This window comes from Anarhichas minor, unplaced genomic scaffold (assembly GCF_050575085.1).
Source record: "Anarhichas minor isolate MPS153535 unplaced genomic scaffold, ASM5057508v1 ptg000045l, whole genome shotgun sequence".
Lineage (NCBI taxonomy): Eukaryota > Metazoa > Chordata > Actinopteri > Perciformes > Anarhichadidae > Anarhichas > Anarhichas minor.
The window spans coordinates 7,969,055-8,041,143 of record NW_027466491.1 but is presented as its reverse complement, the minus strand read 5'-3'; the positions used below and the strand labels follow the sequence as shown (position 1 = coordinate 8,041,143).

Genomic DNA, 72,089 nt, shown 5'->3' with positions numbered 1-72,089 from the left:
TAGAAAACTGTGTGCAGTCATGTTCATTTGGAGGAACCGAAACACTGAGCGAGTTCATTTAGCGAGATTTCATACTTGATGATCCAAGAAGTACATTTGAGGAGTGATGCGTGTGGACTTTGTGTCGTTCTTTTTTTGTCTTTGTCTCTCGTTTTGCAGTTTAAAATTGAAATGACAGATTGATCTATGATCGACTGTCATGTCTTCTTGCTCGGCCTCATTTCAAGGCCAGTTGGCTTGCATACTACGTTAGCTTGAGAAGCATTGGGTTTTGTTTTTTTACAGTGTTCAATCAATGTATTTGACCTAACCCTACTGCAGCAGTGGCACAGTGATAGTGACTAGACTGTAAGTAATAGTCAATCAATAATCAACTCCAAAGGACCTCGTTATATAACACAAGACTGAGCTACTTAAAAAAAGCTATAATCATTCATCAGCATAATTAATCACTGCATTTGTCTATACAACCATTGATTATGATGGTACAAGGAGGAGAAGATGATGACGAGAAGACGAAGAGTAAATGGCGGTAAATGGACCCGGACGGAGAACAAGCAGGAAAATCCATCTCCACCAGCGTGAGTCGGCCTCTGCGGTGACGGTGTCACTGCTGTGGGCACGTCCCTCCTCTCGGGCGCCCACCACCAAATGGCCACGCAAGGTCAAATCATGGGAGAGATGCTATTTTTAGCCTCCATTTTGTACTGCTATCCAGAGCAGAAACAAACACCCGTCTCATTATCTTTCTGTCCTGCTGCTTTCTGTTACACTTGCGCGCTTTTCCCTCGTTTCCCCTCCATCTTTTTAATCAACTGTTAATAAGCGAGAGGCTTCAGCCGAATGCAAAGGAAGCCTGGTAGATGCCCTTTCATCCTTGCCTTTGGCTTTCTTTTGTCAAAAAAGTTCACTCAACATTACTCGGCCCAGACAAAAGGTAAGCGTTGCTTGGACACCGTGGCTCTTGGCCTTTACTATTATTAATAGCTCTGTAACGAGCCTGATGAAACATGACGACACCTCCGGCGAAAGCTGTCTGGCAACTCCATCAGTTTGGGAGTCAACATCTGCCACCGCCCTCTCAAGCAGCCTTTTTTAAGCTTGGTGTAAATAAGCTCATCATCAGGATGACGTGTGTTTTACAGCAACAAGATGTATTTAGAATATCTCTAAAGCTTTATTGTGTCCCAAACTGTCTCATCATCACACTTTTTTTTTTTTTTTTAAGTCCTGGGCGACACTAACACTTAGTCAAGACTCCCTGAAACTCAAGACGAATGAAAGAAATACCCTCTACGTTTCAAAAAGCTATTCCCCGCCAACAGTCCACGCTGCATCCATCAGCGCAGGCACAGCCTCGGCCTGTCTGATTCAGTTAGTGCTTATGAAATGGAGCATCTGCAGAAGCTCCCAGAGAGTATGTAAACATAAGCTCTGCCTTGGGAAATGAGCTGAGGGGTCATTTAGATTTGGGTTGGGGGGGGGGGGGGGGCGTGGAGTGCCGCCTCGCTCTCGCTCCCTCCGTCACCTGGTAACAGTTCTGACACACGGGAGGCTTCCTCGGCTAATGTATTCCAAGCGCCGGGCTAAACGGCAACACCTGAGCAACCCCCGGCCCTCCTCCCTCCTCCCTCCTCCCTCTCCCTTTTCTGTCTCTCCTGTTGCATTGACTGGATCCTGCCTCCTGAGATATTAGGTAATCCGGGAGCAGGCGAGAGGTGATAGGCCGCCCGTCTCCCTGCGATACCTTGTTTGTCAGCAAAGCCGCGGTACAATCACCGCGGATATGCTTGACGTGTTTGCCGAGAGCCGGGAGCCCTCGGCTCCATGTGCACCGTGCGGTAGCCATCTATCAGTCAACCTGTGGTGGGTGATAAGCCTCCTTTACAGCGGGGGGGGGGGGGGTTCCCAGCAATCACAAAAACATTAGAGATATTGGGCACCTTCTGCAACTCAAGTGGCTTTTCAATTGTATCTGCTCACTGTGTAGATGCACACGCTTAAGGTAGGAATTCATTATCACTGCTGAGTTTGTATTATAGATTATCAGCACAAGGTACAGAGAGGAACAAAAGCATGCAGGAGAAAAGTCACAGACAGAGAGGGATGTCTTGTTCCCCTATCAAATGGCATTACAGCTCATTTCCGAATCAATAGCTTGCCTCTCTCCTCCCTGCCTGAGATAAACCCATCACAAATGAAGGATGGAGGAGAGTGGAGAGAGAGAAAAGAAAGACAGGGCACCGGAGCAGCAGACGGCTGGTTTTTATCTGATAGAGAGAGGTGAACAAACGGAGGGATTAGCTTCCATGGGATGAAAGCAGCTGCTCGTCTTCCGTCTCCATTCCCCTCCCCTCCCCTCCTCTCCTCGTCTCTCCATCCGCCCACACATCCACACCGTGGTCTCCCCTCGCAACCAGAGACATGCTCTATATGTTGTCGCTGATCTCATATCGCCAGCTGCGCTCCACCCTCTACCTACGGCAGTTTCCCAGCAAACGAGCGAACGCCAAAAGAAGCCTTCACAGTGCACATGGCGATGTAAAGGCGCGGCGGGAAAAGAAAATCGGGCGCCAACATATTTATGTCACGGAGCGTGGTTGGGGAGTTGGAGCAAAGTACCCAGTTTCACCCTCAAAGCACTCCACCCTTCCTGATTATGTCACCTAGACACCGATACATCAACACGCATCCAGCACGCCGCACAAACACACCCACAAACCAACAAGGGGCACCCCTGTTTCTTTGTAACTTCTGGGGTAGCCCAAAGGAGGAAATGTGCGCTCCTACCTGGCAACAAGAGAACACCTTCAGCTCCGAATCTGCTCGCCCTGACAACGAGGCACGCTCATCTGGAGTAGGAGAAGGGAGTCTTGAGGAGAGAGAGAGTACGTGTGTGTGTGTGTGTGTGTGTGTTGTGAGTGTTAGTGTGAGGCTGGGAGAGAAACGAGAGGGAGAAAGAGAGAGAGGGAGGGAGAGGTGGAGCTTTGTTTGGAGGAGAGAGGGAGGAGAAGAGAAAGAGGGCTGGATGATGACTCTGACTGCCGTCTATATGGCCAGTCTTGTGGGAGCAGCGTGGATGGCGCTAGATCACCTTCTGTTCAAACACGAGCGGCGGTCGCACCTCGTGAAAAAGGCTGGGAGGAAGAAAGTCAGGGGGGGGGGGGGGGGGGGGGCGAGAGTGGGAGGAGGAGGAGGAAGAGGAAGCGTGAGGGAGACTCTGGGCTGTTTGAGCCCAGAATCGTCACACGGCACTTCCTAGGAATCCCTCCAGTAAGAGGGGCTCTGCATCACTAAGTCCTTGGCTGTGATTGGCTGGGTAGCGGGGAGACGCCAAAGATGTTGGGCAAGAGCGTGTAACCCAAGACGACCCTTTCTACACATATTAACATGCCGCGTTGGTGATTCGCAGACCCTCTGGGCGCGCGTCACCTTCAACGACACTCCCGCAAAAATCCCCCTCCCCTCGGATCTCGGGGATCCCTGTGAGCGTGTCTGTGTGTGTGTGTGTGTGTGTTTGTCACTTCATGGTAAACCATGACCTGCCCTTGCACACAACATCCTGCAAGAACTTCTCCATGAAGGGAGGATGATTTCCCCAGAGGAAGGCTGAGCCTGTCAACAGAGAAGCCACACAAACACCTGCAAGGACAACGTTGCATCATTAGCGTGATTGAATACGTTGTCAAACTGACCTCAAAACCAATGGAGAGAGGTTGTAAAGTGAGTGTAGACAAAATCACATCCGACCTGTAATTTAACACTACCGATGTCATAGTGTCCAGCTGTACAAATGTACAACGATAAGAAATATGACAAATAAGATAATGTATAAATTCTGACTTAATAGCAATAATAAAAAGCCATAACATTTTAAAACACCACATAAAAGCTAGACTGAATAGAGTTTTTTTTTACATATTCATATTTTCAGCTGCTCTCTGGAAGGCTGTTTGAACGACTTGGAGCGTAACGGCTACAAGCAGCGTCACCAAATTGGTAAACTGGCTCATGGAACAGGGTGGAAAGAAAGCATATGATTGGTTGGCGCCTCATCACTTTGATTTGCAGCTTCGTGTCAACGGCTTCCACTGAAAATGACTCGTAGCCTGTTGCTGTGTCGCTTTCTCCATTAAATTGAAATACTATCGTCATTAAACCCTCAATCTTAATCAATTTAAAGTCCTCGAAATTTAAAATGGGGAAATGAACCGGCTGAGCTGGCCAGCAAAGTGATCACGTGACACAGGGGATTAGAGCCCTTTGTCATAGTGAGTGGTAGTTTCTTCTTTTCTGTTTATGTATATCTAATGTATTGTGAATGACATTCATATAATGAGGTTTGCATGTTTCCTCCGGGTGCTCCAGCATCGTCCCACAGTCTAAAGACATGCAGGTTAGGTTCAATTAGCTGTAGGTGTAAACGTCTTTCTACACTGCGATAGGCTGCTTCAAAGAGACCCTGTTTGGTGAAAAAGCTTCTGGGGCAGTAAGCCGTCTTGTGGAACATTTAAAAAAATAGATGATTCGCCCGTTTGAGAAAAGGTGGCCTGTAACTGCATCGCTGTCTGACTCAACTGTACCACCTGCTTGAAGAGCTTCTCCACAGCCCCTTAGAATGTGCCACTGTGTTTGAGTGGGAAGAACTACACCACCATCTCTACAGTACCTCCACTTGTGAAGGGGCTAGTGAAGACCACCCACAGTGCTTCCTTTGAGTCCGCTTCCAAGTCACTGCTTTGGAGCAGCTCCAACAGCCATGGAAGATACTTTCTCAGACACAAAACCAAACAATAACAGTGATCCTCTCCTCTGCCCTAAACCCGAGGGCTCACCAAATTGAAGCGTCTGACACCTCAGCAAATCTTTGTTTACTTGACTCACTCCTGCAGTGAAGAGGAGCGTAGAGAGGGGGAAGAGGAGGATGTAAACCGTCAAGTGGGGAACAAAGTCCTCACATACTTTGGAGAGAAGCCTTCTTGCCAAGGATGAAAATCCACTACGATGGTGGAAGGTTAACAAGAATAGATATCCCAACTCTGCCAGGTAAGCAAAGTCGTACTTATGCATCCCTGGCTGCTCAACACCATCGTAACACATCTTCTCTGCAACAGGAAACACAGACTACAAGAAGAGAGCCAGCCTTATCCCGGAGCATGTGGACACGAGTGTACTTTAACAATCAATTAATCAAAGTACTAACAGATAGATTAATCGATAATGAAAATAGCTGTAAGTTGCAGCCCTGATAAAAAGATACACCGAGTGTGACTTTCTGCACATCAATCTCAATGCTCATGATGTATTTCTTTCTTGTCATATCATTGTTGAATCACTCTGGTCAAGCCTCCTCTAAAAGCCAAGAAAAGACCGTCTGACTGTGTCCGCTGGTGAGTCACATGCTGTAGCACCCTGGGGTGATCCCTCTTTAGACAGCCTTTAAAGGTTACCCTCCTCTCCAGCATAGCTTTGTTTTCTACGACCAGAATCAAATAATCAATAGTCGGTTTATAGGAACAAAACATTTTCAATCGCAACACGGGGAACATATTTTGGACCCGACGGAAATTTGAGCATCTACAATTCTGTGCTCTCAGTAGACGGCGGTAATGACGGAGCCACGTTTACTTCTGTGTAAAGCCTGATGTTGGCTCAGTGTATCAGTGCACACAAAACCAAAGATCCTGCCTCAGTAAAAGCACTTGTCCTTGCGTGTCCCCAGCCAAGGCTCTACCCATGGGTTGTTCAGAGGTTACTGGCCTTACTGGCGTTTTGTCTTGATATGAAAGAGCTCATTGGTTCTGGAGGGGCTCCACTGGCACACTGACACTGTCAACAACAGGAGCACCAGCTGCATCCTCCCTGGTTTTGTTCAGATATAGTTTGGCCCCAGTCGTGGCCCTGGCCCAGCCAGCAGCCCCCACCAGGCAGGCAGCCTGGCTCAGAGTCTGGCTCAGAGTCTGGCTCAGAGTCCTCCCGTCCTGAAGGACAGAGGCGTCTCGGAGGCCTGGAAACGATCGCTGACCCCTCGCTGTACAAGCAGCGTCCTCTGTCACAGAGCCTCTCATCTCATAATGGGCTCAGAACAAAATCAAAGTGACAATATTAATCATGTGATGGGGAAAATAATTAGAGGGGCAATAAAGGACTGAGTCCCTAGCACCATCTTCCAACACACACTAGATAACTGACTACTGCTTGGCTCAGTGAGTCATGAAATGGTGCTCTGTTAATTGTAATAATCCTGCGTAGAGTAAATGTACTTAGTTACATTCCACCACTGCTAGAACCAGATTGATGCATTTAACTTTAACATGTAAAAACTTGTCTTGTGGGTCCGAGGTCTGACTAACTATGTATCTTAAGGTAACATATTGTAGAATTTGATGTACACACCGCTTAAAAGAATTCTAAAGTAGCCAGGCTTGTAAACAACCTACGAATAAAAACATCAGAGGATTCCCTGCTTAATCCTTTTGCCTTTGACGTGGCCGGTTGCTTTTAAGCAGTATATTCTTCAGAGGCATTAGTCATCCACACCTGGCTGCGTGGACCAAAACCCCGGCTCTGGTCAAACCAGCCCTCTTCCAGTGTGCGATTCATAGAGAGAAAAAGCCGTCTGCACGCATTGGAGCCCACGGGAAGCCCGGTGTGTCTCTCTCTCTCTCTTGTTTACAGATCGACTGCATCTCCGGGAGAAGCCGGGCGACAGCCTGTGACAGACTGATGGATGATGTGACACTTGTGTGTCATTCCCTGCACTCCCTCTCCCCCCCCATTCTCCCCCCTCACACTCCCACCGCCTGCGGTGAGGAGGGAGGAGTGCACGTGGTAATGCATGTAGATCGAGCTCAAAGTTGCACCGCTCTTCCAGATCCCGCGTGTGTGTGTACGCGGAGGAATAAAGCCTGATGGGGAAACGGTGAGCGGCTGTCAGCTCGCCTGATTGTTAGCGGCTAGATGACAAGGCTGGAGACGATGATGATGATGCTCAGGAGCAGACGAGACGGGTGACAAATAGAGGTGACAGGACACAAGGTTGCCAAACGAATCTGCATAGAAATGAGCAAGTGATAAAAAAATCACACATCTCAAGATGTCTTTGCAAAGATAGGACGAAGTTGCCCATCGGGGCTGAATAGAAACTACCGCCGCGGTCAGCTGAGGGAAAGGATCACAGACTGTAGTCACACTCATTGACGGTCATCGGCTCGTCAATGCTGCTGAATATTAAGTCACGTCGACAATCAGCAGGATGGCTTAGGACAGGCTAAATGCTGCTCATCTACAAAATGAAAGAGAATACTTGTAAAACAAACCTAAACAAACATTTCCCCATAATGTTAACGATATTTAATTAGAATTTGGCTTTTGCAATTAAGTGAGGTAGATAAAACTGGACACAATCAATGGACTTTCTGATGAGGCATTCTGGGTAATAGGCCTGTTGAGATTCAAATTAAGGGCTTGAACTCTCTCAGACACGTCTGCCGATTTCCCAGATCTGTAAAGTGAGTAAACGGCTCTCAGTAATGTTTTCTATGCCGTTTGACGGACTAATCTTATATTGATATCACCTATACCCTGCCATCACTTCCACCACGGAAAAGACAGCAATTAGAGGACCATTGGGCTCGGATTCAATATCGAATGAAAAAGATTTCTTATGGAGCGTTTTCAATCACACCTGTGATCACGGCAGCAAGGGGGATCAATAACGTTCCTCCACCACACTCCATGGTGTGGAACCTGTTACTTTGTGACGGTACTATTCACTTTTTTGTGCATTTGCAGGAACAAATCCGTTTGTTGAAAGATGAACACTTTGACTTTGCAACGCCATTTGATCAATAGAGGTGCTCCTTACCGCCGTTGCCAGCATTCACTCCCTCACCTGTGAGTGATTACTGTCAGAGGCCATTAGTTGCCCATTTCCCAGTAAATTAGGCTCCGATTTTGTGAAGATGTGGCTTGGCGGGAGCCCCGGTGGAATTCGTCATCTTCTCTCTGCCTCCACAGAAAAAGTGGCCTCTGCTGTGCAGTACTGCAGGTCAAAGAGGCCGCAGTGCTCCGCGGCTTCGTTGACTTGCTAATCCACCTCTTCACAAGTCTCTCCTCTCCCACCGTATCCGTCTGCATGGTATTGTTTTTAGCCACACTGGGGATTTCTCATTGACAGACCGAAACTGAAAAAGCCTCAAGAGGAAATGCAGAACTGTCACTTAATTTTTCTACATTACATTTATTTTAGCAAAAAAACATTTGAGGTTATATATCGTGTTTATTAACTGACTAAGACAACAGTTTTGGCACGAAACTAATCCCAGAATCCTGAGGGGGTAAAAATCATGTGATGTTTTCCCACCACTGCGCTTGCTAATGGTTTCTATTGTTGTGGCAAAATTGAGTTCTGGAGATTATCTTAAAGCTGAGACATGGCGAGGTAATTCTCTAAATACACTAAGCGCATCACTGACTGCAATAATATCGAGTCTGTCACGTGCACACAGAGGTGCAGGTATCCTTAGTGGTGGCAATATTTTCTGGCGTGCAGTCGTGCTAGAAAATCTTCCCCCTTGCACAAATATGTCAGAAGGAAATCAGCTTAAACAGCTGTGAGGATACGTCCTTCACTTCGTCCTTGAATCCTCTCCGGGGTCATTTAAGCAGACGGTGAGCCACTTCCTGTTATCGGTGCATCCAGACCTCCAACGGGCCTTATTTCACGACTTGCCCCGGAGATGTTTGGGCCAGCCGTGCACCGACGCCTCCACACCAACACAAGATAACGCCTATGACAATACATCGACCCGTCTGTCAGCACAGTTGTTTTCAGGTGCTTGATAAACGGGGCTAGCATGTTTGCCTGAGAGCACATCGTCCACTTACAGGAGCCAAGATGGCTGCCCGTCTGCCCCCCAGTGACAGGGCGGCCAACCCCACACAAAGTGCTCGAGAGGTAATGTATAGCCTGGCTGTTGGACACACTCTTATATTGCGCCGTGGCTCAATCCCCATGCGAAACGACTCGTGATACATGAGCTCTTTTCTCTGCTCAGCCAAGGGCAACAAATCATGCCAGACATGAAATAAATCAATGCGTGTAGTGTCGATATCATGCGACATGTTTGAGAAGAAAAATGGAGGTCCTTAAGTCTTAGAAAGATGAAATCTCATACATCATACGATGTTATTGTCAACGCATAAAGAGAGAACAGTCAGTCTATCTTTGTGTTGTCCTCTAAAACACTTTCAGTTCACCCGCTGAGGATATCTGCTGTCTGTGACGGACACAGCTGGTCGGTCTTTACAAAGCTAAGATTGTTCTGATTCACGGACTTTAAGCACGGGATAGAGATGACAATTATGTGTGAGGTGGAAATGTGTATGAAATGGTGTAGATGTAGGCACACGCTGTGTCTGATGATACGATGCATCACAAGCGGTAGCTTCAGTTAGCATTAACGTTCAAGTAATTCTTCCCACTACCCACTTTGCCGCTCTCCTTTTGTCTTGAATGACAGTAGAAGTAAATACATTTGGGTTTTGGATTACTGCTTTGATGAAACAAGTAATTTAAAGATGTCGCCTTTGTGAGTTGCGTGAGTGTTTTTCAGTTCTCCGTCGTTTCATAAACCAAATTAATAATAACTTGAGAAGATAGTCAGCAGATTATTAGATAATAAAACTCATCATTAGATGAGTTTTATCACTTTATGAGTTTTATTGTGGTATCACCTATGTTACAGCTAGCCCGTTTGCTACCGATCCGTCCTCAAGTCAATTAGCAGCATGCACACCTGACAGATACCGAGCAATATCTGTACCGAGCGATTTATTCTGTCACAGGCTTCGCTGATATCATATTGTTTCAAGGCCAAATTATTAAACCCCGTCTCTGTTGCACTGCAGACGTTGCTTCACTGATGATTTACTATCATGTCGTTCGCCTCCAGTGGGCCTATTCTTAGTCCCGGTATCATCCTCATCGTGTGTTGGCGAGAGGGTTATTTTTAGTCCGGCATGTCACATGGCGTCAGTGCAAGTGGAGTCTCACAGCTGTAGGCTGCTGGTACAACATGTTGCAGATCCACGGCTCCCGGTCTGGAACAAACGAACCAGCATGTTGTGGCTCTCAGGATGCATTCAGTAACATCTCCCTAATAATTCGGACATATTTATCTACATACATTTTTACAACACTCACGCAAATAGCCTCTGAGGTTTCCCGCTGCGTGAACGCTGATGGAAACAAAGATTCACTGCCATATTTCCAACCGATATCGACTTCATTTTGACAGTGTTCAGCGAAAAAATAAGTGTTTTCTAAATGCAGTCACACAATGGCTCATTCAGTCATATTGTTGTCCCAGCAGTGTTTCTCGACGTGTAATTGTACCGTGTCAACGGCGACAATCAGCATTCACTACTAAAAAGATTAGATTTCATTATTTGCGTTAAAAGGGTTCAATCTGTTAACAACTGACCACTGACTCTGTCCTGCTCTGTAATTTATAATGCGAGGCCAAGACGCCACACGCTTGATTGAGAGTCATTCAGAAACAAGGACAAAATAAAAAAGCTTTATGTAATTACTAATTCTCAAGGATAGAGGAAACTATCACTTGAAGGTGTTTGAATAATTAATGTTCGCATTACGCCGTTTAAGTACAAAATGTATTCAAAAGCAACAGAGAAGCATGTGAAGGGTGCAGTGAAAACGTCTTTTTAATGGTTATTATTCCCACTAGTATTACAGGAAGTTAAGCATCTTTAGAATAACAAAGAAACACTATTTGGTGCACATGTTGAGGCACCGCAAGTCCAAAGGAGGAGGTGTAATTATGAAGTATCACTCTGCAATTAGTGTTTTGAAATCCTTAGTGTTTTGAAATCCACCTGGGTTCTAAATAAACCGCAGCAAAACAACTAAAGTTCTCCCACAGAACAAAGAGCGGATCCATCCACACCTGTAGGGAGCAGAGCTGTTCTCAAGGCCAGAACAATTGATCACAGGACGGTTGAGTAGAGATGGCGAGAGCGAGTGACAGCCTATAATTTTCCACGGTGGTATTATCTGTAATTTAGCTCATTACATAACACACAGAGACTTCTATTGTTACTGAAATGTGCTCATTTAGGCTCTTTTCCCCCCAACTTTGTGAAGAAGGGAAGGTCTGTCATGCCTCCTTGCTCGATACGACTGCTGGTGCTGCCCTATAATTTCATCTCAGATCATCCACGGTTATCATGTCATGATCAAACAACCCACTCGTCCCAACTCCCCCACCTGAGAAGAAAATTGTTTGGCTATGACGGTTTCACAAATTGGAGGAAAAATAAAAAGGAGGTGGCCCCGCCAACAAAAGTTTGACTGAAAGGAAAAGCCATTTATTCAGTGGAAGAAGGCTGTAATCTCAAACTTTCTTTTCCTCAAAGTGACAGAGCGTCACAGCAGCAGCAGCAGAGGAAATGGGAGGTCAGGGGTCATGTCGGCCAAAAGCCTCCACAATGGTTTTACGGCTTCAGCACTATTCAGGACTGCAGACTGTAGTTTTTACACTCATGCACATTCTTTAAGGCAAAACACATTTTCTCTGATGCTGATGATATGAATGTTATTAAACTAGCTAATCTGCCAATCATTGACTGTATATAGGAAGTGGACGTCACTCATTGGTTTTGAAGCTCCGAGTTTGGCATTTTGGCAGTCGCCATCTTGGATTTGTGCGGCCAGTGAACGGAAGTGCCCATATTTTGACTGCGGAGGAGTGACGCCATGGAAGAGACGCCACAGACGGCTCTGGTTGTTCTCAGATATTTGGACAGAAATGAAGTTGAAAGACGTGGGCTGTGCAACCTGAAGTGGACAACTTGACGAGTTGTGATTGGCTGGTTGTAAGGAGAGTTGGCAAGTTAGTTTCAGGAGTATGGGACTTCTGTTGTCTTTGAATACAACAGTGTTGACTTTCCCAATGGAAACATGAAGGAGAGAGCGATACTGTGGTGTTCTTCCTTCAGAAATATAATTAAAGCTGCGAGCAGCGATGAACGGGCCCTCGCATCCTCCCGCACGTTGAGGGTGCTGACGGGACTCCGACTCATGAAACTGTATTTTAACTATAGACAATCTTCCTCTCCTTATGCTCTAGATCAGGGAGGCCATTACCGGAGCATTTTTACCTTGAACATTATGTCTGGTAGGCTTTTAGGAGAACAACAGCCTCGGCTCTGGTCGTCATTTACTGCTGAAAGTACACGCATGACTCATTTGAAGCCCATTTTTCAACAGATAGGCTCTCAGCCCTTTTATTATCATTTTTTAAACAAAGAAAATTACAATTTGGTACAGCCAAGAGGAGAACGGAAAATTGCTGTAAAAATCTCTCAGGTTATGAAATGTCATTAAGAGTGTGGCGATGCTGGCAGGCTTTTGAAACAAGGATACGTTGTTTAGACTAACATTTAAATACAGAAGGTGGAGACTACAATGCTCATCCTGACACACAATGTTAGAGAGCGAAGAAACTATGAAATCACCTGGTGAACGATCAGGCAAACAGCTAAAGGCCAAGAAGTCAGCAAACATTCTTGACCGTTATGTGCTCTTGACCATCTGTTTTACAAAGCTACATGCAACTGTCTGTGTGACGCTTGTGACCTTTTGTAATAAAGAATGGGGCTGTAAATGTCAGCCCACAAAGCCAGGCCACATACTATATTATATGTGCTGTTCAACACTAACGTCACTGTACATGTATCTCTCAACTTATAACCTTCTAAAGATGCGTCCATGTTTTTAAATATACAGCAAAAACCCTCCTGTTTATCTTTAAGCAGCCCAGGCTGACTATTCCTCCACTGTAGCTCACCAATCATTGCCACAGCACGGCCCCGTCAGAGTAGGGGGGCTGATTGCGGCTCATCAGCCTGCCGGCTGGTCGTGCGTACTGAATGGAGCCCACGGTCGAGTGGCTTCCCCCCGCTGCCACATTTGCCTCACTTGACTGCAAAATCAAAACGGCTGTTGTTTTAGCCTTAAGATCAGTTAAGTTGTAGGAAAAGATGAAAGAAGGGTCGATGAGTCGGCGCGTGTCTCTTCCCGTTTACAGCCTCCATTCACACGTGGCCAGAGAGGCTCATCATTTGAAAAAGCAGACGAGGACCCCGTTGTGACGCACCACGTGTTCGGCCGCTCTCGCTATCCCGCGCCTGCAGCTAGGTGCCATTGTGCAAGGCCATTGTAGCCGAGTCTCCTCCACTCCAAGCTGAGCTTATCCCGCAGATTTCCACTTCTGTGCAGTCCTTGGATCCTATAGACGCGTCTCCCAGCATGCACTGCAATTTCTCTCGGTGCGTAACACGATTTAAAAGCAATGGAAGTGCCCGTTCGAATCTGCAGCCTCCTTTAAGAGTGTTTGAGAACAAAGCGCTGCGTCTCTTTGTCCGGCCCGACACCTTGGCTGTGGGAGCTGGATGTTGCTTCCTGCTGAAGCACTTTCCTCGGGATAAAGTGAGTGATGCAGGCAGCACCAACCGGAGTACATTTAGAGAACTGCCAAAGCCTGAAAGCGTCCATTACCGACATAAAACAGCCCAGAAATAAAATGCCACCCATTGTACTAAGCACATTTGAAAGGTCATAATAATCCTGATGTCTGTAGGTTTTTTAATTTTGGTAATATGTCATTTCGCATTAGCTGTTCTACATTTCCAACAACTGGCAAACACATGCTCTTTTATATTCAGCGCTCCCAAGGCAGTTCACTGAGAGCCAGAATAGTGCATCAATTGCTCCAGTTGCAAATTAAAATCACCAAATTAGCAGCAAATATCCCATTATGCCTCTCAATTACAGGCGTTTTAATTAGGGACAGTAAATGTGTTTTGAGTACGCGCGGATGCACATCAATTCCAAATGTTTTGTTTTCAATTGTCTTGTCTCACTGGCTAAAGAAGTAGCAGCTATAGAGCAGACTACCTCCCACATAAGTGCACCAAAAACCCCTGATACCAATGTTTTAAATGCATTTATCGAAAAGCAGTGATTGTGAAAATGACAGTGTTTGAGGGGCCGACGAAGAAGTGTTTTTAACTCGGAGAGAATGACCATTGAGGAAAGGAAAGTGGAGGCACAGGAGAGGAGGTCATCCGAGCCGCAGCAATTCAAACTATAAACTCACAGCTCAGCCAGCCGACTCACGAGGGAGCAGATCATTTAATGTGAACGCAGAATGCATCGAGTGGATATTAAGTGTCCAGGCTCTGAACTCATCTCTGCCAACAAGCACGCACCAAGCGCCGCACAGATGTGATAATAAACACAAACTCCCAAGGGGAGATAGGAGCAGACAGGTGGATCCTGAGCTCGATAAAAAGGACTCATCAAAATGTTTTATGACCAGTAAAATCTGTGCAAACAGTGTCACAATAAGAGCTGCAATATGCAGAGGACAAGAGTGAGACGGCAGCCTTTGACGTCAGCCATGCAGCAGGTAAATTCTCAAAAATGGATGCAAGAAACAGATGTTAAAATGTTATGTGGATTGATGAGGAGATGACCGTCAGTACACTGCATGCATGCTTAAGGTTTGAGAGTAGAACATGTCTCTTAATTATACCTGCATTAAATCTGAGGGGTATGTGGATTATGCAAATTAAACTATATATTCTATACAGTATGTGGGGGAGAAACAGCCATGTCCAGTTTTACAGGAAATGCATGATCAAAGTTACAGTAAGTCAATAGAAAAACCACCAAAATAACACAAACGTCAGCAAAACATGCAGTAAACCAGCAGTACTGAAGACACATTTTAACCTAATCCATTTGATGATGGAGGCCAGTTTATCCTACAACACTCTCAATAATATTAAGTACCAGTAAACTGGTTAATCACTATAATGAGCAGCATGAAAGCATCACAATAAGTGCCAAAACAACAAGCAAAGGAGCGCAGTCACAACAAGAGAGTCACTCACACTTGTAATGAATACAGTATTCATGGAGATGCATTTAAAGGAGATTACTTGAGGGCCGGTGCAGAGAGGAGCAACAACACAAGCTGCAGCGAACGTCCCATTCTTACCTCGGATTTCCTCCTGAAAAATAAGAGCAATAATGAACCCAACTCCTCTTCTCAAGTTTGTTTGTCAATAGTGGTGGAAGAAGTCATGCATTCAAAATGAAGTCAAAAACTATTAACATGAAAATTATACTGTAAGTATAAAACCTCACAACTGCCTCTACAAGTAATTATTTATTTACATTTAATGTAATGTTAACTAACTAAAAGATTTGGCCTGAAACAGAACACCAAAGACATCTGACATCCAAAGTAAAGCATATTTGAGGCTCTGATTGGGCTACTTGTCAGTCTAATCTGGCAACAAGAGCCCCAACTAGCTGTATGGCTTCACTCTATTTCAGACCTCACATTATTCAAGTTCCTATTTCTTAACAATAATCAGTGATCAAAGCAGACAGGTGCAATTGCAGGTGGTGGAGTGGCCATACAGAGCGTTCAAGGGTAAAATAACGTCCACAACAAAAGCCCTGTGAGGCTCTCGCTGTCTTTCATCTGGGTGAGGCGAGAGAAAAGAGAGAGAGAGAGAGAGAGAGAGAGAGAGAGAGAGAGAGAGAGAGAGAGAGAGAGAGAGAGAGAGAGAGAGAGAGAGAGAGAGAGAGAGAGAGAGAGAGCGAGAGCGTTATTTCAAGTCCATCTCTTTATCTAATCACTAATGGCTCTGGAGAGGAGTTTTCAAAAACCATCAACGCTGCTGCTTCACAATGTTTCCCACAAACATCCCCCTCACAGCCGGCCATTATGCAAACTAGACTGGAAAATATGCTGTTCCAGTTCCCTTCTTGCTCCCTCCCTGTCTCTCTCAGTCCATATGCCACAGTCGAGATGATCTTCTTAATGGTGATGGATGCCAAAGTTACAGTGGTCTCTCGTGCACTGGCGGCGATTTCAACATGTGATGTGACAGCCGGATTATCAGATCGCCCCCCGGAATACATCTAGATCCTTTAGAGGTGACCCCTGGAGTCTGAGGAAAATCTTAATGTGCAGGCTGTCATTCAATACCACAGACAATGGACGCGGACTGTCTTGCCGTTCTTTGTGGTAAAGGTCAATATTTCACATGTCTTCCTGAAGGCATCGTCATACCAGCCAGGTACAGCTTTTTCCTGGATCTATACAGAACCATCGTGCGCCCAGTGGATGATTCCTGCCCAGCATGGGATCATGGGTAGCGTCAAGTGGAGAGTGACCTTTTCAGCCACGTGTCACCTGCCCATGATGCTCTGGGTGGCTCTCTCAGCGTGTCTGAATGTGTGTGTGTGTGTGTGTGTAACGCTCCAGTGAAGCAACTACAACTCAAAAAAAAGTATGAAAGAGGATCACAACAAAGTACTGGACTCAAACACACATACACAGAAAGTCCCAGAGCCACACTCTTTTCATTTTTTATGCAGCAGCAGCAGCTGGCAGGTGCTTACTTTAAAAATAAAAAAGGCATTTAGACAGTGGCTATTAAAGTGGTTCGAGGCAACAGTTGGCTGCACCAACCAGAGCTGTGAAAACCAAAGCAAATGACAGGACGTCAGTAAACAGCTCATGTGGATAACACGTGGTCAATACACAATACATACAACAAATGCTCCCTAAAAAAGTGACTTCCCATCGGAAGGTGAACGCACAAAACAATCGAAGCAACGACACGTTAATTGGGTATATTGTCTACCTCGGGCAAGGTCAAAGTCTCTGCTTGTTGATTTTCATAGAACGAAAAATTTACATAAGCCAATGACTTTAGAAGATGCTAAGCATGTAATAAAACACATGCGGTTAATGGGCTAAGACGTCCAAAAAAAAAACACGCGGCTCCTTTAAACGTGAACATTAATTCAGTTCTCTGAACAACAAGTCTTGGGGGAAGGTTTCAAACCCTTCCAGGAGAGCTGGAGTCAAATGGAAGCGAGATAATTGCCTTGTTAGGATTTCCTATGGAGTAAGCTCCCCAGTGAGCTGCCATGGGAATGATCATGCATATATGGATGAACCCCGCTCTGCTCCGTCTCGGCTAGTGACCCACCTGCGAGCCCGCCTGCCACATGCATGTATTCCATAGCTGTGAGTGGTGGCCGTCGACGGGTGAGTGGCAGGACGAAGAGGACGGAGACGGCTACGTTTTAGAGCAAGTGAAGGTGACAGATGGATGATCAGTGTCTTATCCGTCTTTTCACACTTTGTGTACACATTCCAGGGCGGCAGAGAGAGGGGAAACTCCAGCCTCTTTGGCTTACACACACCCAAAGAGATTACTTTTGACTCTCTGGGCAGCCTGCTTGTGTTTGTTTGTGTGGCCTTCCTTGGGGGCTGGGGGGGTCAGAATGAGACTCTGCTCGGGGCTCAACATGCACCTCTGCCTCTCCCCTGCTGACTCGGCAGTGCTGATGATGATGAGTAGGAAGGTGGCAGGGGACGCTCACGTTTGTGCGTGCGTACACGCCGAGCAGGAGTTGTTGTCTCCTCTTTAATCACGCTACGCAACAACACGGAGCACAACGTCAACAACTTCTCCGAGGGGAGGCCCCCATCGCTGTCATGGTAACAGCGTAGAGTGACCTTCAGAGGCTGCCGGTGCTCCCCGGAGCCGCCTCGTATTCTGCTTGCCGTGGACTTTGTGAGTCATCAACAACATTCAGATTCACATGCTCCTTCTCTGGAGGTTTGGGCTTAAAATGGATGAGCAGATAGGAAACAAACAATGTAAATAGCAACAGCTGAAGTGAGACGAAGAGCATTTTTCAGCTTGTGCATCCTGTCAATGACGAAGGAACCAGAAACAAGATTGGTCATAAATGAGATTATGATGATAATCAAAGGGTGTTGTGTAACAGTAGTTCATGATTTTATAGAGGAAGAGCTTCCACGCTGACGAAGAAGAAGCTCCACTGAAGAAGCCACAGCTGGAATATGAAACAACACGTTGCATCAGGAGGATTTGGAGCTGGAGACCCATAGAAACTTCTACTTACATATCATGAGGGTGTTCCACCAGGAGATCTGAAAAAAAAGCACATGGGAGCCATGATGGGCTATCACAGTGAGGGGCTCCAGGCTGGGAACACTGCCACCCACTGGAGGAGAGCAGGAAGTGAGGCATGGCTTAAGGGGGGGGGGGGGGGTAAAGTTTCTAGAGCACAAACGCATGTTTATCATCGAGAAGTTTGAATAAATGACGCCCAGCGCATTCAAAAACAGATAAAGCATTGATAATGTTTCCAGCAGCCATTAAGAGTCCGTGGGTGGCCAATGGAGAGCGGCACTTTGTCACCACATTTATAGTAAGTCAGAGTCATCATTCTGCCAGTCAATACGATGGCATTTTGTGCACAGTGTGATGGTTTTATATATAAATCCTGTGTGTGTGTGTGTGTGTGTGTGTGTGTGCGTGCGTGTGTGCAATGTAAGAGGGGGGGGGGGGGTCCACACAATGCATGTCTCTTTAGATGGATGTGATTGGAAAACCAGACGCACAATTTCTTTTGAAAAGATTGATTGGGATACACACACACACACACACACCTACACTTACACACACACACACACGTCGTATCCCGTTACCATGGCAACCCCCGGGGGGCCGGGGAAAGAGAGATCTTCGGAACAGACGACTTAATTCCCAAAGGAGAAGCAAGCCACTCAAGTCTGTCATCCTCTTCCCTCTGCTGTAAAGCAGTGTGTGTGTGTGTGTGTGTGTGTGTGTGTGTCTGTGTGTCTGTGTGTCTGTGTGTGTGTGTGTGTGTGCACACAACAAATTGAACAGGTCTGTTGTGCTGCTGCGGTTGGTTCTGCATGTAGATTTTGTCGTTGTTTGCCTCCACAGGACGGCGTGTCAAGGTGGCATCTGATTTCCCTTTAGAGGTGAGAGATTGGAGGTGATGGTGGAAAAAAACAATTCATTGTGTAAATTGTCCACAGTTTGTCTCTGGGCACTGAAATAATCCACCCACTTCCAAAAGTACCAATGACAATATTTTTAGTAAAGATGAAGTGTCATTCTGCCCATTCTAGGACACAAGAACTCTCCACTGAAGCCAAGAATAATTGCATTCATGACTAAAGAAAACTCTTTTAGCTCTTTGAGGGTGAGTGATACCAGGGTCATCTAAAACAATACCAATGCAGATATATGCAGATTTAACTAAGTCCTTAATCACGTGCATGTTAAAACACAACACAGCTCCTGCAGATACATGACACACGTTTATTATGTAGATTATCAAAATCTACGAGGTGATTGCACTTGTTTATGCGCTCAGAACGTTTTCTAATGCGAGTCTGATTACTCTCAATACTCAAAGCAAGAAGCGGTGTCACAAGTATTGATACTTCAGGCATCAATGCGCATACTTCTGGACAAATACATACTTCAATATGAACAAATAAGAGATGGAAATATGTGTTAAAGACAATGTAGACAGGAAATGTACATGCAGAAGCTTTGCAGACTGTCATCATTGACAAGTGAGACGTTCAGGTGAAGTTAGAGGAGAGAATGTTTTGTTTGTTCTAAATGCAGTGAAAAGTCAGGACCCCCTGCCTCACCTGCCAGCTGGAGGTGCTCTGTGTTTGTTCTCCAGCCTGCCTCATGAATATTGAAGTCCAAATCAAAGTGCGTTTCTGCACGGCTAATTACATTCAGATTAGATTTCCCGCGTGTGAGAAAATAAATGGATTCTTGGTTATGAGGGGAATGACCGACGGAGACAGCAGCCAACAGGCCAAAGGACGGAGCAGAATATGGGTTTCTAGTGCAATCTCACATAGATAATAAGAGCAGATAATGGCTTATGATGAGGGGCACACAGAAGCCATCTAGGTGACAGCTGCGTTGATAAAAAATGGGCCAGATGGGAAGTGTTGGGATATGCTTTACAGCAGCTGATAATGTAATAGCTGCTGGATAAAGTAATAATCACTTGTCAAGATGTAATAAAATGTCTTTTAAATGGGTTGAAAATTGAGTAAAGGGTTTTAATCTATTAACTCCTGGCTAATAATATAGTGTTGTCACTATAGCATTATCAGTTTGATTGACGCGTATGTTGCACATTTTGACAAGCGGTTTGATTATGCAGCTGATTCTCAGGGCCCCTGCATCTTCTGTGGTGACTCCTTGATCGTCTTCCTCTGCTTCGATATTTCCTCTCACGAGCCAAATTATGCCATTCGGTAAATGTCATGCATGCATTTGGACCGCCATTAGTTGATTCCTCTCAGTTCGTGAGCCGTGTTGGTGTCCCATTGACTTTTACGGGGCCTTTCAACAAAGGGCAGCTCCACATGTGGTCCAGGTGTTAAGAGGAAGTGCATGCGAGGCGTCTGAAGTCTTGTTATTATGGCGGTGCTCGGCTGCTGTTTGTCTTCAGAGTAAAATAAAAAAGAAGCACTTTCATGGTGAACTTGAAAGACAGTGAGGGATTGTGCCTTCTGCTGGAAGTACAGTGTGACATTATGTTATGAAAGCAGGTCTGAACACTTCAATTTGAACACCGGCTTTAAAATGTCACTGAGTTTTGAGATAATGGCGTATAGTCACAAAGTCATCTTCAGGCTGGCAGTTTAGAAAGTGGGCTGCTGTGATAAAGTAGACCAGAAGGAGCAGGCAGAGGAAATTGCACAAGTATGTCCAGTATCTTTCCCACCGATCCGCTCTCCGTCTGGCATCCTGAGCCCTGCCATCCTGCGCGTGGATGAGTGCTTCCCTGCACCAGGGACCCTGGAGATTGAGGAGATTGGCCGGAGAACCAGGAGCATGAAACCGGCCGATAATGAAATATGGCTGGGTTTTTCGACAAGAACAAGATAAGGCCTGCCTCTCATCTCTGTCCTGATTATCAGCCTCTCAGGATCTAACGCACTTTGAGGAGGAAGAACGTGTCCATTTATTCAAAGCCGTGCATACAAACAAACCAGACTGGACGTGGTGTGTTATAGCAATGACTGAATCTAAATGTGGCTTTATACGGTAGAGAAACAAGATGTTCTTCAATTTACAGCACAAAGAGATTTAGGAAGAACACAGGAATACATTTGCACTGGGCTAAAGGTCAAATAAGCAAATATTTCAATGCAATTTGGCAGAACAAATGGAATCCTGTGTTGAACCTTTAAACTGCTAAAAATAAAGGTATAAATGTGTCAGGAAACGATCTTTCTCTCCACAATTCAACGTCAAACAGATGATTTTGCATGTTGTTGCAGCTCCGTCCATTTGTTTTGCCATGTACTGGTGGACGGGAGGGTTGTACCACATCATAAACGCACTCATCAGGAGCCCAGATGTGCTCCTCAGAAACCGCAAACACGTCTAACATTCTGGGCCAAAGGAAGGATTTTAGGAATACTTCAGACTGTTGTATATCAACTACACACCGTATGTTACCTTTCATTCTTCAATGAAACTTGTGAAAACAGAGAAAAGCTTTTGATTCTTTGTTCGCCGTGGAATTCAAGGGAACACTGAGTGAGTAACTGATGTACAAATGGTCATTTTGTGGGTGAAGTATTCCTTTAAGGTTGACCCAACACACAGCTGTCAAATGTCATTTATTGAGCTACTAATTTAATTTGCTACGTCCTTTGTTTCTCTGCAATTAAAGTTTGTGTCTCATTTCAATGGAGCAAAGAAAGTCTTTAGGAAAATCAACAAATACAAATTAAAATAACTATTAAAACTTTGTCTTTGTTTTCTCTTTAATTAATGTGGCACCAGATTAAAAAGTTTTATTTCCGGGCATGAAGATATAAAATGCTCTTTCAAAAGCTACAAATTAAATTTTTTTAATGACTTTAAAGTAGTCTAATTGAATAGAATGTAAACAAATATGACCTTGGTGTCCTCACTGCACCCCCACCCCCCCCCCACACACACACACACACTATACAAGATGAAAACACGGACCGCCACTTATCTCAAAAGGTCGTAGACGTGATGACATTTTCTTGCAAACCATCAAAACAAAGAGATCCACGTTCTAGGTTCCCACGCAGTGAAACCGATAACTCACAATCTGATCGGATGCGTGCTGAACTCAAGAAGAGCCAATGAGCAGCCTCTTGTGACGAACAAGAGGCTGATATGAATCGTCGTTGCACTAAGTCTCCAAATGACAGACTCGACAACTTTTCATAAAAATGCTAATAGGGATTATGGAGAGAGCCTGCAGCTGAAAGAGGCCATTATCTGGAGATTTAGATGACATTAGTCCCGATACGCCTCCTTCCACTTCTCTCCCACAAGGTGAGGGAATTAATGCGCTTCAATAGCGTTCAGTAGATGGAGGTTTCTCGTCATAGGATGGTGGCCTCTATGCAGTCAGGTTGGTGATTGGCATGTTGAATCATCATGAATGTGTGTGTGTGTGTGTGTTTTGAGAGCTAGGCGGAGGAACTGAACCCCCCGCCACCGTCACATTGCATTACCGACTCAGTGGCATGGTATCATCACATCAAATTAGTCTTAATGAACACAAGCGAGTCGACTGAGGAGAGAGATAATCAAACTTTTATTAAATGACTTAATCTTCTGTACATGCATAATGTCATGGAAAGAAAGAGAGAGAGAGAGAGATGGGCGTGTGATGTCTGTCTGTGGATGATATTCACCCCCGAAACGTGCGAGTGTACGTGGCAGCAGAGTTACCTATCGACCGACTACGACCTACAGAGGACGCTGCCGCAGTGCAGGAGCTCCTCAGTGGAGAGAAATGATCAAAATACAGAAAGTAGAAACGCCACTACCAGCCAAGCCTGTTCCCTCGAGTCAACAAAAGAGATGCATTTCAAATAGTATGTTCCTTCAATTCATTTGGTTGTATGCACTGTAGCTCACTCCACACAGCTTAGATGCCATAAACAGAGCAGCTAAACATCTATCGAGTATTGCAAAAACATCAACTTGTAAACGAATTACAGAGAGCTTTAAATTCCATATATACACACATATATATATATATATATATATATATATATATATATATGTATATGTATAAATACTAGGAAAGGATTTCACCCTAATGACAAGTATAATACTTAGATGTTAACATTGAAATGCGCAAAGCATATAATTCACATAAAGTCTCATTTAAATTTGAAGTATTCAAACTACAGGTGTGTAGATGCCCCACTGGGATTGGATTAAAACAGGAAGTGATCAGAGGGATGAGAGGCGATAACTAGTTTTCCTTTTAGAAGAATACCTCACGTGTTTTGAAGGCACTACGCCCACTTTGGCTGATGGTACCGTCGCAGTATTCATGTTGCATTTGGTCCAAGAGGTCGTCGATAGAAGCTTCGAGTTCTCCGATTGATTCACTGCACTCGGACACAATTCAAACATCGCAACACTGGAGATCGTTTTAAATTGACCTGGGTGACTGCTGTGTGCACGGAGGCTTTAAACCTCTAAACAAGTTTTAAAATACTTTGTGTGCGATTGTTTGTGCAGCACGTATATTCATTTTACTTTATTACTTTATCAGACCATATCAAAAAATCCCGACCCCCCAAAAAATCTAAATGGCCTATATACAATAGATTTACATTAAATATGTACGATGACAGACAGTCCCCGAGAGACTGTCGGTCCCTAGACCGCTCAGCTTTCACAACACATGGAATAAATCCTCCTCGTGGGAATGTATTAAAGGCCGTGAGGCTCTGAACGACTAGTTTACAGTTTCACCTCTAACACAGGAAGAGACAGAACCAAACGCATTGAAGGCCGTGATGGTGGACGTGAGCCGGGGCGGGATGTCGAGGAGGAACATCGGGGGAGGAGGCTGCGCCGTTCTACCTCGTCAGCTGACCCACCACTTTCAGCAGAGTCTTGTTCTCCTGTTTGAGTTGCTCATTCTCATCCTCAATGTCGTCCAGGTCCTGGGGCAAAAACAGACAGCTCCGGGGTTAGAACCTTCTGGACACATTAACCCACATGAATACTCACAACCCTGCTGCTATACCTTTGAGTACCCAGTCAAGCTGGAGTCTTAGTCTGAGAGTTAAAGGAAGCACCCCCCCCCCCCCCCCCCCCTCCAGCCAGGCTGCCTTGAGAGCAACAAATTAGACATTAACAGCTCCAATTAGTCTCAAATGAGAAAGGCCCTCAGTTGCCACAGCGCCGTCTCATCAAAGTGACACTCCTCGTTTTCGCTTCTTTCGTGATCGCATGGCTGCAGAGAATGAGCTCAACTGCACTGAGAGGTTATTGGAAGAGAGTCAAACTAAGGAAGTCACGAGTTCCTACAGAGCACCTCGTCTCCGCTGCAGAAGAAGAGCGATAGAAAGACCAACCGCCCGTGTTTAAAGGTGCTAAACACAGACTTAGGAGCAGATCTATTGCCTTGACACGGCTCTCAAAACAGAGACGGTTTAGCTGCCGGTTAGCGGCTAACGGCGCTAACAGCATGAACCGCTGTATGAATGCATTCATTTCCGGTAAGAAAGAGGTGGTTCGTAGCGATGAAGCTACAGAGAATTAACAGCTGAAGTTGCTGCTCCCGTCGGCTTCATGGATTTCTCTCTTCAAAGCGTAAATCAAGAGGGAGATAAAAGTTCAGCAGCCGAGCTTAATCTTTTCTTTCTCTCCCAAATAAACTTCCACGGTCACTGAGGGTTCAATCTTCCTCTGCGCAGTGACGGCAGACTGGTTCAGCCGTTATCTCCTGCTTTCCCATCAGGCCTTGCGGGAGCCCTCTCTCGGGGACATTTCTGATGGCTATCACCAAGTTGACCGTCCTTACATGAAGGGCCTTCTCTTATGACCAGCTTCCTGTCCATGTGATGCTATCGGCCTGAAGCCTTCTGCAATATTGCACTCTGAGGGGGGAATTCACAAAGAATGGACGGCCGACGCTGATGGCACCATGAACTGCCACCTCCTTTGCCATTTTTTTATTTTTTTGCATCTCATTGCAGTTATCCCCGCGGCAAAGTATGAATGTTGCCTTTGCGCCAAGAACACAGTAGGCAGAATGGCAGGGAGAAAAGTACAAATATAATGTTCAGACAGCGAGTTACAGGTCCTGACCGACGAGGTGCAGAGACATTCCTCACAACTTCGGGCAAGGAATTTATACTGTGTAAGAAGATGGCATGATTTAAAGAAAAAATAACATTCAATGCTGCCATGTTCACGAGAAAGGCGCAGTTCAGTTACCACCAATTCTCAGAAGACACGTCATTTTTGCAAATATTAGCGCTGATGACCTGTGAAATGGGACAGTTTTTGCAATGAGGCTCATTTGCATACAGAAGGGCCAATTTTGCACCAAATGTTTGCATATTACCTTATTTAAATAGCCCTGGAGCACCGCGACGCAGCACAGTTAAGTGTAGCGACCTCACAAAACACACAATCCTTTGAAGAATTTGCCCCTCAGTGTTTGCAGATGGGTTGTGTAATGTGTGTCAAGAGAATAACTAAGCAACATTCGTTGGGCTAGTGGCTGAACATGTACACATCGCTGACTGGTGTCGCGCTTGAGCTAGTGTTTGGATTTGATTGGCTCCGCAAGGGCAGAGCTGAGATCTCTTTTTCTCTGAACATTTGAGACATGAAGGTCTTTGAGATCTATGCCCTCCCGCTACGTTTCCCCTCAGAGATGCATTTTACCACCTGCCTCTTTGACCCATAAACACGGCAGAAAGCTGCCAGTGGAGGAAGAATTCAGCTTACACGGGTATCGCGCGACCTTTCAACCTCGACTGCAGCGTGACCTGGAGCAGTGAGGCCAAACCAGACTTAAAAACACACATGACCCCTCCCTGCTAGTGGGTTCACGTCAGTGAGGAACGCTCACTGTGATCGATGCAAGAACTCCCTGACATCAATCAGAACGTGAGGCTGCATTTTCGGAAGTGATTCTCCTGAAGGAGGACTTGGAGTTCTCTTCTTCAGAGAGACTTTTAAGAAGAGCCACGACTAATAAAAAAAACCTGTTTTCATGCTATAATAGATTGAGACTGTCCTCCCGAGAACAATGGCGGCATCAGTCGTTTCAGCTAGTGCCTCAACATGTGTTCACATAACAATGGATTCTAGCGACCAAATTATATATGACAGGAGCAGAGCAGGAAGTCAGGTGACATTGTTAGGCGGGAGGTGGAGGATGAGTCAAGAGAACATTGGACTTTAACTCGGGAGACCACGGGAGTAAACTGGATTTTCAGTTCATCGAATCTAAAATTCAACCCGAGCTGTAGTCATAGCAATAAGTCCTCAAGCCCAAAACCTGCAGAAAGTGCAAGCGTATACTATTACCAAGACGTCGTAGGACGAACCCGATAAAAGTTCAGACACAAACGACGGCTGGCAGGCAGCTGTGAAAGCCATTTGTTTGATTGCAATCTATTTCCTACACCAGAGGCAGAGTGACGAATCCGCACTGATTGGTTGAAGATGACAAGGTTGTAATTTGGTGATCATTTAGTTTGGCTTGTGGCTCGACTTTACTGAATGCGAAGTGTTAGAATTCACTTTGACAGATTTAATTGGAGGGTTTTTGAACTCTTACCAGTTGCCCGGGAGTAAATCAAAATAAAGTAGAAAGAAAGCGGGTGTTAAAAGTTGAAGACGGTGGTGCTTCCAGCTGCTCCTTCACAACGTCTCACTTATTGATCTCTTTCTTTTATCCTTCATTCAACAAAGAGAGCTGTCCACACTGTGAAAACCCCCTCAGACTTACACTGACAAAAAGTCACAAAATAAAAATACACTTTGCTTGAGTCGCACAATCATTTCTGAAATTCTTATCCACCAGGCAGCAAACTCGTTTTGGTGGATAAATCAATAACACATGCAACACCAGTTTTGAGGCTCAAACGTCATCAAACCACGGGTGAGTTTTTGAAATGCAGATTACGAATACAATGCCTCCGAATAAAACATTTGCAGTCATCTTGTAACAAGAGCATACATCCAAAAATAGGTCAAATCCTAATGGACTGCAAGGAAATCATTGTAGAAAAACACACAGCTATGATGATTTACAACCCACACAGAAGCCACCCGCGCATGGAAACACAAAGGAGCGCTCAAAATATCAGACATCAGAGTAGAAAATCACGTAGGCTGGACTCACTCTGTTCAGCAAGTCAATCTCCTCCCTCAGCTTCCCGATGAGGTCGTCTTTGTCCTCGTCGGATTTCAGCAACCGGTCGTTCTCCTGACGCTCTCTGGCCAGCTCCTGAAAAAACACACACACACACACACACACACACACACACACAAACACACACAACATGATTACATGAATTATACATCTTTTCACAGGGCAGGACATTTAGATTCACTTTGATGCAGTAATACATTGCTATGGGACTAAAAACTGTAATTACTTCAGTTATAATTAATGCTAAATGTCAGATCCAACAACATCGCACTGAAGCATTGCTGCCTGAAAAGAAGGACGTTTTGTGGTTGGGACGGGACTGATGAAAGGCATTAGAAGGCCTTGGTTGTGCCAATCCTACAACTGCAAACAGCTGCAGTCAACATTTGAGAATATTCAGGCCTGTGTATTAATCTGCTGCCACGTTAATCTTTCATTAGACTTCTTTATCGAAAGAATATTTGACTTCCAAAAGCATCCGGTTTTCAAAAAACTTTTGTGGCGTGACAGTTTGAATGAAATATATAATTTCCGATTTCAACCTACTCTTCAAAACCAGCAATCTGTCACAATCAACATAACAGATTGTCAGTGAACAATGCGTCAATAGTTGCTTTCTTTATCGTGCTTTTGTGTTTCTTTCAAATGTTTCTTGGTTAACAGCCAGTGTTGTTCCTGTCCGCCTCCTTTATAACTACAGCTAAATAAATGGATATTGTTCCTAAGAGAGTCTTTGTACTCTATAAACAGAGGTTCTAACATCTCACAAGTTGAAACTGAAAGCTGAGTTTAGACACTACTTGGCTTTGTAGAACACGTATTGCTGTGAGATATATATATATATACACGTATATATTTATTAAACTCAAACAAACTGTGCGTCTCTGTACTTGTGAGGCTTGTTGCAGTTGCAGGCTCACAGTCAGAGATGTACCTGCCAGAAATCTCATATGAACAGACCTCCGCCTGTAGAAACGGTGCACAAAAATAAGTGTGTGAAATGGGATTTTGTAAGTGCTTCTAGTCGTTCAACTGAGAGAAACACCTCACGCTGAAGTCACTGAGGTCAAAACTACTTACTTTAAAAACCTTTTTTCCCGAAAAGCTACAAGTGACATTTGATTCCGAGTTGAGTTTCAACAGTGGCAGCGGGGAAGGGTTGAGTGTCTGATAGGAACGGCATGGCGTGGGAGGAAAAGACGTATCTGCACTGTAGAAAGGTCATCGCTTCAACAACACGCAGGAGGATTCCTGCCAGAAGGTTTCCAGCCATAAAGTCAGAACAGAGGCGGCCGCTCAAAAGGACTCCCAAGTGCAAATTCATCTGACCAAAGTGCAGCTGATAGACGCTTTCAGCCGGCCAAAAGAGTAACTCAGGGAGCACTGAAGAAGTTTATAGGATTGAACAACGATAGCATATCAATCTATGAGGTTACATTTCCATGGTGGTTTGGGTCGATTTAGATCTGGTTACACACACAAGAGGGAAAACCGGCTGAAACGGCGATAGATTTGCTCTCACTCGCTGATATTTATTAAAGATTCACGTCCCGTTTCGAGGGTGGGACTAACTTGGCTTGTGTTTCTATTGGTGGAGCATTGATTAGTATTACTAGTGACTGTAACCAAGCAGTAATATGACCAATATATATATATAATAATATGCACCTTCTCCAGCTCCTCCATCCTTTTCTCCAAACTCCCCGGTGCTGCAGCTCCTCCATCTCGGCTGTGACGGTTGTGTCGTTGTCTGCTGTTCCCGCCCACCTCTTCCTCAGATCCTGCAGAGCTGTGACAAACACACACACACACACACACACACACACACACACATTAGTACAATACAGAATACAACTCAAACACTTACGTTTTCTACACATGCAAAAAGAAGGCTGGAAAAACGGTACATTTTGTGCAACTTTCACGATTCAAAGTGTCCAATACTGTAGTCACACCGAGGCTGCTTGAAGGTATGAATCATACCCACATTATTAAACTTCAATGGGATGACACATCCGTCATCAAAAGCACAGGTGGGAATATCTTCTGCGTGTTTGCCCTTTCAATTCGCCGTGCACTATTAACAACCCCGCCGCCTTTTATTCCATTAATGGAGAAAAGGACGTCAAGGTTTTGCAACTTTGGTGCAAAAAGGATTCTGATTAAGAACCAATTTACATATTACAACTTCAAATAGGCTCAAGAATGGCCGTGGAAACACGTGCGTCACTGTTCTTAAGCTGGTGAGAGAGAGAGAACATAAGAAGGGTTCTGCATGCAGCTCGAGCAGAACATTAACCTCATCTCCTCGTCACCTTCTCGCTACTTGGAGACGGATTCTGGGGCAGCTGGGGAAGAACGTTCATGTGCTGTTTATTTTCTCACTGAACTCATTTTCAATAATTATCGACGAGGAAACTCGGAATGAGTTGCTGGCTCTGCACCCCCACACCCCGACTACAACGACTCCCGCTCCCCGGCAGGAACAGATTGTGGCAGGTTTACAAAACCTTCCCCGGGAATCAAATGATTGCGAGTACGACGGTAGACTTCACTGGATTGTCTGAAGGGGCTGTCTGCATATTTCTACAGCTGAAACAGAGGAGAGCTGCTGGCAAGACAAACGACAAATACAACTCTTCTGAACCATCTGCACTCTTTTCAGGATCTGCCAAATATCCTGTTTCCATTATTCGACTCCTTTACGAAGTACTTTTAACTCTGAGAGTCAAAAAGGTTTTTTTGCTGCAACACGAATGCTCTGAAAGTCGTATAGAGGACCTTTAAATAAAAGACAGTTTATGTCCTCTGGAGATTGTGTGACATCTTTGCCCAGTGCTGCCACAAAACACTGAATTGTGGATTTTTAGAAATGCTGCACAGCTCGCCTTTGATCGAGAGGAGAGTCCTTGTTACCCGCCTACGCCAAGATGAAGTGCATTTCATTCATCTCTCTCATTGTAGGCTCTTCAGGGCGACTCTTCCTTTATTGGCACGAGCACGCATGCTATACGCTTGTGCGAATACATTACAAAGCGTGACAACAAACACGTCCCCTCACCATAAGGCCGAAAAAGAGCCGAGCACAAGACGATGACATGCCCTGTGTGTCTACATCCATGCATGTCATCTGGGTTCTATAGACATCTCCCTGGTTGCAACACACACACACACGCACACACACACACACACACACACACACAAGTGGGCTCAGCGGGTGTTGAAGCTAAACCTAAACATCCACGGCCTTGATACTAAATATCACACCGTGGCCCATTAGCACCCTGCAGCTTGAGGTCTGGGAGAGAGGGAGGCTGAGCCAATCACGCGCTCTCGGGAGGCCTCAGCAGGTGGGAAGGAGAGCGCACAGATAGGAGAGCCTTCAAACAGCCACAGGTAGAACCACGGCTCTCACAAAGTCAAGAGCCAAAAACTACACTGGAAACCACAACACGCAAATAGCAAGAAAACGCCGAGACATTCAGAGTGCTTTTGAGCTCGTACTTTAAAAAGGTGCAACATACAAGATTGGGAGCATTTTGATTGCCTCTTAACGGCTCTCAGCAACAACAAAAAGAGGAGATGCTGTGATTAAAAACACACAGAGATAGAGCGACTTCATTGTTCTGCTCAGGTAGACATTACTCCACTAAACCTTTACAAAGAAAATAGTCTTTATTAATGCTCTGAATGTTGTATTTTGCTCCTTTAAAGTAATCAGCAAACCTCATTGACCCATGCTCCAATCTCCCAGGCCCCCTGAACTATGCAAGGTGAGCTACTGTGGTTACATAGTTTCATGTATTCATCTGAGAGGTAGGGGGAGCTTCAGACAAAGAAACTGCGTTACTAAAAGGGCTGAACAATTACTCAAACGTTATCGAAATCACAATAATTACTGCAATTTCCCAACTAATTTTCATAAGCTAATGAGAGAATCAGACACATTTAACCGTCCAGCAGCCAGATAATAGTTACTGCGAGATATTTGAATCTGATCTGATATCATCATATAACATGGAACATTGTGGGTCTGGACTTTTCAACATTACGAAATGAGTATTTGTGGAGAGCAGGACCAAACTGTGCAGCAGATGAACGGCTTGAATCTAAAAAAAAAGACAAAAGATGAAGTGACAGCGCGGGGAGGGTTGACAGAAAGTGAGTAAATTAGAGGGCGACACGTATCTATAAAGTTGCTGCCCAGCCCACCTGGCGGGTTATCCGCTGCAGAGCGGCGGAGCGTCCCAAGTGCAGCCGAGCCAGCCGATGAGAGCAGCGGCCATAATTACACGGCCAGATTGAATGTCAGCTGGTGAACTTGGCTGTTGGGGTTGGCCACGACTTCGCAATTTGGTTTCAAATAAAGCAAAAATAAACACACACAGATGTTCTCAAAGGACTCCACCACTCGTCGTGTTGACTGTGTCTCACAGGCTGCACTTGTGATGATTCATCGGGTCAATAAGTACATTTTTTCTTCAATAGTTTGCAATTCAGAGATACAAAATGGGACTATTATTTTATAAATATTGTAATATAATGGAAGCAGATGAAAGAACAGTTGTTTTTACCACAATTTTGTAAATTGTATGAAAAAAAAATATAGAAATCATCTGCCCAGAAGGAGGTGTCGGTCCAAACATTGTTCGAAAAGAAAAAGTTTGAAAGCCCCTCATCAAATGCAATCTTGCAAAGCAATCTCGACCGAAATGAGCCACACATTTTAGAAACGTTTCAAAGCAAATGATTTGCTTTCAACACGCCCTGCCAGCAGCGGCAGCGAAGTGTCATCAACAGTCATCTTTCTTGAGCCATAAAAGCATGAAAAGAGCAGCATCGAGGGAGAAAAGAACAAGACATCAACAGTGACGCACCAAGAAAAAGGCCGTGGGATCATTTCAGAGGGAATCTGCTCTAGTAATGAATGACACAAACTGCTGTTTCTCATCCCGGCCTCCGTCCCTTCTCTTGACACATTGCCAGCGACGCCAAAGCAGATAAACTCCACTCTCAGTGTCGGGGTAATAAAACGAGTCTCACCTCTTGTGGCGGCCGCTCCCAGATCTGGGGGTTTCCTGAAACAAAAAAAAGGAAAGGATCGCCTTCAGTCCACAAACAATAACTCCAGAAACTCTAGAGAGAAGTGCTTCTTCAGTCTCAATTTCACAAAAGCAGTAGATAGCAGAATGAGCTTTCAGGTATCATTTGTGTTCGGCTGCCTTGGGTGGTGTTGGTTCACCAAACAAAAGACACAAAAAAAAGAAACACAAAACCATCTACGGATAAGAGAAATTCATCAGGAGCAACATTTATAAAAAGCCTTTAGGTTGTGTATGAACGTTTGTGAATCGCAGCTGCTGAGCTGATGTATAGATGAGCTTTGTTCCATTTAATAGTTCAACAGGAGCTCTGTAGCCCCAAGAGGCAGAAAGGCAATCTGCTTTTTGTAACATGGAGGTGCCTGTTTATCTTCTTTTTCCCCATTATTGTATGATCTAAAGGTTGTTTAGATCTATACGGCAGTGATGCTCCAATAAAACCGTCTTCGGTAAAATAGCGTTTTCCTTCCAAAAATGAGGTGTGTGAGAGACGAATGCGCATCGCTTCCTTCCTAAGGTCTTGTGCAGTGAAGGGTCCCAGGTTTGATTGAGGAGCCTTGGCTGCAATCTATCAGTCACAACGTTGCTTTAGCGTGGTGAGGGGGGGGGGAGACGCCGTGGCTGACTCTTAGCATGCACCAGCCTCTCCGTCTCGGTGACATATCATCCATTACCCGCGGATGAAATCCCGACCCCTCATCCCTTCTCGGGCTCAAGCCTGGATAGATTTATTGAGATGGAGGACAGTGAGAGGGCGGCCTGCTGCAGCAGCAGGTCAGACACTAAATAATACATCACCTGCACACAAGAAACACCTGGATTTAAGAGCGCTTTGATGAAATTTATTCTAGGAACTGACATTTTCGAGGATTTGGTGTAATCCAACAGCTGGCTTTTTCAAATCCAGCTGTTGGATTACACCGTTCAAACGTTTCTACAGTGGAAGTCGGACAGATGGTGCTACTCTTCATGTGTACCGAGTTGGTTTGTTAGAAAAAGAAAGAACCGGACTGTGCATACTGGGGTTAAAGATTAATGATTTTGAAATTAACTAGTTTATTAAATGCCCGAAAATAGTGAAAAATGTCCGTCGCAATTTCCCAGCGTTCTTCAAATTGCTCGTTTCGTCCAATTTGAGGAGTTGCAATCAAAGATTTCTGTTGATCCACTTCTGCGTTTCAGCACTACCACATCCTCCTTCCCAGAGTAAATGATTAGAGATGAGGGGGAACCAAATCAAGACTGAAGACGAGACAGAAAAAGAGGACGACAGTATATTCTTTGTTGAGGTGTGATGCGTACAGCAGCTGTAAACCTCTAACAGAGCCGCCAGTCAATACAGATCTCAAAATGCTGTCTATATGTAAATGTGTGTTTGCTCTCGTGCCTCGACAGTCAAGAGTAACTTGAATAAACCAACAGGATGATTTGAATATACAATTGACCTGGAAACCCACTCTGCCGGTCAGGAACACGGTCAGCTTCCTGACCAGGCAGGAAACAATCGTTTGGTTTCACGTTTCCCAAGAAACGTTAATACATCTGTTCTGTAAGATTTCACATTCAAAGTCCGTTTGAACTACTGACGGAGGTTAGTGGAACAGATTGATTATCTTCTGAGGTGAAAAAGGGGTTTAAACACGAGTCAAAAGAACAATGTGAAGGAAGGCCACGGCGGTCCGCAGACGTCGCGAGGCTCTGGCAGAAGGGTGTCATCCCCCGCATCTCAGCATGAGAACGCAGAAACATATGATTGTTTTCAGAAAACATCACAGACTTCATTTGCCACATTACTACCGCAGCGCTTCACCGTGTTTCAGTGTCTGGGATATGAATCTGCGAGACAAGGTCGGCGTAGCTCATGTGCGACTTCATCACTGCACACGACACAAGTCCGCGCAACTTTATTTATCATGCTTGAGCTGCGCTGACAGCTCCCATAAGCCCGACTGCAGAGCTGCTGAGAATACAGAGACAAATATCAACAATGAAACGAGTACTTTATCACTTGAACTCCAGCAGAATGCTTCATTTCTTTGTCATAACGCATCCAAATGTCTTGCACGGACATTTATGGCTCGATGTTGACTCTGATTTAAGTCGACAGCTCATTAAATGCAAAAATCCATAAAGGAATGCCATTAAAAGGTGGTATTTGCCGTTCCATCCAGCTTCCTAACAGCAGCGCTCAGAGCATTTCTCTGTACAAGGCTGATGAAGATCACTATTTTACACGAGGCGTTCAGTGAGAGAGAGAGATGCTCTTCAAATAAGGTCACATGATTGACAAGTACTGGCAAGTACTGTACATGTTTGGATGATCATTATGGGCGAGCAGTGTACCTACTGTGCAGCTCTGCTCTAAACAGATGTCAGAATGCCAACATCAATCGAAGTGTGAGGATGAAAACAGGGCTAACCTGCGAACAACACTGTAAACAGCTGCAGGCAGTCATGACCACCTCTTGCCCTGCTTTTGACCGATACAGCTATATTGAGTATCAGTCAAAGGGTTTATTTTTCTCTATATCGCTCTCGGGTCCTTACATGAACTTCACTTGCACACAAATCCATAGCAGCACCTTCTCTTTATGTTTTAAGTGATATCTGAATAAAGTGTGATTAGATCTGCTGCAGTGTCTCTGGTTTGCTGTGAAAATGTTTTTCAGTTTCTCACCAGCTATACCGAAACTATTTCTGCAGCTAGAAGTCCCGTCAAAGATAAATATTGGTGCGTTTCAGTCGGCTTATACAACAGCAATCCTTCAACTCTTGAATCAACAGGAGTGTGAGTGTGATCAAATATTGTTTCAGGCAACGGGATGAAATGAACCTCCTGGTTTGGAAATGCCGTGTGATGGGTAGTGAACGGTTCCCTCCCGCTCACACAAGACGCTCTGGTCTGAAAGGTGCTAATTGAAAATGCAAATTAGACTTGTGACAAAGTGTGTTTTCCATGTAAGAGAGAGAGAGAGGCAGAATAACTGCTCTGCTGTGGACCTGGAGCCGCATTAAATGCAGATGATCCCGAGGAATGTTCCATATGGTTCCGACTGATGGATCACTGGAACAGGTTTTCTTGTCGGACTTAGGACATACCAGAGGGAGGTAAGGCCTGATAACAAGGACCACATGCCTGCAGAGGGCCTCTCTCACCGTGCACACATGGGATACACGTGTCCTGTCACACGGAGGGGAGCTGTGTGTCCGTGCACACACACACACACACACACACACTCTCTCTCTCTCTAGAGGCAGATCTAAATGGAGCACAGGTCCCCAGAAAAAGATGGGAAAAAGAAAATGAAACATTCAAACATAAAATATTTCACATCCAGGAGTTTCCATTAAGTCTTTAACATGCTCCGAGACCTGCGGGAGACCGTTAACAGCCATTCGGCTCTGAACAGAAGTGAGCTGAGCTTCTTTTATGAAAAGAAGAAAAAGCTTTCTGTCCAGATATCTTGATAACAGCTACGAGGCCCGACTGGACGCTGTATATCATAACGGGCCTGACATGGCAATTGCTTGTCTCCCGTTGATAAATGGGGCCCGAGAGGAGCGGCACATTTTTTTGGGGACGCTCCATCTTTACAGATGTCTTACTGACAGCTCTGCAGTAAATCCACCGACCACACTGGATTCCTCCGGCTCTTCATGAGCAGGCTGGCACAGCGGAATATGAATGCCAGTGTTATGCGAGTGACAGAGAGACATCTAATGGTTAGTTTCTGCATCACCACATCTGGTCTGCGTTAGGCCTCATGCTGTGAACTTTAGTAAGAATAGATTCAGCACGCATGAATGGACAAGTTCTGTTTGAGATGATGGGAATCTCTTTATATAAAAAGAACGGATAGAAGCTGCAGGACATACTGAAAGGCTTGTTGTTTGTTTATGCGTAGTCTACCTCGTTTAAATAGTCAAATCCTCCTGCTTCTTATTTTCTACGTCTCAGCAGGTGCTCTCACAATCTTCCTGTTAGTGTGGTGTTTGTGTACATATTTCATACACACGTAAAGAGCCTCAGACGAGTCCAGCCCCAAATACAAAATAAGTCTGCTGATGCATAACAGCCGATCCTTCTGGAACGAAACTCTTACACCCACAAGAGTTGTCACTCAGTGGCGGAGCCATTCGGTTATTTGTTTATTTTATTTCTTTCAAATAACACTTCATGTAAATCAGATGGTGTCGTTACGCAGCTTCTCATATCCTGCATGTGCTCCGTTTCATATTGTAAATCCCTCCGTGCATTTGACGTTTTAATGACAAACACCGCACGACTGAATGTGAGCCACTATCCTCGCCATCATAAAAGACTGAAATAACGAGCGTGTCATTTGTTCTCTGACTGATTGGTGTCCTCGCTCTATCGACGCCTCCTGGACTGATCTGGAGGAAGAGCAGACCGTCTCAATGTTGCTCGCTAAGATTAAAACACTCATACCTGATTCACACCATTAAGAAGCAGACACCTCGTACACAAAGCAGACCCAAACCCTGGCTTTCAGATGAAGTCTGATGGATGTGGCTTTTAACCTCGTGGACTTGAGCTGCACAGAGAAACACTGTGTGGTGTGTGATGTGAATCATACTGCTGTGTTTCACAATCTATACTTCAATTGATATTTCGCTTTGTCAATTACTCATTTAGTTTGCCCAAGGCAACACCTCTGAGTTGCTTCTTTTGTCCATCCTACACTCCAAAACTGGAGAAAGCAACAAATCCTCAGATATTGCCGAAGCTGGAGCTTGTGAATATTTGGTATTTTTGCTCGTTAAAAGACAGAGAATTGTATCAACTTCATCCCAACGTTCATCTTGTTACAAGAAAAGAGTCACATGGACATTAGCTGCTTTGTATGTTCAACCAGCTTCAACCAAAGGCCCCAGACCTGTGAGAAGCCGTCTCCCCGAGTAGCTTCAACAGGATTTTAGGGTGATTCGTATTGCTTTTAACTGATTTCACAGTGATGATGAAATGTCGAAACACCTTTGGGTTTTGTGTCACCGCAGCCTTTCAAACAAACTCAGCTCGTGAGCTCTCCGGGTGTCTGCCTGAGCAACAGTGCCTCTGTTTGGCAGCACCGATGTATCAATCTGTACAATGCAGTGTGGTGGAGAAGCAGAACATCACACGAGTCTATGGGAGACAACACAGAGTAGAGTAGAGAGGCACTGCTGCAGACATCAAGTCTCTTCTTGCATGCTGGAAGCCTTTCTTTATTTTGGCTATGAATGACCTCTGTATCAACTCTTATGTGGATATTAAACCTTCTCTGAAGTGGAGGAGATACAACCAATGGTTACCACCAGAGGTAGTAAGCTCTGTCCTCCTGTCATGCTGTTTCTTACCATCAAGTGGCCGATGGCGAGGTCAGCTGTCATGGCCTCGTTCTGGAAAGTGTTGGCCTGCACCAGCTCCTCCTCCTTCCTGTCCTTCTCCCCAGCGTCGTCATCGTCCAGCTCATCCAGGCTCTGTGAGGAGAGGAGGAAGAGAATGAAAGATCAGATCAGATCAGCCTCGGGGGGGGGGGGGGGGGGGGCCACAAAGACACAAGAAATCACATTCAGGCCAGCTTTTGACACATTTCAATCATCGAAACAAATGCCGTGGTTTGTCTGCAACCGTTTGTGAAATGGGGCAAAGACAAGAATATTAAGTGTATACTGAAGTTAAGATTGTTTGTATGGTGAATGCATTGTAAAGTGCTATTCCTGTCATTTTTCTGCAGAGAGTCAACAGTAACTCGGTCACTTCGGTGCATGTTGACACACTGACGGGCGAGGTCATTCCCACCATAACAGCGATGTTGACCTCTGGCTCAACATCAGCCGGGGTCTCCTCTTAATCCTCTTAAGACATGATCACATTCACTTCCAGGAATCCCTGAGGGAGCTGCAGCTCAAACACTACCCAACACTGGATGGACCAGTCAGGCAGCAGGAAGACGGCTCAGAGGCCTTTCACCTCCTGGGGACAGTCAGAGGGGATTTTGGAGCGTTGGAATGTCCCTTGAAAACACAATAAGAGACATCTACAAACATACGTCCCTTTAGCAGACGAGCGGGGAGTTGGCTTTCATTCGATTCTAGACAGATATTCTGCACATTGCCTGGCAAACCACTCCAACTCTCCCTCCTTGTAATCTCAGCTTTATCGTGAAATATGTGCACAGCCTCGGCTCCCTATTTGCATTACTTTTGCAGTCAACTGTGTGGCGGAGTTACGGGGTTTCATCTGTCGGGAGCGGTGGAGATTCAGTGCGTAAACAAGAGCTCAACATTGGGATGGATTGGTTTGGATCGTGACGAGAGACCGGAGCCAAACTCCCAGACGGTCACAATGCAAACCAGTCTTTCCTGTTTCAAGCTGCAGGGCAGAACAAAAGGTGCCCGCTCAAAAGGCCCTTTAGCGGCAAAAATAGCCTTACAAGGTTAACAAGGAATGCAGTCATTTGCGAGGCCTTTCCTGCCAAACGCTTTATCAGTTGTCCTGGGGGGGGGGGGAATACCAGCGCCTTTTCTTTTCGACTCACACACGAGCGCTTTCCTCCTTCTCCTGATGCACCTCAGTGCTAACCAGCTCTCTCTCCCTCTCCATCGCTAACATGCATGCACACAGGGGTGGACACAATAACATGAACAAACCCTCCAATAAGCACAAATTGATGTCAGAGAGTTTTTGTATTTCCACAGCTTGTGCTGAAACATGAAACGTCTTCCTGCAGCAGTTTACAGTTGCCAACTTGACGGAGCACCATTTCGAGATTAAGACCTATGTGGGGGAAAAGAGGGTAGAGGTTTTTGGAGATTAAAAACTGAAAGTAAACAGCAGTTTGTCTGCGTCGACACGAAGGGACGTGTGCAGTGACTAAGCACTCTGCTATGCACAAACTTGCCTGAAATGTGGAATCTCAAAGTTTATTTTGGATAGACATGCAGCCCGTTTTGCCCTCTAGTAGTCCAAATTGATGTGCGTTTCTTCTATTCCCCAAAAAAAAAAAAAAAAAAGAGGGGGAATCGGGATCTGTGTGTAACCATATAAGGGATGTTTTACCTCTGAATTCATAAAAATGACTCAGTGTAATTTTCTGGCCAATTTCTTACCTTGGACGGTGGAAACATGCAGTGAAGGTGTGGAGGGATGAATGAGAGACGCTTTGACTCTCAATGTTTTGAGGAATGTCACATTTAATCACTGCAAAGAGTCCAACACTGAGAGGTACTCAGAATGAGGCCAAACTGTGACAGAAGCTACAAAGCACAGTGTTCCTCGTTGCAGATTTGGCAATTTTAACAGATTATTCTCCTTTGCACTCATATGACATACTCTGACCAAGTGTGCGGAACATACATTAAATACCGGAACGAGAGAAATACACTTTATCTGGAGCCGGACAGCGTGCAGACCTCGTGTGTGTCCTGCACATTCTGAAAGAACACATTGTTATTTTAAAACAATTGTTATGGAACGCGTGTCTCATATTTATGGGAACATTTTTGCAGCAGTGTGACGCAGAAAAATAATCGGAATAACACTTTCAGCTAAACTAAGAAACGTCTACAGTGACACATCTGGCCTGGTTTTCTCCAAAAAGGGTCATTGTAAAGTCGGCTACTGTCAATCTTCATTACACATTTGGTTAGCTGGCGCATGCTGCCATAATGCGACTGATTACACATGACGGACGCACGTTTTATACCACAGCACTTTGATTGATTAATATACAAAACTCTTATTATTACTCCTGGAAATAAAGTCAATATACAATCATCTATGAGTATCGGCCCTCTAACGAGCCATCATTTAGGTTCATACTGTAAAATGCAGTCGATACACATATCTTGATCAACATGGATTCCTGTGATGATGATGATGATGATGATGATGATGATGATGATTATGATGATGATTATGATGATGATGATACACGCCAAGTCAAAGAGATTAGAAAGATGAGCGTGAGCTCAAAAGAGGCAGCCCTGATCTCCCAGAATCCTCTCCGCTTCCTGTTTACAGCAGGACCAAGAGTGTTTACTTTAGTGCAGCAAGTGAAACACGTATCCTGGTCCTGTCCGTCACTCTGCACGGGAAGAATTAAAGAGGCTTCATCTGGAGCGGAGCGCCACGGTCTGCTGGGATTTTCTGTTGTGGTTGGAAACTCTATTCTTTGGAGAGGAAAATAATCAGCCATCTATTCCAAAGCCCCCGGCTGCAAATATCTGAACGCAGTTTGATTCTTTGTCTGCACAACAAAAGGCAGTGTGCTTTAGATCTTCTCCTCGGATATTTGCCTGTTTTTAAGTGACGCTTGAGAGTACATTTAAGGCTGGTAGGAGATTCACAATGTCGGTAGTTCAGTGAGTTTAGTTTACTGTCCAGCTCAAACCTGAATCTTCTTCCCAGAGAACTGATTTGAGATCCAGTGTGAACCTCCATCCTGCCTTGTCACCCTGCCAGTCCCCCGTCCACTTAGTCCTCAGATTTATCTCTAAACAAGCAAAGGGCACCTCGGGTGGAGGTACACCCTCGTACAGCAGGCTTAATGACTGTATTAATCACCTGCCACTCGCCACAGCACAGTGACTTCATTAAGATGATCTATTGGAGAAGACGGAGGCCGGCACACTGACGCCCACCGTCTTCTAATCAGGACCGCGAGTCAACTCGGACATGAGCACAGCGCTGCGCTCAGGTATGGCAGAGATCAGAGCGAGGACATCGGCCCCGGAGCTGCTGATTAATGCGACGCTACAGACGGCCAAGGTCAGCGACAGGTCCAGGAGGCGTCCGCCAACTCTGAGCAGCAGCGAGACGTCATCCGACAGTGTGACTGAAAATATCACCTTTCATCCTGTGAGGAAAACTAATATGTTCTGACACGCGCTGTGACCTTTATCCAACTAAATTAAGTATTCTTCAATCAAGATGTGACTGGTTTGTCTGGACAAAAACTTAAGAAGTGGAAGGTACTCGATGCCTGGTCCCCATTATACACTCAAAGGCTCTGCTTCTCTCAAACTAATTGGGCTCAACTTTTAGTTCACCAGTAGGGTTCAAACTGTCAAGTTGAGGCCAAAATGGCAGCGTAATTACGTTACACAGACCGACACAGAACCGAGGAAGAAGAGTTATGACAGGAAGAAAAATCTTAAAGCAGATTAAAAACATGACTTCTCAAGCTGCACATTGTCACGGTTTACCACCACTCCATTCAAGATTTATCGCCGCAGTCAGTCCGGTTTCATTCACTCTTTCCAAAATCTGATGACCGAAATTGCACAACGAGGTGTTCCGTGAGAGGGTCGTTTGGGGACGGAGTCGAGTCAAACAAGAATCAAAGCTTGTATTGGCCACAAAGCCCCGGGTTGCTTTCTTTAAATTCCAGTGTTTAGAATATATAAAGCCTTCCACTTCTTCAGCTTTGAACTTGGAAGTTTGCTTGACCCTCATTTCCACTCCAAGTGAGACTTCAATATCTTAATCAGCAGTCAGCCAGACCTCAAAATGAGAGGGGGGGGAGGGGGGGGGGGGGGGTGCAGTAAAAAAGAAGCTTTTGACAAACAATCAACAGGGGTCCGGCTGTGACTGTTGACCCAGAGATAGCAGCGTCAGCAGCGTCAGCATTCCTCTGGATGTGTCGGACGGAGCCGAGGCCCTGAGGACAGGCCGGGCAGAGATCTCGGACTGTCTGAAAAAGCTTTCATGCATTTGTGGGAAACGGCCCTTTGCACACATTGAGTTTGCCAAACTTGTTCTCTGGGCTATAACCTCCAAAGTGAGTTTGGAACGGAGCAGCGGTTTCGACCGGGCTTGTAAGGAGTCTGGCTGCTTGAAGTGGGGGGGGGGAGACACTCGTTTAAATGGGACCTTACACTCAACACCGCAGACCTCACAGAAAAACCACACAGGCCCTGCTCTGTCCTCTGCTCAGAGATGTCTGGCTTGGCAAGAAGGTCTGAAACCAAAGCTGCCCGATACATCAGCAGGCCGACGTCCCAGAGCCGTCGGTGTTCGCAAGCAGCAAACTGCAGCAGTAAATGTTTTATCCGCAGCATTTGTACGACTTGTAATATCAGGGGTTTGTTGTCTCGGTGACTGTCAGTCATTCTTCCGATGCCGTCAAACAGAACAGCATGTAGGGCTAAGAGAGCTCTTCAGCAGGGATTGCAACACCGTGAAGTGTAAAAGAGGCCAACAGACGTTCTTCAATAACCCTCTTTACTGCTTGAAAGTGGCTTACTGCAGCCCCATGCTGCGCCTCTGACCCTCAACAGACCATAATAGTCGTGTGACTGTGGCCCCTCTGCATGCACACACCGACCGGCTTTCAGAAGACCGCTGGCACCGTGTGAGCGCCACAGAGCTGAACGTTAATCCAAAGAATCATCAATCTGAAAAACAGCAGCGCGTCAACCTCAGGCGCAAAAACAATGATTATCAATTCAGACCAGGATCCAGCTGTGGAGGAGCTCTCGAGGGCTTCACAATCAAAAGGCAGGTGAAATGTAAAGTCGCACGTAAGCGACACTTAATGAGTCCAACAGCAAAACCGAGAGGTTACATGAGAGGAAGTGTAAAAACTGCAAAACAGTGCGAACGGATGGCATTCACTGATTATGTTTAATGCCGTGAAATTATTCAAGATCAAGGAAAATTGTGTAATTGCACGGTTTTGCCTTGGATTCCGGTTAAATATTTAGCTAGAGGTTAAATTCATGCACAACAGAAAATGCCAAATCTGGTGTGCTTCTTTGAATGACTTAAACTGTCGTTATTGAGTCTAAAAAAAACAAAGTAATCGCGTGAAATTTGATGACTATGGTTGCTTTCTGCAGAGGAACTGAAATGTTCCGCCGTCCTGACGTTTCCCATACTGACACTCATCCTCTTAATACTTGACATTGAGTAATAACCGCTTTCTCCCTCAGTCAGGACGCAGGCTACAATAGTTTTAACATCTGTGTGTCCCGGCCACAGACCAGGACGGCTGTAACTCAAGCCAGATGGAGACGGCGGGGGCCAGGCTGGTGGTGGCTGCTGCTGGAGCGTTTATCCCAGCGGCCTCTCCAGAGTCCTGCGTCCCGGTAATGAATCCTGTTCCTGCAAAGCAGCAGTAATGACGGGGCTCCTGCCGCGTGCCGTACGGAGGCCGCAGAGGGGGACGTGGTCCCGTGTTTTGTTTTGTCTAAACCCTAATCTGGTGTTCGCCCCGGCGCTGGCATGCACACGTCTTCCTTCCTTCCTGTCCTGATGGTTTTTTTGTGCAAAACGCGGCGCAAAAGATAAAGTCACCAGTCCTAACAAGGCTGCTGCAAAACGGTGCTCTTCCATCATTTTTATTGTAGATAAATGTTTCTACCAGAACAAAACGGCTGACGTACCCTGTAAGCCTGGTGTCCAAATACAGGTAGGATGCAGAAAAACACAGCTGAAAATAATCCAAAGAGGAGAAAGGAGGATGAAAAGCCAGGAAGTAAAAGGGCACCAGACATCCCGCTGCTTTCGTATGTCACGCTTCGGCCTCCATCTTCTTCTGCTGCTCCTCCGCATTCTGGCTATTTAGGGTTTTATCTCAAACAATATTACAATGTCACATCCTGGTGACCTATGTGGTAAAAGCACCTGCACCCTCATCTCCTGGCATCTGTCCACTGCCAGCTATCCAATAAAAGGAATACAATGCCAAAAAGACAAGGAGAACTTCTTTGGTCAATAGAAGTCTATGAATGCGTCTGTTTATTTTGAATAGTAGGAGTCTTCTCTGCGTGGGATCAAGGAAAAATAAAGAGGCACATAAAACTGCAATTATAATTGATTTAAGGTGACCTGCGATCTGATGTTTGGATATCTTGGGTGAGCCTCGGTCATCATCTTAAAATTCTGTGTGTGCATTCGCGGGTATTTTATCAGCAGACTACAATGTGACCTCTGACCCGGAGCTGTGGTCGGCAGCCTCCAAATTCCCCACAATCGGCACCCCCTTTGGAATGTCTGGTATCCCGTCACGTGCACAGCCGAATCCTCGCCCTGGCCCACGGCACGATGCCAAATGGGTTGTTTAGCATCTGGTGTCCCGGAGCATTCTTCTGTTTCACCACAGGTCCGCGTTGGCCCTGGTCTACCTTGCAACCTGGCATGGACTGAACTGGCAGAGGAGAAACGAGCCCAGCGCTTAGACAAGAGAGGTATTGTGAGCAGCCCCTCCTCACCACGGACACCTCACTAAGAGAGGAGATGTCCCGGGCCATTGTGGAGCTCTGACACTGGAGGAGCAGAACTCTGTTGGTTGGCTTTATCTAATGAGAACGAGAGCTAAGTGCCATTCAGTGCCTTAGCACTTTCTGCTCGGCCATCGTGTGTTTTGGCTGCTGGCTCTGGGTTTTCTTGGCCGAGGGCTCGCACTCCCAACAACTCCGGGACTATTCGGGTTTCATAGTCAAAAGAACCCACAGACATGCTGGGCAGGAGTGAAGCCGGGTCCACGGCATCCAGGAAGCTACGGAAGTGGCAGCGGGAACCGCAGTGCCAACGGCTTTCACACATTGTCGGATTGCTCGACGATAAAACTGCCCAACAATTAAACTGAACTAAAAATAACTTATCGGGCAGAACTCCTTGAACTATCATCACAAGTATTTCCTGCAGCCGCCGTAAGAACGCAGTGCTTCTGATGACCCCAGTTATCACATCATGCATCAGAATGACGCCAACGCTAGCGAGTCCAACTCAAGAGTGTAAAGCAACAAACAATCAAAGTGCTGCAGAGAGTTTATTCCTCTCCTGGTTGTACCGAAAGGAAATACGAAGCCCTACGACGCCTGTGTGGGAATAACAGGGAATAATAGACTCTTCTGCACAGCACACACGGCTAGAACGGAGACGGCCTGGACCTGCTGAGTGACTGATTATGAAGACAGCTGTCGAGAGAACAGAAGTGGTAAGTCAGCCTTCGCCCACAGTGTGTGTGTGTGTGTGTGTGTGTGTGCGTGCAGCTGAAGAGCAGTAGCAGCCTGAGGGCACCTGATGGCAGTGCTTAACCATCCAGCACCTGAACAACACACCTGGCACTGAAAGGATTGTTGTTTGTTCCACAACTCCTGGTAAACACAGGTGCTGCCATCATGGAGGCTCACAGGAGAAAGATCAAAAAGTGTCCTGGATTCGTTTGTTTTTTTGCTTTTTCAATTCTATATATTGCTCTTTTGTTGTCCCATCCCACATTGTATGATCGTGTAAACTGCTTTTATCTTACGTTAACGTGGCATCGCTTAGACAATCAGTAAGATTGCCAGAAGGTCCGTTACGTCACCTGAAAAATCGTCTCACCTCTGCAACCTTCTACACCAGGATCAAACCAGAATTAACCTCCATAACTGAACTTATCAGGCCGTTTAATGGACAACAACATCATTCTTATGTCCATTAAACTGATACTTTTTAGCTTGTTTGTGTCATTTTAATGTCCGAGCTCGGTACCTTGTGTATCGAAGCAGACTTTCAGGAAACGTCTGGCACCAATTTAAAACAAATTTTCCGGTACAAAACATTCCTGTAGGAGGTACATACTTGAGCCAGATGGGAATGTTGTCTCTTTTGAAACAGAGGGCCGGACAAATTTAGCATTCAATCAAATAGCACACAGAAACAGCGTGGCCCGCTCAAGAGGCCAGAGCGCTCGGGTATTGCAGCTCGCTCCGAGCCTTGATCCAGTCATTAGTGAAGAGTGGCTCAGAAAGCAAAGGCTTCCTCCGGAGATCGTTTGCTTTTTGTCGTTTTAAAAAGGGTCTGGCCTGATTTCTAAGCCTAATTAAAGATACAGCGTCTTGTAGAAACATAACAAATACCTCTGGCAAGCAGCGTACCCTGCAGCTTTGGAGCAGGTCACAATTCAATTATTTTGGACGATACATCTGTAGGCTAGGCCTGACTCTTAAAAATCACATTCATCAATGGGATTAGGCTGCTTTATGGGAAATAAATTGTCTTCTTTGTCTTGTTGGCTCTTTTGTGGGGTTTTTTCCCCACGAAGTTTCCATCTTTTTCAAGATGTTCCCTTGTTCTCAAAGAATGGAAATTTTCATAGCAGTAATAACTTTAACAGAAGAATGCCACGAGCACAAGGTGCTGTTTGTAGACACGCTGTAAAAACTAGTCTGTGAATTTACAATTTCCTTATAATGCACACCACCTGGAACACAACCCATAGTGAGGCCCCTTCCACTACAAAAGGGATGAATCCACCTGTTCTAATTCATTTTGTACCCTCCGTTACCTGTTCATACACCTTTTATTATTGGCTAATTAATCACAGGACATGACTTTTTTTGGGTGTATTTCTGGTGGGATTCGTGGCGTTAAAATTGCCTTACCCATGTGCCATGAACCCACAAAAAGTGCATCAAACCCATGCCAAAGCCAAAATGTGCCCAACAATAAATCACATAAAAATATGGAATGAAAAGCGATGCCACATTTTAAGTGCCTCTTAATACCAGGTATCCATTTCTGCCTCATGTTGCATGACAACCCGCGTGGCTGAGCCCACATGTGGAATTCACAGTTGAGCCCTGTTAAAGCCCAGAGAGGTAGCTCCTCCAAATAAACAGAGGGACCGAGTGCCATCTACCTACCGCACGGCGCGGCAGGAGAGAGGCCTCTGGAGGCTACCGGAGCTATGATTGACACGGCTTGGGAAGAAAAACAATGAGTGGAAAACACAGGGAATACTTCTATTTAAAGCACACGTCTGCCAGCCTGCTCTCCATGTAATACCGTTCCCCCTTTTTTCATTTCTATTCATGAAGACTCCCGTGGAGAGAAAAGGCCATTTCAGATGAAAGCGAGGGAAGCCGGATGATGGATACGGCGAGAAATCATTTACAATCAAAATACAAAAGGTAGTTACACCTTCAGAGTTCCTTCATCGTGAGCCGTAAGAGGGTGGAAATAAGATGTAAAATAGGGGATGCAACTTTCAGCGTCCAGGTTTGATAGCTGCACACATGTGAGCCCGCGAGCAAGGTAACGACGTCACCGCAACAACACGTTCTCAAACCATTTGGTACCATTTTTAACCAAAAGTATGCACTGATTACAGAGTCTTCCCTTTGTAAACCAAGACAATTACAGGGTGTTCACAGGGACTCGACTGATATACCCGGGTTGAAAAAGTGATAAGTCAACACGAGGCAGGTGGAGGGTGGATAAAGTCAGGAAAATCACACAATAGGTCGACAGTGAGATGAGAAGTCGATGATCTCTATCAAGAAACTGTTGCAACAACATCAATCAAAAGAGTAGGATGTAAATAGTGAAAGAACCAAAGATAAAGCCTTTAATGAAGGTGTTTCTTGTTTACATGACAATAACCAGATTATTTGCGTTCATCACTAAGTGGAGCAATAGAATGAGAGTTGACGGCTCAATAACCAGCACTCAGAGCCACAGGACTTTGCCAGGATTTCTGTGAGTTGAGAGAAAAACTACAAAAAGTCACGAGAAACTAGAAAAGTGAACGCAGATCTCCAGCAGGTGTGTTTCACTCTCTCACCCAAACGAGGACGAGTTGAATCTCACTCAGTTGTCCCTCCTGTCTTTAAAGTCAAAATAACGATTAAAAACTTCTCGTATAATGCCTAACCTTAAATCCCTGTAACCACAAGAGGTCCTTGAGCATAGTCATAAATGAGCACAACAAATATGAGGCTGATGATGATAAGAACCAAAGAGAAGGGCAGAAGTTAGGGGATTTTTTTCTATGAAAATGAATAAGAGCCACAGTAGCGACGGTGCGTGCGAGTCTCTACTTCTGGGGTAACGGGTGATCAGCGAGCGGCGAGCCAGGTTCCAATATCAGAGGAATTTCAATGAACTGCGAGTAGATCCCCAGAGACACGGCGGTGGGACACTCATCGAGTATCTGTGGGTTTGCTTTGGCAGGTTGCTCCGCGTTCTCTCCAGAGTCGGCTCTCCTCGCCAGCAGAGATGAGTAGCAGACACTTAGGAAAATAACATCTCCCCCCCCCCCACCATCCCTCATCCATCATCCCTCATCCCTCCTGTGCAGCTGCCGAATGTGAAAATAACATCTGGCGGAACCGTTAAAACTTGTGTGGCCGCTGACCACTCGGGCCAGACCGGACCGGCTATCCCATTGCAGATGTTCGTGCGAGTAAAGCCAAATAGAAAAGTTAGACCTAAACACAGACGACACTGGTGTTGACTTTGCGCATGATGAGAGATTAATAAGACGAGACGGGCCGCCGGTCCCTGAGCTGAACCAGTGTTCAATAAGCGAAGAGATATTATCTACAGGCCTCACAACAAACACACTTAGACAGCAGTGTCATTTCTCTGGCAGGTACAGCAGGCACGTATCAAAACACGAGACGATGGAGATGAAAGTGAGTTCCTCTTCTCGTGCACTAGTGGGCTCGCTCTGCATGTGCTCGCCTCAGGCCGAGGACGAACAAAAGACGCTTTGTTGGCCGATCCTCTGTGTGTTATGCTTAGTTAAGGACGATTAAAGGGCCGATAAAGTGGCCCTGCGGCGGCTCATGTGGTGCGAGCTCCATAAAAATCTGTCTCAATTCCAAACTATATACATTATATCTTCATGGTATACTGTTTTTTGAGATTACATGATTATGTTCCAAAATGCTTTCATAACTTTGCCTCTCCCCCTCTGTGGCTCTCTCATGTATATGCCGTGTGTGTGTCCTTACAGAGGGGCTTTCTGTGGTCCAGGTCCAGGTCCTACTTTACTGAGCTAATATTGTCACTGTGTCTCTCAATACTGTAACTTCATTATATTTATTTCTGTCTACTCTGCATAACAGCTATTGCATGTGTGTCAGTGTTCCTTCTCTAATTCCGTTAAAGGGTTAAATGTTTGATCCGATGGACGGTCTAAAGAAAGTCGGTATCGTGTGTTGGAACCGATAAAGCTCTGCAAAGCAAATTTAGGATTTATAATTTGGGGCTATATTAATAAACTTGACTTGACACAGTTCAAAATTAAACATATTTTAATTAGAGTCCGTATCAAATACGTAATCTTTCACTTTGTTGAATCTTTGAGTTTTAGTTCCTAAACATATTTCTTACTTTCTTACTCAAAACTGTTATGAATTTGGATTCAATAATCAAGTTGTGTTTGTGTGACGGGTCGGCTGTGGCGTCAGACCTTCTTTCACACCGATTCATATATTGATAGCCGTAGATTTCTGTTTTAATTTTATTATTCATTTCATGCAATAACGTTGGAAAGCCGCTGCCAATTAAACATAAAAGTTGGCTTTCTGCTCTCTCAGATGTTCCCGGAACACGTCTCACCACAGCCCGCAATTTATTTTAAATCTTGTCCAGCAGCTTCTCCTATTTCATGAAAATATTGTGACTTTAGTATGCGCACTGACATCTTTGAGTGAATTCAATTGAATCAACCGAAAAGCTACTCAGAATTCCTAAGAAGTCAGGAACTGGGAAACAGCAAACACTTCCTGTAAAAAAACAAACATCCCTGGAAGCTCTTCAACAATGAGTGAGGAGGTCTGATGAAGGCAGAAGAAGCTGGATGTGGATGTGTGTGTGTGGCTGCAGTCTGTGATTATGGTATGTAATTTCCACTCGAGGGAACAATGTTTTTGCCTCTTACTGCTGCATGCTCGCGGCCCTTTCTCTCTCTCTCTCTTTCCTCACGGATTACGTCCTTCCCGGCATTAATGGGGTCAAAAAGGGCCGTTATCTTTTTGGGGCAGGGGTCTGGTCTTTCCATGCAGGCGGACTCCGCACCAGCCCTCCTTCCTTGTCCCTCAAGGGCCGAGAACACGCTGAGAAAACTTCCAAGCTACCATCTGCTGTCCTCAAGACAAACTCTCTGGAGCAATCAACACTGCAGTTCCTACCACGAAAACAGCGGCGGAATGCATTTTCCCCTACGGACAAAATCCAATTTGGACTGTAGAAGCCGTAACAACCCTTGAGTTATGGTTTCAGTCGACTGCATATCCCAAAATGCTTGGTGCAAAAAACCCGAGCAAATGATGCAGTAAATGTGGAGAATAACTTGCCACAGTTACACAAATTACAGTAATTTCAAATGAATTCCTCTCTAATGAAGAGCGCAAGCTCCACAGAAAGCGATCTGATAGTGTGTGTTGACATGCAGCAAAGCACGTAACCAAAGTAAACAATGACAGGACTTACATTGACGTCACTCGCTGCTCTGCAAGTACACACGCACATATATGCAGAAAAAGGTTGATGTGCTTTTAGTTATTGTAATTGCTTCATAAAGGCTCACATATCTTTCACACGTTTCATTTGACTACAATGTACTTTGAGATGATAATAGAGTGACGGTAGAAGCTTCTATTAGAACAGTGACGCAAAGCACACACTGGTGTGACATAAAACTAGGGCTGGGCATTAAAACAATCCGAAAAATGTTCACGATAGTCTCTCCCACGATGACGATACATTGATGAGATTTGTTTTGGCTTGAGTTTTTTTAAATCCGTTTTCCTCCACCTATTCCGTCCAGCCCTACATGCATCATGTTTCTCTTTTGATCTTATATTTAATCTCCGTTTACTGCAGGAACGACTGCAGGTCAACCAGCAGACACGGACACAGCTTTTACAACTCTTTGTCTGCTGGAGCCGTCTTTGGAGCCTTCCTTTCATCGCGTTATTTGGTGTTAAATATACTAGAAAAAGGTTCGCTGGGTTAAACAGGGTTTTGTTTCACCGACGTGCTATCGTGTCTCGTACTTTGCTTCCCGACATTTCATCCGGTTGCATTTCACATTACATAATTACACTGGCTCCGTGTGTTTATAGATGCTGTAAAGCCAACAGAGTAAATTGGTCCTGCAACAGGCCATAAAGGCTCTGCAGGGAAGTGGAAAGACAAACAGTTGTACTAACTTATGAATGTTACAACTCCTGTTAACCCTCCTCTCCCTGAGGAGACCCACTGCTGTGAACTGGCCGTCTATTCTCTGGGAAACTTTAATGTCAAGTTAAATCCTAAATAACAAGAAACAGACGGTTTTCGGTTGTAAGACCCTCGTGGTGAAGTCTGCTTACCTTTCTATATCCTGCCTGTTTTGATATGTAGTGCTTACTTATTGTATTTTAAAGCACTTCTATTTGATAAAAGTGCTTTATAAACAAATCTTTAGTTACTTATTTACTTCCGTCGCCATCCCAACACAATGGTTGTCTACAGACTTGTGTTTGTGCTGCTCAAAGCTTTTGAATATTGAAATTTAAAAACCCAGACAACAATGTCCCAGTTACTCTAACTTGTGCCACTGCAATCCTGGTTGGACATCTACCTCTCAATACGTTTAGGTGGCAATTTTTAATTAGATACCATGATTGTCACCTTGTTGTTTGCTGTGCTCAAGCACCACCAACCACTTAGCTCACATTAACCCCAAATTAAAACAAGTACTTTAAATTGGAGCTTGAAATGAAGACGCTGATTAAATCCAGTGGAAGGCAATTTAAGAGCGATAGTGAATGCAGTTAGTTATTCGTGACGTATGTAGCGTGGGCCTTAAGTAGGCTATACCGCCAATCAGTTCATTATTACTTTATAAAATGGTGAAGATACAGATGGTTTTATGCAGTTTCACTTCAGAGAGTCTGGAGTAATCTTTTACAAAGTGTACTGCTTAAGTACTTAGGAGTTGCAGAACTTGTAATCACCTCAGTGCATCCGTCACGACTAAGTCACAGGTGAATCCTCGGTTACCTGACTCGACTGTAATCTAATACATCGTGGTAACAATCTGTCATGGAGGAGAGGTGAGCGGACCCGATGCAGCACTATTGGCTAAAGAGAGTTTCCATTCTGCACATGAGCAATCCTCAAAGCTTTAGTTGTGGTGTTAGATACCAATGTCCAGATACCAACCTCCTGAGTTGTTACAAGTTGGGAAAAGTAGAGAGAGACGGACCAGTCAGTCACACTATGGACCTGATGAATGAGGAAATAACTCACCGTTTCTGAATTGGAAACATTGTCCAATTATATTAGAAAAGCAAAGGTCAATTTGATAGCTGTGCTGTCAGCAACAAATGCATAAACGTCACTGCATCTCAAAGCTCTACTTTCTGCTGTCAATTATTAATTTCCACATGGAGAATAATGTGAGGAACGCTCTGGAGGGAGTTTAAATAAGCCTAATGAAAAATGCACTGCGCTTCAGGCCAAACGATCAAACCATGTGCCAGAGTCCAAGATTATGTTTTTATCTGGTAGGAATGCAACCGGTTACAGCGTCTCATCAAATCAGAAGAGCTGCAGGAAAGTAGAGCGCAGCGTGTTGTAGGAAACAATACGTCTCATGCTTCAGCTCAGAAGAAATCTCTCTGCTATGCAAAGCACGCAGCTCCTGTGCAGACAGTTTCTGGCTGTTTTAACTGTGGAGAGTTTAACGCCTCATTAAATAGGTTTCAGTGAACATGAAGGTCTTGCAGGACACACTGCTTCTGTTTGCATACTGCAGGAAAACGGCATGTGATAAACGCTGACCGGCGCTGATATCCGAGGATGTTTTACACCCTTTGGGACAGGTGAGGAGCTGTGGAGGCTGTGAGAGAGTAGAGAGAAGACACTCTGAATACCAGCTATTGTGCTCTGTGGTGCAGTTCGGCCTGGATTACCAATTGTGTCACAACATTCCCGTCATTCCCGCGAGAGAAGAAGGCAGGATTGGGATGTTGGGGGAGGGGGGGGGGGGGGGGTTCATCTCTTCCTGGAAGACCAAGACAGTAAAGGTGTCCCGCTCCTTTAGCTGCTTTGTACCTTTACGTCGCTGTGTCTTGTATGGAAAGAGAGAAATGGTTGCCAAGTGCAGACAAAGGGCAATGTGGCTGGCAAGGGCAGGGCAGAGCACAGTTGCATGATTAGTGCATTCCTCAGCACTCCACCCGACGCAACAACACACACACACACACGCACACACACGTCAGTGCACGAGCTCACAGCAACAATAACATTTCCCTTCTCCATTCCCGTCTAGTTCTCTAGGGCTGATTCAACGCATCGCTGCATCTCTGTATTTACATACAAATAAGAGAGGATGTGGCTAGTTATCCCCCCCCCCCCCCCCTCTGTCTATGTGCACATTTCCAGTTATTTGCCAGTTTTCTTCCTTTTTTTCTGAGGATGTCAGAGTAGAAAAGCCACTCAGTTTGCTAAGCTATAGGAGCTCTAGAGCTTTCCTCCACCTGGGTAAGTAAACACTTAAAGATGCCACTATTTTCATCGTCGCACACAAGAGTTTTGACCCCTGAGTGTAACACATCTTAAGTAAAGTATTGGACAGACACTGTTAAGTGTCTCTCTCAAGGACACTTTGACATGCAGACAGAAGGAGACGGGGATAGAACCGTCGATATTGTGATTGAAGGACACAGAAAGGATATGAGAAATTTGACTGAGGACGGATATCCGCCAGCAGAACTGCCTTCAAAGCTAAAGGTGTGAGATGACAGCAGCTGGAGGATAATAAATAAAGTCTTGTGCATGCCTCATCGGCTTGTCAACGTCCTCCTGTGAGATGCATGGAGTCAGCTGTGTTTGTTGTTCTTTTGGAGCAGGTGGATTTACAGCATGCTCATCCCGCTGCTCCCTCTCCTTAAGTCTAGCACGCAGAGAGGATCGCCACCAGAAAATGTGCAATAAACTGTGCGGGGCTTTCAGAAGCAGCCTGAAGATCGTAGGTGAGAAAGCAGAGAGGCAGAGAGTCGGTGTGAACTCACTCCCCCGAGAAAAGCTCTGTTTGTTATTCATGAGAACGCTGGCTCTCCTCGTGAGACTCTGGGAAAATTAGGCCGCGGGTACTCTGGACAAGTGAACTGCTTTTTCTTCGGCGCTGGACAGGAATGGCCGCCCGTCATTCCGCAGTCTACCACGACCCCGCGCCCTGCTGTGGCTCATCTTGAAAAAAAAGAGGGTTGGATTTGGCGAGTATGTGAGGGGAGGAGGGAGAGACAGAGAAACGAGGGAAAGCAAGAGATTGAGTGGGGGAATTAGTTCAGTATTTGGCTAATGGATATCCTTGGAATAAGCCCAACCCGCTTATCAGGGGGGGGGCTATGTAGGGAGGAAGAGAAAGGGATGGAGACAAAGAGTGCAAAGCAAAAGAGTGTGCATTCAGGCATGTCCTAAGGCCAAACCCAAACTTGTTGAGCATAAATTTGATTGATATAAAAAATCTATTCTGAACCCTTGATACTCTGTACGGAACACTCAAGTCTGAAAAGTGAAAGGCAACTCCTCCTTAAAAACACGAACGAACGAACGAGAGAGAGACAGACAGAGAGAGAGACAGATAGAGACAGACAGAGAGCAGCAGAGCTTTGCATGCAAATGAGGAAGCCGACTGGAAATCACGTCCAGATGAATTGAACGCACCTCGCTCACAGCTCACAGCAGGTCCTGAACCAACACTTGTCACAATGAGACGTGTCACAACATCCCTGCTGCAAATAATAATCCAGACTTCAAACAACACAGCTAGAGACTCGAGAACCTGTCTCGTCTGCGAAATCCCAAAGCGTCCTCCTGATTAAAGAAGAGGTGCATCAACACGGCTCCTGTGCTAGGACTCAGTTGCATAACACCACGTGCACTGTAACATTATGTAAGTGATCTCGGGGGCAAATTGATCCCCCCCGTTATAAATCATTCTCCCCCGAGGCAGAAGAGATTTACTCGGATGTTTGGTGGCAGGCGCATACTGCTGCGTTACCCTCAGAGTTCCATCCTCCTCCCTCCTGTGCAGGAAGACAGGCCGAATCCTCCACTTAAGAAGGACTCAAAGTGGAGGGTGGACACTTTCTCAAAAACGACAGGCCTCCCATTAACTCTGAGTGAGTGGGAGGAGGGTGGACCGGCGGTAAAGATGGCTGAGAAACGAGCGTGCTATGTGACAACACAAAGGGGAGTTATTACCGCTCGTGGTATTTCAGAGCAGCTTGTTACTTAAACACCAAGAAGTTTCCTGCAGAGAGACGGTGGGAACAGAAAGTCCGGAGCAGAAGAGGACAAGCTCGGCATGTGATTGTCTGCACCACCACAATAATCATGTTCATGAATGCACCGCAGGTCCCAGAGGACCTCGACTTCCAGTCAGAAGCACTGCACGTTTAAACACTTCCGGTTTAGAATTAGAATCTAAAAAGGAGTGACGTTCCAGTTGTTCTTTTGACTGTTCTTTGCCTCGTCTGTGTTTTCCCTTTTAAAGAAACAGAATCGTGGAATCATTTTCACTCTTTATATTCACAGAAGAGGACTTTTAGTTCATTTATTAATGCGTTAGTGTTGTTTAGAGTTATAAGCCATTAATAAGAACAACTTTTAGCTTCCTAGGTTGTGAAAAACCCATCAGCTCTCTCTGCATGCATAATAATGATAAGTCATATGTAATATTAAATATTAATAAGTTAATGATTACATGTTTTTACATCAGCCATAAAGATTTTTTATTGTTACAACCAGGCGGCAACCTCCAGTTCTAAAAAGTGAAGCCAACGCTTAAGTACCTTAAACCTGCATTCTCTCTAATGTCCACCAGGGGGCGACTCCTCTGGAAGTCTGATTGTATAGAAGTCTATGAGAAAATGACTCTACTTCTCTCTTGATTTATTACCTCAGTAAACATTGTAAACATGAGTTTATGGTCTCAGTCTCTAGTTTCAAGTATTCTTCAATACAGCATGATGTTCATTTAGTAACTTAGACATTAAAGCAGGGTATTAGGGCGGGGCTACTTTGGGATCGTAAGGCCCCTTCCACAGAGTACTCTGGTCTTAGAGTCGTCTGTGTTTCAAATGTAACATTTGGATCATTGGGACATTAATAAAGTCAGACCCTGATAAACCCTTTATAAAGTGTGCCTTTTTAGAAAAACAGATTTAATTACATGAAAATGATCAAAAGCAACCAGACTGCTGAACTTTAACATCAACTGACTGATACAAAGACTAAAGATAAATCCTTTATTTGATTCTGTGCTAGCGTCATATTTAATATCCATATAAAAAGGGTGCTGTGGGTGTTTGTAGGTGGGGGGTGCGTTGTGGAGGAACTCAATACTGATATACAATATCGGAAACCGTTGAAGCATGTTTAGCATTCCAGCAGGAGGGAGGCTGGACTATTGTGTACAGAGGCCATTGTGTTTGTCCGCTGGCAGACACCAAACCAGACCATGAGTCATGCTAAGCACTGTCTGAACTCCCCCACCAGCAGCTAACAGCACGGGCCGGCAAAGGTTACAGCCTGTCCACCACACAGACTCTCAATTCAAGCCCGGCTCTACTTTTAAGGTACCTGGCCGATGATGACAGCAGACGAGCACATGATGTGACAAAATCACACGAGCTTGGAAATGAAAAACCGGTTCGCAGTAGAAGAGCATGCAGTACGTAAATACTGGTTCCTGCCAAGACCGTGCGACTAGGAGAGAACGAGCACCGCAAATAAGAAAAGGAATTCCACTTGTCCCTCTGGGATCACATGGATGCGCTCCTGTAAACTGTAGAAATTGATTCATCTGATTTTGAGGTTGGTTTCTTTCTTTCAGTGGAACTCCCGTCTGTCCTAGAAAGGATCGGGCTATTTCAATTGCGCTAGATAACCAAAGTTATCTTCATGAAAGAAACCAGCGATTGGGTATTGTTTAACAATCTACTTGTACAATAGGCAATCAACAAATTAAAGCTTTAAACAGAAGTTACAAGCAGCTGGAAATGAGCTTTAACAGCCAGAGCTGCACAGACTACTGCCATGATGAATTACAGTGCTTTGTACATAAGGCACTAGAAGCTACATATGTAGGTGTTTGTACGGCCAGCGAAGTATCTGTTCACTCAATTTAAAGGGGACATATTATGCTCATTTTCAGGTTCATACGTGTATTTGGGGTTTCTATTAGAACATGTTTACATGCTTTATTATTCAAAAAACACATTATGTTTCACACACTGTCTGTCTGAATAAACCTGTATTCGTAGTACGTCTGAAACGCTTCGTTTTAGCACCTGTCTCTTTAAGCCCCTCCTCCCAAAAAAGCCAAGTCTGCTCTGATTGGCTTGCGAGAACAATATGGCGCTCTTTTGCAAAGGTGGCTCTGCGTGAGAAACCATGGGGGCGAGCCAAATATGAATGACTTGTTGAGTCACATTTTCTTATCCAGGCAGCCATCAAACCACTGACTCGGATGTCTTTATCTCACAGTTTTGGGGGTCGGTAGGCCCTCCAGATACCCACATGTATGTGCACAAGCAAGTTCTCCACGATGTGTCCCCTTTAATGCATGTGGGAAACTGAAAGAATGTAAAATGTACTAATCACTGCAGCTTTCCACATAAAAATCTCCACAAACAAACTTCCTCGTAACTTGAGCGGTCATGGCGTTCCCGAGAACTTTTCTTCTCAGGCAGCCGCTACCCCCTCAGGCGATATCGCTCCCAACCAACCGAAACCATTTCTAATGCAATACCTCAAACTAACCACTTTCGTTTATGGAGCTTGTTGGCAACAAAAAAAGATTACAGAGGACTGTGTTCAATTTTGTGGCCACAAATGGGTAATTCCCTTTTCTTTGGCTCAAAGAAAGCAATGTGTAGGGAAGTTTTTCTTCAGTTATTTTGACATTCTGAAGAGACTGTATAGGCCCAACCTGCAATGTCTCAACTAGTGGCTCCACTTTGTGATAAGGCAGGTGTATTTGAATGTAAACGTCATGCGCTGGCTGGGGCGACTTGCATTTTTTTCATCCACTGTGACAATCATGAAGTTGTTGCACTCTGTCTACATCCAGTAACATCTCAAAATAACTCCCAGGAGGACACGCTAAACCCATCCTCTGTCCTCTACACGACGGCGGGCCGACGACTGCTTGCACTTGATTGTGTGACCTTCCAAATACCAGAAGACAGATCGAATATGAAGAAAGGGGACCAGACAAAAATGTAAACTTAAAGCATACAATCAACAAGGGCAGCCTGTGACAAAAATCCAATCTGTCACGCTGAACTGAGAAGTTTCATTGGCTATGAATCTTTCAGGAGGCCGTCAGCGCCACAGGCAAAGGTTAACGCCACAGAGAGAGGCCGCGCGGCTTCTCTTCCACGAAGCCATGACTGAAACGCCTCTACATCCGTCTGTTCAACGTTCACTGAAGGGTTTTGGACACGGTTTGTGGCCAGACAGCAACAGATAAAAAAAAAAAAACAATTAGAAGCAGCATCCATCATGCAACAGTTTGCTATCCAGTGAGGGGAGAAAGCAGAGAAACAGCTGCTGTGATCGTTGCTTAGTAAGACGCTTTACAGCACGTAGCATGGACGATGCACAACTCAGCAACAAATGTGCTATTCTTTGATGCAGCTACCTGTCTCTGCCTGTAGTCAGCACTCTGTTGTCTCAATGTCCCGCCCACAGCATGATCTGATTGGTAGCACGTCACGAGTGATAGCCAGTCAACAACACTGAAGGCTTCTGTGCCAGAGCTGCTCCGGGGAGAATTGAACACGTACAATCAGCTTCATGATCAGAAAAAAAACTGTGAGCCGCCTCACACATCTGCCCTCGCATGCGGGGATAAATAAAGCCGTACTGAAACAGAAGGAAATGAGTGTACATGTACTACACACTTTGTATTATACAACAGAGCCCTCACAACAAAAGAGCCAAAAGTAATTTGCCAGCGAGCGAGAGAGAGAGAGAGAGAGAGAGAGAGAGAGAGAGCTGGAATGATTAAACGAGGCTTTTTGTGGGTGGTGCAGTCAGTAGAAGATCACTCCCTCCAGCGTTGTGTGTCGAGTGGCACACAGCCTCGGTAAACACAACACATGCACAAGCACATGCACAAAGACACTCCAGCTTCAAGGCATGAGCTTGATAATAGGTAGGCTCTTCTCGCTCCTTTGTTGGGAAGAAAGGCTTAGAGATCAAGGCCCTGTGTCTTCGCCAGTTTAGGTCCACACACATTTATTCCATTTCCAGCTGCATTCCTCCACTGGTTTCAATACCGTGTCCTTTTGAAGAGAGACCTTCTGTGGTGGTTCATACAGCCATGGTGGTAAAATCCTCTACATGTATATTACATTCAGTCTGTCTAAAGAGGAAAATCTAATCAATCCACTGGCGTTGAAAATATTTTCACTTGGGTCTGAATTACCACATAAATCTTCATGTGTCCTGCTCTAATAAATCCTATTTGTTTTCATTCGAGGGCAACACAGGAGCCAAGAGCACCATTGAAGTTCAGCATTGAGATATTTTTCTTGCAGTTCAGTTTGTGAAAATGAAAGTTTGTCCTCTCCATGGGAGGAAATAAGAACCCAAACCATCATCCTGTTGAGCCATCACTCCTCCGTCCGAGTCGATGTTTTATTCATCCTTCCTCAGAAGCAGGTTTGGTTACACGTGTAAAAAAAATAAATAAATCAGCTGGTCAGATAACAGTGACGCTTATCATCAGGAGGAAAGTGTCTGAGCGGGATCCATGGTGACATAACACGGAGGCAGTGCGTGAAACCTGTTCGACCGCGGACAGGATCAGTCTGTTGGTGTTCATTCACTCATACAAACAGAACTGAGGCGTATTGTCCCTCATGAGATAAAACGGCAGAGTGAGCAGAGGACTGTCGCCGCTTCAGATGTGAAAGCACTGGTGTTGAACTATTGACTATAACTCACAATGTGTTCCACGTAAAGTTACAACGACTGACCTGGTGGAGGTTCCACATCTCAAACTGGAACCCAACTTATGTACTGAAAATTAAAGTAATTTATCCTCTTTCAATTGAATTATATCCTAATTGAATGCCAAATACCATGTGGTTCTTTCATATAGAATATCTATTTATTGAACTAGCAGAAAACATGCGATATCTTGACATGTAAACATGCATCAGTGTATCATTATCGAGATATGAAATGACTTATATGGTGATAGAGGTGTATCGTTTTATAAACATTGAACAAAAAGTTCGGAAATTAGTGTTTGGTAGATTATTTCTGTTGTAACAATGCTTCTTGGCAATAAATTGTATACCGTTGGAAAGCCTGTTTAGTTACCTTTTAAACGCTGCCCCATTTGTAAGGATCATGCATTTCTGGGATGAGCAGCACAGCGGAGTATGTGGGTTGCGCCCATGAAACATTTGCCAAATCTTCTCTGCCTGAACATGTGGAGGAACGTTATGTTCAGCGATGAGTCCAGATTCTGTCTAAGGAAGTTGGATCGTAGGGTCAAAGTGTGGAGAAGACGGGGAGAACGCTATGCTGATTGCTGCACCGATAGAGTAACACCTTTTGGTGGAGGCAGTGTGATGGTGTGGGGCGGCATCTCCATCACTGGAAAAACGAGGCTCGTCTTCGTTGGAGGCAATCTCAATGCAGAGAGATATCGAGATGAGATTCTGCAACCGGTGGCAATCCCATTTCTCCAGAGTCTGGGACCGAACTCCATCCTCCAAGATGAAGACGCTCGCCCCCACAGAGCGGTTTATCAGAGACTGCCTCCAGAATTTGGGAGTAGAGAGGATGGAATGGCCTGCCAGCAGTCCTGACCTCAACCCAATTGAACACTTGTGGGATCAGCTTGGGCGTGCTGTTCGTGCCAGAGTGACCAACACAACCACGTTGGCCGACTTGCGACAAATCCTGCTTGAGGAGTGGAATGCCATCCCACAGCAGTGTGTGAGCAGGCTGGTGACCAGCATGAGGAGGAGGTGCCAGGCTGTTGTGGCTGTGTATGGTTCTTCCACACGCTACTGAGGCTCCTGTTTGTTAAATGAATACATTGTAAAATTGTTTCTTCCTTGTTACTGATAGACTTCAATCATCCAATCCACCAAACAACACCGAACAAGAGTCGATAGCAACAGCAGAATAAGCTGTTTGGCAGAGAAGATTCGGCAAATTTTTCATGGGCGCAACCCACATACTCAGCTGTGCTGCTCATCCCACAAATGCATGATCCTTACAAATGGGGCAGCGTTTGAAAGGTAAATAAACAGGCTTTCCAACGCTATAACATTTATTGAAGCATTGTTACAACAGAGAAATAATCTACCAAACACTAATTTCCGAACGTTTTGTTCGATGTTTAGTTATAGATATGAGCCACACAGTCAGCTACCGTCTCATCACTCTCTCACGTCATTTGCAAGAGTAAGATTCATTCATCTTCTATATTGAAAAAGTTACAAAGATCCCCCCCCCTCCCCCACTGTGTTCAGAAGAGTGAAAAAACATCAAACGTAGACCAGAGTGGAGAGACAGAGACTTGGGTCTCCAAGTAATTCTACTTTAATGAACACAAACAGACGGGCTCCCAAATGCCTTATCATGCAGAGTGGCCTGATTAGGGCTGACTCACCAATTCCCCACAGTCGTCAGCAAAACACACAGGAATGTCCGACAAATAGGTTCGCACAAAATCCCGACAGACACTCACCCACTCCTCGATACGACAAAGGGAATAACAAGAGACGCTCTGAAACAAAAGGTGAACATTTTTGAGTTCTCCTTGAACGTTCAGAGCAAAACAACGGGCTGAATCCCGGGTCAGACAAAGACCATTCACTGTGACAGAGGTCAGCGCCGGCAGGGAGAACAGTCAAAGTGGATTGGGTTAAATATTTACACGGGTTAAGAAGCACACTGGGTTTAAACCAGTTTACTCAGCACAACCCTTTTCAACATATGAACGATTGCACATTCCAGAGGATCAATCATTTCTGCTCTATTTAGGAGTTTACTTTAGAGAGTTGACATCCAGATAACAATGGTTAATAGATGCAGAACGTGTATGTTCTGGATGTGCACACACTCGGCAGTTAAAAATTAGCCACAAAGACAGCAATGGTGTCACTCAGGCAGTAGCAGCGAGGTGAGTAATGTCTCGCACGAACACTGAGTCCTGACGCTCCTCTGTTGGGAAAACAGTTTCAGTGCTCGTTCATGCCGACGTCGACTATTTTACCCTCAATTTTGGGATAAAAGCACAGAGATCTGAGTTGTGTTAGTGGCTGAACGAGCAGCCTCTCTCTCTCTCACTTCCTCACTGGACACCAGTGCTCGGAGGCTCTGCAGGTTTTGCATGACTGTGCATTCCTGTGCATGCTGTGCAGGGGGTCCATTGTCCTTCAGAATTAATCTACAGTCTGTTCCCGTAAAGCTCGTGAGCAGCCATAACTTCAGAGCAGTGACCTGGATTTAAAAAAAGGGACTTTAAACTCTAAATATCGAGCAGAACACGCATCTAATATTTCACCCAACAACAAATGAGCTGGGTAAACCTTTCAGTACTAGTGAGTTTCAGTAATGATGCCAAATAAATCCAGTACTTTGAGATGTATCACGGTATCTGCACAGTACGTTGTCAGAAGATCAGCTGAGGTTAGAAAACCTTCTCTTAGGAGCCAACATTGGGTACTAAAGGCTACAGAACCATTTAAATCAGAACCAGTAAAGAGAAAGGGACAGGGTGAGGTAGCGGGCTGACGGACTTGTGGTCATATTTCCTTCTCACAGCCCCTTCAGCTCTAATCCAGTGATGAGATGCGACCTGACAGCATAATGGACCCTCACCTAGTCAGGGGCCACTTTAATGGGACCTGAAGTTTACGTAACATTCTGACAAACCGAACAGAACCCGGTGCCACGGCCCATTACGAGGGCGCTGCGTGTTTTATGAGGTGCTGAGAGACCCCGAGCTAGAAGCAGACAACACTTCCTCCTTCGTCCCCTCCGTGGAATTCCCTAAAATTTCACGGAGCAGCTCAGCTGGAACCTTTATTTCCATTAGTCCCCCCCCCCCCCCCACCTTTCAAACATTCCAGTGACAGTGGCCCCCGTAAACAGTCCAGAGTTCACTCCAGTAAGTAGACCTAACAACGTGTTCTGGCTCTTCTGGCTGAAACATGTGTTTGAATTAAAGAGTTTAATGTTCCTGTAGTTAAACTAGTGAATGAAGAGGAAACAACAGCCAGCCCAAATAGCTCCATGCTAGCCTAAGTCCATGATAAACCTCTGTGGTATTTACTGGGATGATGTGACCTTGTTTGGAGAAGCTTTTAACAGCAAGAGAAACAAGCACATGCAAATTAACATCTGTGCATTCTTCTGCACAGCTGTGAATTAAGAGCCTTTTTCATATTTAATAAACTGCGAGGGTTTTAGGAGTGGAGCGAGTCACAGGAGTCATTATTCAGGGTGTGACAAAGGTGTCAAAGCTCTAAGAGAATGCGCCGTTAATTTCCCCCGTCAGTGAGTGGAACAAAAAGTGAAAGCACACAACACCTTCAGGAAGATATTAAAACAGAAAAAGAGGAATCTAAAGATAAATATGTTGTTGATCTATTGTATATTCAGATATTATTGTGGGAGCTTCAAACGGCCGCCCGTAACACCAAAATAAAATCTAACAAATCCACGGTAGGCAACAAACTCTTATTTTATTAAACCAGTGTCAAAACATACATTCTCTGCAGCTGCACAGAATCCAATGTTTCCCAAACTGGTCTCTCAGCATGCCTCCTCCTCCTCCAAACACACAGCTTCACCCTTCACTGAACCTCACCGCGGAACAACATGGAGCAGAGACACATCTGTGCGCAAACGAGGCAAAGCGGGCATTAGCTGATTAATGTCAGCGCAGCCAGAGAGCACACGACGGCAAAACTCAACGATGCACACGGCCTCATTCGATATGAGACAAACATTTGCATACCCTGAAATATGCGGACTTTTATGCAAAATATTTGAAAAATGCAAATGTTTGTTTTAAACATCCCTTGAATTGAGTTAAACTGAAGTATACATTCGGCAAAACAAATATTTCCCCCTTTTTATTGCTCCCTTAAGGTCGATAAAGTCATATTTCACTCTTTCTGACAGTAACACATCGTACATTGACTTGTTTTTAATGACTGCACACTATCATAAAACGTACTTATAAATATTCTTTGATTCTTGAAAACCGTTCTCTAAAATTTCTGCTCATCTGGCTTCTTTGGAACCTCTGGGATCTCGGCTGGAACCTGAACTAGAGGCCGGTGGTTCTGAGCAGTTTGTGCGAGAGTCCTACGCTCCTCCCGACAACCAGAGGGGTCGGCGGTGTCTGAGAGGTGAGGACATGTTTGGAGAACGTTAAACGTACGAACAAAGGATCAGGTCAGACGAGGACCCCTCCCGTCTGCCATGTCCTCCTAACACAAGCGTGTTAGCTGCCCGAGCGCTCGGCACAGTATCGCATGTTAAACCTATTGACCTCTTTGGTGACGCAGCTGACAAATAGCTGTGAGGGGCTCCACCCCCACCCCCCACCAGCAGCAGCAGCAGCCTCTGTGGACCAGGTCCAGCCGTCCACATGAAACAAAGTTCACACTCCCCATTGTGTGTCTGACCACGGCCTCATAACTCACTGAGGCCGTAAAAAAGCCGCACAATGAGCCACCGGACCACATGCTGCGTGTCCTACGGGAAACAACCCAAAACATTTATCCTACGAGTGTTGGGGAGATGCTCAACCTCTCTCTGACACACACTTACTCATGTCCACATTCCTCCGTTGCATAAGCATGTCCGGAGCAAGGTCAGAGGTCAGCATCAACGACAATGCCCTCCGGTTTTTGCGGCGGGGAGAAAGGAGACACCTTCCTGGAGCGACCAGGAGGTGCTATTGATTGATGCTGTGCAGAAGCGTCCTTTCTCCGGTAAAGCAGGGAGCTTTTATGAGGCCATTACGGCCTCAACGGGCAGGAGATTGGGTTCCACCGGTGCTCTGAAATCCCCTCAACAGCTATTATGCTGCACAGAGCGAGCGGGGAGATAATCCCAGGCTTCTCTTTTCACACCTGTCCGCTCATATTCACGTCACAAAGGAAGGGCTTGTGTGAGGGGAGGCTGCGTCTGCATAGTTTGGTCCTCTTTGTACGCAACAGGAGGAGACATTCGGTAAAAGGGAATGCACATCTGCTGTGCTGCCAGTTTAGCACCATACATCTTTATACCTATCCAGAGGATTCCAACAACTGCATAATATTGGAGACACTGTAAAAGCCGGGACACTAGAGGACATGTGAACGTACTCGCTGTGTCTCCTTATGGGACACTCTGGGACGTGTCTGCAGACTGTACTGAGACCACAGGCCTCCAGTTGGGATCAGAGACTTCCAGTTCTTTCCCTCTGCCTCGCTCACACAAATCAGCTCACCACTTCATCAGATAGATTGAACCCCCCCCCCCAAATAACAGTCCGCTCGCCCACTTTACTACATAATCAGCTGCCTATGGGCTCCGTCTAACATATCTGGCACGGCCCAGAGAGCTGAAGCCCAGCATTACGGCTGGCTGGTGACCAGCTCTCAAACGGCTCCGCTCGGCACCGCTGAGCACCTAATAACAGGATGTGGAGCGCCAACCCCAAAACTGGTCAAACTCCAAGTTGTAAGAGGAGGGGGGGATACGGGAAGCAGGGTGGTTATGGAACAACACCACCGCCACCTTAATAAAATAAAAACATTTATTCCAACAATTTGTGGCCAATGAGTGCTTGTTGGCGGCCGAAGCTTCATATCAGAGTTCCTGCATGCGTCTGAACTACAGGAATTAAGCACGAGTTTAAATTCAATAACACTGAACGCCCAAACACCTCCTTCCAATACACACACACACACACACACGTCCACAACCCCTCCCTCCCTCCCAAACATCTGAGAGCTGCTTGCATTTATCTCGCCACAGAGGTTTGATTAAAGCAGACACGTGTATGGGAGGAATTTGGAGACTTTTGGAAACGCATTTTCTTTGATTTGAATTATTCACGGAAGTCCGACACGCACACAGAATCCAAAGTATAAATAACGTGTTAAGTGAGAACATTTTTCTAACCTTGTCCCAAGAAAAGCCAAGAACAGGGAAAAAAAAAAAACAATCCAAATGAGTAAACTGAGATCCATATCTAATATAAGACAAAAATGCAACAATAACTTAAGGACCCAAGCTTTGACTAATAATGGGTCAGACATGCAAAGGGGGTGCTGGTGAATCAAGGATAAATGAGTGAAGACACTTTAATCAGTGGAGAGTATAGCTTCACGTCTTTTAAGGTTCCTCAAAGCTCAGTTTTGTGTGATATTTATCTTTTATTTCCAGTTTTTGACTCTTTTATTTTGTATTTAAAAGTCCGTTAATCAATTAGACCATTAAACTTAATCAACATGTGTTCTGCTATTCCATTAATCATTGGAGTCATTTATTATTATTTTAAAAAAAGCAAAGGTTTACAAAAACTACTTCCCAAATGTGAGGATTTGCTGCTTTTCTCTCTTTTATGTCAATATGATCAACTTGAACACATCACAATGGGCTCTGGGACTAAACAACTGAAGTATTAATCGAAAATCAATTCATAGATGATCTAAATCCTTGTTAGACGGACAGCACTTGTCCCCCTGGTCTTTGTAAGAGTTGTGACAGCCACCTCTGATCCTTCCCCAGCCGGCTGAATAAAGACACAGCTCCTGATTCAAACCCAACACAGCAACAAGGATCCACTAACTGCTCATCTCGTAACATCCCTGTGGAGAAAAAGGTGCTTTCCCTGCAGGGAGATTCACTTTTCACGCACAAGCAGGCCTGACTCACCTCACTGGATGGAATGCTGACAACACCTGTTGATCTCCTCTTTTCTCTCAGCTTCCTCTTCTCAAACTGCCCTTTCCCCTTCCTCGCGCTGAGACCGCCGGCGCTGTTCTTCTCCTTGACCTTGCCGGGCGACGGGCTTCCCATGTCCCCGTCATTGCAAGCCATGGGGCTGGAGTCCGGGGAGTCGCACGGAGCCTTCTCCGTCTGAGGCGTGGCCTTCGTCAGGTCGCTCCCCGGCGGAGAGACGGCAGTGGGTGAGGCAGGGGGGTGCGTTTCCTCCTCGGGTCTCTTTAAAGCCGTGCCGGAGGAGGACCGAGCCACCGCGTAGGAGGGAGGGAGGCAGTTCCCAGCGGAGGCGCTCCGGTCCGGGCTGCCGTTATTGGTGAGCTCGGTGCGGTTACTGTTGTTGTTGTTGTTTGGGTTGCTGGCACCCATGGGCGCGCCAGTGGCTGCGGCTATGTCCCCCAGCATTTTGGCTCTCATTTTCTCCCGTTTCGCTTTCCACTCCTCCAAAAAGTCCGTCGTGGCGTTTGGTTTGAATCCGCCCGTGGCCATGATCACTTTTTTTTTTTTTTTAAACAAGTTGGGTGAAAATGAACTTAAAAGTTGATATGAAGTGTCGGCTCCCCGTCCTTAATGGCACCGCATTCCTCAAGTGATTAACCCGAGTGCTGTTGACAGGTAGGAGGGAAACAAAGTCATGACAAACTTTAAACTGTGGGGTTTGTATGCCTCTTTTTCTAAACCACGAGTTATAATTCCACGTCGTGACACTTCACGTATCTAACTTCAATAATAGCACCTTCTTATTAAAGTTTGTTGCGAAAAAAGTTGCAAAAAGTTGCAACTCTCCGTGCTTCTGTGAGTCAAAGTAGCTGAAAATGTTCGGAGGTGGACCAGAAGTGTAACGCCTGATGGGAACTCACCTGCGTGGAGCTGTTTCAGGCGCTAATCTGCTCTCCGCGGTCCGACCAGGTGTGCCCGCGGTCCTCTCAGATGAATGGCGCTTGTCTCGAGCGCTGTGAACCGCTGCGCTCGGCGCTCTGCCCTCTGGCGCACCGGGTGAGTCCGACAACGCCCGAACACTTCCGACTGGAGCCGAAAGCGACTGGAGCTCAGCCCGAAAACAAAGTAACTTTATTGGTCCTGTAATATTCCCATAGGGGCTTGTGCATTCTCTACGGCGATTCATGGTACTTTTTAAAGGCATTTACGGTATTTTATAGTATTTTGGGGTTATTTCCATAAAGACAATGATTTATATATTATCATGCTTTATTGTACTTTTGAACTTTATTGTTATCAATACAATATATCTATTTCATGGTTTTCTACTGCACATCTATTCATTTTTCTACAGTTGCTCTAGAGTTTCACTATATTTCTATTCTTGCAGCACTACTCTAAGTAGTACTTTTTTAATCTTTTATTCTTCCGAGTATAATAATATAATATATAATGCAGTATAATATATGTTTAATAATATGTACAAAAGTGTGGTGATGAAAGGAATAGTTGATTAATCAAATGACTGAATAGAGAAAAAATATTATTAATATTATTATATACATTATATATATATATATATATATATATATATATATATATATATATATATATATATATATATATATATATATATATATATATATATATATATATATATATATATAGTGAGGGATGGCCAGATAAAGCTATATCAGCACTTCCTGTGAGTAGGGATTTTTATTTATTTTTATTCATCTTTATTCCAGTCTTTTATTCACCTAATGTTTTTTAAATGATGAAAGATTATTAATATTACTGAGTGTTGGATGACCAAAATAAGGTATATTGTTGACTTTTTATAGACGATTAACTGAGTAATACAAACAAGAGATTTAATTGATCATAAAAATAATGGTTAGTTGAAGACCAACATGGGTAATAAGTATGGTTTACCACAAGTCATTTTTATTTATCTTAAAGGAGTATCACGCAGATACATCATCCTTACAATCCAGCAGTAAGTTGAGTTGTACATTGTATTCCATCAGCCACAGACAGGTGTGTGTTTATAACAGACTGTACACCAGCAGCAACGTGTCACCGATGTCTCGTCTTCAACAGGCCATTGATAATCGCACAGTTGGACTGCAGCTATTCTGCAGAGGAGCAATCGTCGACGATCGAGTTCTCCCACGCAGATCAAACAGAACGACTCCCTCAGGCACCGGGTGACTCGTCCAACCAGCTCTGATCACAGGAGAACTTCCGCGTTCACCTCCTGCTGATGTATACACTTCATTCCAGCTGAAGGGAAGGCTGAGGACAGTAAGATTGACAGGTTTATTGCTTGCTCTTGTGAAGCTCTACGATGAATAATGTGAATACTAATACTGATGGTAGAAAATCTCCTCCACTCCTCAGTACTTATCTGTATCTTTACAGGCCACAGAGACAGCGATGCAGAGACGGTTTTAGTAAGTTTCATCATTATTATGTCTATTTATTTGTTTTATTTTAGGTTGTATTACTGCTATTGGTTTTACTTTTACATTCTAACGTCTTTTATTGACTTTGTTCGATGGATGTTGGTTTCTATGGTGGAAGAAGTGAAGCTCTACTGCAATACAAGAATACTCTACTAAGTCCAAGTAAGAGTATGCAAGTATTATTGGCAAAATGTACTTAAAGTATCGAAATTAAAAGTACACATATTCAAAAAAGTGTCCCCTTTGATTGCAGTACAGTTATATTTTATACTATTGGATTATTATTCCTGAGGCATCAATGTGGAAGCAGCATTCTGACGCGGTTGGTCGATGAGTATTTTATAAGCTCATCATACATTTTGTATGTTAACAATTAAGCAGCATGAAATGCAAACACTCAAGTAAAATACCTCACATTTGTATTTCAATGAAAATGGAACAAACTCCATCTGCTGAAGGAGACGGATCGGATGGAAAGCTCCCAAACAGTTAACGAACAATAACATACGTCAGACTCTAAAAACCGGTCAAACATTCAGCGTCAATGTCTGCAGCTCTCCTGCGTAATGAACATTCTGCGAGTCATCGCTGCGTGCATGATGCAGAGATCCATCGTGATAACTCTGCACTGCATTCCAGTGACATTCAATCCCTGAGCCTCTCTGTCATTACCTCACCGAGCAGGTTTCTCCCCACAGTGATTTTAAAGATAATGGCACTATAAGGTAACTGTGCTGAAGGGTAGGGGCCTCGTGGTGTTGGATTTGTGTGCATCCCAAAGGGTGCCCTGACTTTCAGACAAGTGTATCTTAGATATCACTGATTAAAGAGGCTGTTTGTTGTTTGCAGCGCAGCTCCACAGCCCCACGTTGGTGAGTGGGAGACGAGGCATCCGGCCATTATCTCTGCGAGTACCAACCCTGTTATGGAGATAATGAGAAAACTTGTGTGGAGCAAAAGGGAGTGAGGCGCCTTTCCTAAAAATAAACCCTGATCTGTGGACTCAGGTCACACTGCTGCATATTTAGCATATTTCTGTCTGCTCTTGAGGAGGGAAAAGAGAATGAGGGGGTTGTTTATCGCCGACTGTTTCCCTCTCATGCCAACACAAACACTGCTGTGCTGCTTTTAACTGCACCCCCATTCCCAGTTATGTATTCCAAAAGTAAGCGTGCTCAGACTCCACGCTAAATGTTTTATTCAAGATGTATTCAAAGCGTTCTGCACCCTCTGAGAGGTCTTACTAACAGCCATATCGTGCAACACTTTTTTTAGTGGTAAAGAGGAAATGAAATGCATTGCTTTCTGTCAAATGAGCAACGCCAAGTAATCTGAAATTCCTATTGAACACGACACCGTGTAATGGCCACTCTTGCGTTCACACATTTTCATTTTATTTGACAGTAATGTTTCAGTCAAAAGCCATTTGGTGGGTAATTTTGTTCGCGAGGAGCCTACACGAGGAGCTCACTCCCCCATGAAATTGTTTATCCAAGTATTCAGGAAATGTTTCTCCCCCCGAGCCTCCCAGACGTCGGGTTTGCACAAAGCAGTTCTGCAGAGAAACTCTGCTGCAGACGGGATAATACAAGTATGAAACAGAGAGAGAGAGAGACGTGAGAGTCCGGTTTTTAGTGGTGTTGCTCACTCAGACATTGATGGTCATGAAGGTCAATAACATGATGGTCTTTCATCACAGACTGGATAATAGTTTTACACGTTATACGAAAAAAAACACCAGGTGTACACAGAATGGCTCTCATAACTAGGAGCTGTCTAGTGGAACCAAAGGGCCTTTTTGTGATCCAAGGGGATGAATACAGACACGCCCTGATGATCCTGGATTTGAGCTGCTGAGCTTCCTGTCACCCGCCTGCTGTGGCGTAACCCTCCTCTGTGAACACGACTGAGAGTCAGGACTTTTGAAGTGAGCTGAAGGCAGGAAGGAAGTTTAGTCGAGGGACAACAGAGAGCTTTAAGGTGACACACTTCCTGTGAAACAGAGAGTGAAAGTCATCATCTACTTAATAGATAAAAACCCTTCTGCAGCGGTAAGGTTGGGCTCAAACACAGGACTTTCATCCAGGAGATCACTGTTTGTGTCCCGTGTGACACGAAAAGTCCTTGCGTAACCCGCCGATACATTACGGTGCAGGGTATTAATAATGCAGCTGCTGACACAGAAAGAGACGTCTCTATGTCGTCTTTTCTAGATGCATCCTCACTCTTTTCTGAGTGCCTTTGTTTCAGTGACAGACTCGAGCCGTCGCTTCATCAGGACGTCAGCGGAGAGAGAAACCCCGCTGCAGTTTGTCCCTCAGCACAGAGAGGTTTTGCTCATCCAGTGTGTCTAAGTCTCGGGGGTTTAAAAAAAAAAAATAATTGCAACTTGGGGAGGAGGTTTGTTTGGCTGGCTGCTGCACTTTACGGTAGAGGAGGCCGAGTGCGAGTGTCTCTGATCTAATTCCTTCTCTGTGGATTATTTCCAACCTAGAAAAGCACAGCCCGTCATCTCACGGTGGAGCTGCTGTCAATCAAAGACACCAGCCAGCAATCAGTTTTCTTCTTCTTCTTTTTTTTTTTTTTTTACATGTCTCTGCAGCTCCGGCTGAGACGTATTAATG

General features: G+C 45.1%; 1 protein-coding gene across 1 annotated transcript; it reads right to left on the bottom strand.

Moving 5' to 3' along the window:
• Nucleotides 1-23,847: 23,847 nt before the first annotated feature.
• On the bottom strand, nt 23,848-67,795 carry pawr (PRKC, apoptosis, WT1, regulator). Its single transcript, XM_076111808.1, has 6 exons — nt 66,992-67,795; nt 37,651-37,773; nt 32,234-32,268; nt 28,859-28,979; nt 27,161-27,265; nt 23,848-23,957 (listed from the first exon to the last, which is right to left on the bottom strand). Exons 1-6 carry the CDS (start codon nt 67,544-67,546, stop codon nt 23,871-23,873), a joined length of 1,026 nt encoding a protein of 341 aa, XP_075967923.1. The 5' UTR covers nt 67,547-67,795; the 3' UTR covers nt 23,848-23,870.
• Nucleotides 67,796-72,089: the final 4,294 nt, after the last annotated feature.

Excerpts from the sequence above, each read along its gene's own strand:
- pawr (XM_076111808.1), bottom strand. The coding sequence starts at position 67,546 with ATGGCCACGGGCGGATTCAAACCAAACGCCACGACGGACTTTTTGGAG. Across the intron at positions 32,269-37,650 it reads TCGCCATCGGCCACTTGATG|GAAACCCCCAGATCTGGGAG; the intron begins GTAAGAAACAGC and ends TTTTTGTTTCAG. Across the intron at positions 27,266-28,858 it reads GGATGGAGGAGCTGGAGAAG|GAGCTGGCCAGAGAGCGTCA; the intron begins GTGCATATTATT and ends GTGTTTTTTCAG.